At 26.5% G+C, this 61,639-nt stretch overlaps 7 protein-coding genes across 15 annotated transcripts in view; 4 read left to right on the top strand and 3 right to left on the bottom strand.

Moving 5' to 3' along the window:
* The first annotated feature begins 5,741 nt into the window (after positions 1-5,741).
* LOC113558839 (schwannomin-interacting protein 1) lies at positions 5,742-9,976 on the top strand. Its single transcript, XM_026964409.1, has 6 exons — positions 5,742-6,663; positions 6,986-7,088; positions 7,481-7,584; positions 7,682-7,792; positions 8,720-8,831; positions 8,952-9,976. Exons 1-6 carry the CDS (start codon positions 6,274-6,276, stop codon positions 9,065-9,067), a joined length of 936 nt encoding a protein of 311 aa, XP_026820210.1. The 5' UTR covers positions 5,742-6,273; the 3' UTR covers positions 9,068-9,976.
* A 4,927-nt stretch (positions 9,977-14,903) lies between these two features.
* LOC113558916 lies at positions 14,904-17,252 on the top strand. Its single transcript, XM_026964497.1, has 3 exons — positions 14,904-15,061; positions 15,119-15,375; positions 16,981-17,252. The coding sequence occupies exons 1-3, from the start codon at positions 15,009-15,011 to the stop codon at positions 17,250-17,252; spliced, it is 582 nt and encodes a 193-aa protein (XP_026820298.1). The 5' UTR covers positions 14,904-15,008.
* A 3,331-nt stretch (positions 17,253-20,583) lies between these two features.
* On the bottom strand, positions 20,584-22,785 carry LOC113556858 (D-beta-hydroxybutyrate dehydrogenase, mitochondrial). 2 transcript variants are annotated; one of them, XM_026962054.1, is made up of 5 exons: positions 22,751-22,785; positions 21,516-22,096; positions 21,306-21,458; positions 21,039-21,191; positions 20,584-20,978 (listed from the first exon to the last, which is right to left on the bottom strand). In XM_026962054.1, the coding sequence occupies exons 2-5, from the start codon at positions 22,063-22,065 to the stop codon at positions 20,584-20,586; spliced, it is 1,251 nt and encodes a 416-aa protein (XP_026817855.1). In that variant the 5' UTR covers positions 22,066-22,096; positions 22,751-22,785. The 2 variants fall into 2 exon arrangements, with proteins under 2 accessions (XP_026817855.1, XP_026817856.1); XM_026962055.1 differs by lacking the exon at positions 22,751-22,785 and adding an exon at positions 22,485-22,590.
* Positions 22,786-23,006: 221 nt separating this feature from the next.
* LOC113556856 (membrane-associated guanylate kinase, WW and PDZ domain-containing protein 2-like) lies at positions 23,007-31,755 on the top strand. 5 transcript variants are annotated; one of them, XM_026962050.1, is made up of 17 exons: positions 23,007-23,459; positions 24,350-24,542; positions 25,206-25,347; positions 25,806-26,008; positions 26,072-26,152; positions 26,224-26,421; positions 26,809-26,997; positions 27,486-27,757; positions 27,822-28,462; positions 28,529-28,673; positions 28,971-29,169; positions 29,977-30,102; positions 30,184-30,351; positions 30,420-30,460; positions 30,521-30,682; positions 31,266-31,410; positions 31,480-31,755. In XM_026962050.1, the coding sequence occupies exons 2-17, from the start codon at positions 24,500-24,502 to the stop codon at positions 31,614-31,616; spliced, it is 2,892 nt and encodes a 963-aa protein (XP_026817851.1). In that variant the 5' UTR covers positions 23,007-23,459; positions 24,350-24,499; the 3' UTR covers positions 31,617-31,755. The 5 variants fall into 5 exon arrangements, with proteins under 5 accessions (XP_026817851.1, XP_026817852.1, XP_026817853.1 ...); XM_026962051.1 differs by having other exon boundaries at positions 25,203-25,347; positions 25,818-26,008; XM_026962052.1 differs by having other exon boundaries at positions 25,203-25,347; positions 31,528-31,755.
* Positions 31,756-35,403: 3,648 nt separating this feature from the next.
* LOC113556243 (T-complex protein 1 subunit gamma-like) lies at positions 35,404-38,844 on the top strand. The gene is made up of 2 exons (XM_026961071.1): positions 35,404-35,601; positions 36,676-38,844. The coding sequence occupies exons 1-2, from the start codon at positions 35,508-35,510 to the stop codon at positions 38,235-38,237; spliced, it is 1,656 nt and encodes a 551-aa protein (XP_026816872.1). The 5' UTR covers positions 35,404-35,507; the 3' UTR covers positions 38,238-38,844.
* A 1,135-nt stretch (positions 38,845-39,979) lies between these two features.
* Positions 39,980-46,690, bottom strand: LOC113556244 (protein enabled). 4 transcript variants are annotated; one of them, XM_026961076.1, is made up of 9 exons: positions 45,621-45,848; positions 42,436-42,601; positions 41,986-42,141; positions 41,753-41,868; positions 41,587-41,648; positions 41,223-41,500; positions 40,953-41,144; positions 40,472-40,727; positions 39,980-40,309 (listed from the first exon to the last, which is right to left on the bottom strand). In XM_026961076.1, the coding sequence occupies exons 1-9, from the start codon at positions 45,656-45,658 to the stop codon at positions 40,281-40,283; spliced, it is 1,293 nt and encodes a 430-aa protein (XP_026816877.1). In that variant the 5' UTR covers positions 45,659-45,848; the 3' UTR covers positions 39,980-40,280. The 4 variants fall into 4 exon arrangements, with proteins under 4 accessions (XP_026816877.1, XP_026816873.1, XP_026816874.1 ...); XM_026961072.1 differs by having other exon boundaries at positions 39,983-40,309; positions 41,587-41,684; positions 45,621-45,845; XM_026961073.1 differs by having other exon boundaries at positions 39,985-40,309; positions 40,953-41,141; positions 41,587-41,684; positions 45,621-45,841.
* An 11,345-nt stretch (positions 46,691-58,035) lies between these two features.
* Positions 58,036-61,639, bottom strand: part of LOC113558639 — a 4,038-nt gene continuing 434 nt past the window's right edge. Inside the window, exons 2-5 of the mRNA XM_026964131.1 lie at positions 61,260-61,358; positions 61,042-61,166; positions 59,070-59,265; positions 58,036-58,163 (exon numbers count right to left, since the gene is read on the bottom strand). Of these exons, the coding sequence (XP_026819932.1) occupies positions 58,057-58,163; positions 59,070-59,265; positions 61,042-61,166; positions 61,260-61,358 (527 nt within the window). The 3' untranslated portion in view covers positions 58,036-58,056. The remainder of the gene's footprint in view (positions 58,164-59,069; positions 59,266-61,041; positions 61,167-61,259; positions 61,359-61,639) is intronic.

Below are 61,639 nucleotides of genomic sequence, written 5' to 3'. Positions count from 1 at the left end.
TGCAGTAGCCGTAATTTCTCAGATGGTACCTACTTACTTAGATAGTAGGCGATTATTAAAAAATATTTTAAGAACAAATGACCAAACCAGTAGAGGATCCATGTTTCGAAAAAACACACTCAATAATTACCAACTATTAGTTTTTAACCATTTCAAAAATATCAATCATATTAAATAATAATATATTCGTTTAATAAGTAGATATTTAGAATTAAATAGTCTACATTAACCCAATTTGAATTATTTGTAAATTATATTTGTTACGTGTAATTTTCATGATTTTTGTTTTTTATAAGTATGAATACAAGAAAAATTGTTAATCTACTATGATAAAATTTTTAGTTTTTACCATTGTCACCTACGTGAAAAAGGCGTATTCCTACGAATATTTTTAGCAATATCTACATCACTGCGCATAACTCAAATAATATATTATTATAATATAGGTGAATTTAGGATTTTAATTTTTAATAGATGTGTACTACATGTCTATATATCTAACTACATCTACCAATATAACATTTTTGTTGATACAATATTATTACAATGGTCAATGGCACACAAGACAACAATTGTTTATAAATTATTTCATATGCTACACATTATAACCCGCAAGCATTCTAAAATTAATAGAAAAATAAATATACGTACCTATATACTATTACATAACCAAAACTATTGTCTATTAAATTATTTTCCGCGAAAAGTCAGTTGACCTTCCTCGGAAACTATCAATATTATATTTTCAATTGTAAAAGGAAAACATTTGCGAAAAGTGGGAGTGAATTATATATTTGGTAAACCAAATCCGAAGGTCTCTAATTATTAATAATAACAACCAGTATATTGTATTGTCTGTATAGTTGTTTTGGCAATTTGGCATGTAGCTATAGTAGCTACATAAGTAGGTACTAGGTACCTAAAAGTAAAACCATAAGACACGATAGGTACAGAACGTGATAGAACTTACTATACTGTATAATACTGAAAATTGAAATATTATGTGTAGACTGTACTACTGTAGATATCTAAATGGCTAAATAAAACTATTAGAAGCTTATATATAATTATTCATACATCGATACATCTATTATGTTAGGTTACATATCACATAATTTATGAATCTAAAATTAAAAAATATTATTAAGATTTTATGTAGTTCAATATCTCCGAATATGACTAAAGCATTTGACATCATAACTGAATACTACACTGGAAACATCTGTTATTAAATATATAATATACTAGCTAGTAGCTGTCCCGACACGGCGTTGTCCGCGTATTGCAAAAATATTGAGGGCCTTAATCGAGATAAAAACTATCTTATCTTTAAATTTGGATCAAAATACTCACAATGTAAAAAATTTCATCAAGATCGGTTCAGTAATTTCGGAGTTCATCCCGGTCAAACACTATGACACGAAATTTTTATATATAAGACATACTGTCTAGCTACTAACATTGCCGTTTTATCCCGGGTGACAGCAAGAAAAAATTTGTATTTTTGTATTACCTCCTATCCGACCTCTCCTAATATAGTATGTATTCTAGCCTTCTAAGTTCTAGAGCCTAAGAAATCTAAACTTTCAGTTGACTGATACTTTCATGCATGAACAATTTGAAAACTATATATTAAAAATAAAATTATGTATTAAAAAATAAAGAAATATGGACAAAAAAATGCAATCAATACATAGGTAGAGACAAATTTAATTATTAGTAGAATATAAACAAATTGGGTAGGTATTATTTTTATATGCTAACTGCTAGTTGTATTAACTATTGTCTATTACATTTTTGAATTATCTTATTTACTATATAAAATTAAGTTAAATATATATATATATATATATATATATATTAAAAAGAGCTGCATTGAATAATTATTGTTTTTTTTTTTTTTTAATGACCTGCTGTAAATCTTCGTTTATTTGGTGCTAATACAGTAATACGTATATTTTATTTTATTTATTTATTTTTTTTATATTTTTTTTTTTTTATTTTAAATATTCATATAAATTATAAGTAGATACTAAGGTGGATATAATATAACCACAACAAATGAGTGAATATCAATCTAAATTTGCTCCTCTTATAAATTTTAACTTATAACCGTACACAACTGATTTTAAAAATGAAGGCACTGACAAATTCCAACGGTACTGAGCATTAAAATCTTAAAAATTATGAACTATAAAGCAAAAGCTTGAAAGTTTAATAGTTCTTTATAAGTGGTATATTTTATAGATTTTTTTTAGTTAAAATTCGAATGAAATTAGATATTTAAATGATTAAATGATAAGAATAAGAATTTTAGATATTTTGTTTTAATTCAAAAACATTTACATTACTCATGGGGACTTAAAACGTTAGGTTTGGGTAGGTATATTATAATCTTTTAAATTCACAGTTTAATTTCCAAAACATTTAAATTAATTCTAAGATATTATATTTATACCACGAACATAATTTTCACCGTTTAACTTTAACGTTTTCATACAGTAAAATACTAAGAACTATAGACATACAAATTACCTAATAACAATAATATATCATACTAAAAATTAAATATATCATCATAGCATATACTATGAATTATTATGATAATTAAATATTAATAATTCAATAAATGCAATTTTTTTGAAAAAATTAATTTAACCTACCGTATTACTAATAGTAAAATAAATTACCATAATATCAATAGGTATCATAAAATATATACTTAGTACTAAAGGCTAACACTACTGACAGTTTTCATTCAAAATTAATTTCGTATGCGATGATTTATCATTGAATTAAAATTTAATACCTACATAGATTACTATAAATTACAGTAAATCACTCGATGACGAGGTACGCACACAGTACAGCAAAGCATTAACCTACTCCCCCTTTTTAAATTAAATTAATTTTAACTGTTATTTTTATTAGGTAGTAATTGTACAATTTATATCCTGTACTCGTAAGCTTTCATTACCAAATACTTATTACTTCACGTCATCTCGTCATCTATGCTTCTATAGACATATCTATACACTATACCGGGGTGGCAAACTTTTTGAACACTACGTGCCAAAAGTTACCTTTCTTTTTTTTGAAAAATGCGTGTCATGAAAAATATTATACTCAATATCTACAGATAAAATTTAATAATCGTTATTGACCGATAAAAGTGGTATACTCAAAATATTTTCACCTATTATATATATAGTAAAAATATTTTAATTTTTCGCGTGCCTTCAAAATCTTTTCGCATGCCACCTCGGGCACGCGTGCCATGGATTTGCCATCTCTGCACTATAATCTATGTTTAATAAATCTATAAATGTTACCATCAATGTAAAAGACAATTAATTTAAAAACTACAAGTCAAAAAAATATTTTCAGTTTAATAATCATATAATTTATTGTTTAACATGAGTAATGCCGGTAATGTAAACATAGTAGGTATGCATCAAAGTTACCTATCCTAAAATAATTATATTATTATTATCATTGATAGACAGATTCAAATGATTTAATAATTAAAATGTAGGTACTAGGTATGTAGTACAATTTAAAAATACGATTTTGTTTTCAAGATCATTAAAGAAAACCTATAATTGAGCGAAACTGTAAATGTATTTTAACAATAGTTTAAAAAAGGAGGGGTAAAGTAGGCAACAGCTCTGCTGTACAATATATATATCGAGTATAGCTCGTCATTAAGTAAGTCACTGTAGTATCTATGTTAAATTTGAATACAGTGAGAAATCATTACATACAAAAAACCATTTTGATTAACAGTTTCTGTCGACCTATTTATTAGGTAAGTAGGTTCTAAGTTATTTTATAATATCTATACATTTATTTTGCTATTACCTAATGTTATTTTTTTTAATCTTTTTATTATTATTATTATTATTAATGTAATGAGTTAAATTAATTTTTGTAAAATTAAATTTTGTATAATATTTAATAGTGATTAATAATTTTATAATATTACCAGCTGTTATTATTTATCAATTCATAATATAATACCGATGTACAGTATAGTACAATGTGATTAAATTCGTAGTAAAAAAGTTTAAAATTAGACTAAATATTTTGAAAATTTTATTTGGATTGTACCTAAACAATATCTTATGAAAGTTGAAAAATTTCAAGTTATACGAATAATATTTGTTTTTGTTGAGTTATAAGTTACGACAAATTAACTAGAATTAAAAATGGTATACACTTTTACCTACTAAATAATTTGTAAATTCTTGTGGTATTGATGAATTTTGTCTAAATTTGAATTTAATTGCTTATAAAAAAAATACTTTATTTTCAAATTTTTTTAGCTAATATAAAAATGATAACTTATGTTATATCTTGTGTTAAATTATCATAATGCTTGAATTCTTTATAAAAGCTCGAAATTTTCAAAAACCTGCTGTATAATAAATATTAAATAGTTATATTAATAAGTAGTAAAATTTCACTGTTGAACGATTAGGTTATGAAGGTTAGGGATAGATAATTTAAATAGGAAATTATTTCACTAGATCACTCCTTCTCTCAAACCATTAGTATTTTATATTAAATCTATCTTTTATTTAGGTATATAATTCATTAATTTAATCTTATTTTATTAACCCAATCATTTATACTTATTGTGAAAAAAAATATTTACAAAGTATAGTAAAGTACAAATGTAAAATAAAAAAAAAGGTAATTTTATTAATAGTGGAATGTTTCAACTTTCTATGATTATTATTTTTTAAATATCATTTGTTCATAAGAAATGTATAAGGTTTTATGCTAAATTTTTATTTTAATGTCTTATAAAAAACTTACGAGAAATCTTTTAATACATTTTCAAGCCTAGGGTGTTCAAATTAAAAATGTATAAATAATGTTTATTACACTGTTACATGTTGTATACCTATATATAAGGCAATTCTTTTATCAAATAACACTCATTATTCTAAAATCTATTAATGTTTTTAAAAATATTTTTTACATTATTTCCAATTATAATACAAAAAATTGAAATTTTTTACTTTATGAATATTTTTTGGAGTATTTTGAAATATACAGTTAAAATTCGGATGATTAATTTATGATTATTACTTTATTAGTTATGTTATAACTGTTATTAAATAAATTTGAAATTTTTAAATATATGTGAGCGTATTGTAGTCGTACCTATGAAGTATAGGGTACCCCGCAAAATGTTGGTCTACAACTCCGCTTACCAAAGCTTTAAATATTTATAAAGGTATCTCATAAACTACTAGTACAACTTTCGATTTTTATGTACCAAAATATTTCAAACAATATTTGGCTTTACAATATGACATTAAAAATGTATGTTGTCAGTTGTCATTCAAAAAACTAAAAAGTAAAAAACTTAAAAAATTGTAACGATAAATACCTAATATTAAAAATATAATTTTTTTCAAAAACGTTAATACCTACATTTTGAAATAAGGAATGTTATTCGATAAAATAATAGTGTTGGTAGGTATATAAAAAAAACACTACAGTTATATACTACCTTTTATACCTATTACCTATTACCTATGGTATTATAATATTTATGTAGCGTTTAAAACTCGTAATTTTTCATCACAATTTTACTTTCGAAAAATCAACAAAATACTATTTTATATCACCAAAGGTCACAGGAGCCGCCCTCTCGCGACTCGCGGGTGTGTAAACGAAAACGCACGTCCGCCACAATTCGGCACGCAATTATTAAACACCCCAAAATCGATATTCTCTATTGTGTCGTGTATGCATGTATGCATCTTGCATGAGTGTAAGTACGCGACTACCCTAATATGTATTGGCGCGTGCTCACGATTTTTAGGAAATTTAATACCTACGCTACGAAGAATTAATATAGATAAACATACTTAAATTCGTGACATAATACTGTTACCAGACACCGTCGCGGCACTGCATAAAAAATATAATTTTTCCGTAATAAATAATAGTATTTGGACACGCCGGGTAACTGGTATATAAATTTGGGTTTGTTTACCTCCAAGCCGAAATTGATGCAAGAAGAAGAAGTAAAAAATATTTATTGATAAGTGATAAGGCGATAGGGATTATTATTGGGCAGAGTCTACGCCGTCGCCGACCCGTTGACCGAAGTCCGCCAAACGAAAATCATTAAGACGAACGCCGTCAGCGGTACACTGGTGGTACTGGACGGCTTTTGAATGTGTTCCGTTCAAAAGTAACGGGACGTATCCAGAAGGCGCCGGACGATCGAATAGTGTATTCATCCACTGTACCATGTCGGATCATTCGTCACTTGTCGCAACGTTCAAAGAAAAATTGCGACCCAGATACTATGGCAAGTCCAGCGGAGCGAACAGTCGTTACATAAAAGAGAACATTTATTTCAACGGTATCGCTCTGAGGGAGTCGCTGCTGTATGACAACGAGTATCAGGACACACAGACCCACAAACGCATGCTGATTGGCCACAACAACAAGACTGCCAGTTACCCGAACAACAAGTGTCTAGAGTTAGAAAAAGGTTGTTTCATATATCAGAATCCCGCTAGCCATTACGACGACAACGATTTTATACACAAGTTCACTGACATGTCTATGGTTAATGAGCTCGAGGTAGTCAACAGCAATTACATGAATTCCTTAGACACAAAAACATATAACCTGGTAAAGCGTTTTAATTAAAATATATATATATTTTTCTCATTACAAGTGTGAATGATACTGCAATTGATCATATTGTTGTGAAAAATATGCAGCATTATATTTTTTCAACTTTTAGTATTGAAGAAATTATGAAAAATACATAAATCAAAGTAAACGTTTTGTAACTGATATAAGCTAGATATATGTGCCAACAATTTGGTTATTTTCATAGGTATCCTAAAACCTTAAAAATAAAAATACAATTTTACTAACTTAAAATAATAATAATATGAGAATCGGATTAAATCAGTTTAAATATGCACTTAAAATATATTTGTTTTAGAAAAAAAATGACCGTGAAGAAATTCGTAAGCGCTTAGTAGAAGGTTATCATAACACGAGAAAGTCGACAAAAAAATCAAGTTTAGAATCTAGATTACAAAACGGTGAGTAAAATTTTGCATTAAACAATAAGGTACTCAAATTTTAAAGTTTATGTTCTGTATTATGTATTTAACTATAATAATAATTCAAAAATTTGAATAATTATGTACTACTATTATAAATATTACTTTGAAATATTTTATTTTAATTTCTAACTGTACACAAACAAAGATTGGGTCAGATAACTAATCATTAAAAACAATTTAAAATAATATTATGGTTACTATATGGATATTACTGTTTTACCTATATAACTTATGTTCTCTTATTTATTTGTGTACCCATATAGTGGTCTACTCTATTGTTGATGTATATTAAAACAAATCTATATTAAATTATTGCTAATTACTAAATTTTATCTATAGATATAATATTATAATATTTGATTTTATAGGGTCTAATCTACAGCTATGCTTTATGAACGAACAATCTTCAGACACAGAATTACCAATTAATAATTGTGACATCTCAATTGAAGATGAGAAGATAAAATCTGCTGTATGTATAATAATTGATTATCAATCATAAATCATTGCATTCAACTAAGGATGCAACAATTTTTATAAAAATATTTGTGTAACAAAATAATTTTTAGGCTGAACTCAAACAAGGACTGAATTTGGCAAAAAATCGAGCACGTGCACATATGATTTCAGATCAGCGCAATTGTGTAATTTCAGCTGTAATTAAAGAAAGTCTTTCAAAAGTAAGTTATTATTTTATTGTATAACTTTATAATCAGAATATCGATTATTTCTTTATTAATATTATATATGATTTTAAAAGTATAATTATATATATTAAACTAAGTTAACGTGAGATATTTTGGTATGGGCTTATATATTTTTCTAAAGATAGTTTTTAGTATTGTAACTCTTATTTTATATAATATATATAGAATATACAAGACGTATATATATTGCAGAATTATAAATTTTTTCTACTGTAATTGTATCTATTATCATCTTTGATTTAAATATGAAAAATAACACTTGGTATATAGCCACATACTGAGGCATGGCATTGAAGTATGCAGTCATATGGTAGTTTTTCTTTAAAAAAGACAAGGGAGTTTTGATCACTATGAACGGTGGTTGTTACAGAGCATATTTTTTGAGTGGCTTTGGCTATTTTGGAAGGTATGGATATTAAAAAAATTGTTGTTCCAACAGGATGTAACAACTTGTCAAAACTTTTTACGAAAAATTGCCTATAACAATATGTATTATACAAAAAATTTACCGAGTGACTCATATCATTGTGTAGAAATGGCCTATCAGATCTTAAGTCCTGTAATTTCTTTTTATGGGGATTTCTGAAACCAAAAATGTATATAAAAAAACCTTAAAGGATTCTGGAATTAAAGGGAAAGATTGAAAGAATTTCTGATGATAAGCCAAGTGTTATTTTTCACACGTAAATTATTATTGATAATAATAATTAAATAAAAAAAATATATGTGTTTTATTATGTTTTCTTAATTGTCACTAATACCGGACACTTAATACATGTTACAAAACTTGATTACCTATTTTTGAAATTAATTATTTTTGTTTTATTAATATATTATTATATTTTCACTTTTAATATTTATTATAATATTTTAGTCTATTATCGAGTATATATTTTTTAGGTTGGAGTGAAGTTAGATAATGATAGAAGACGTGTCAGTAGACATTTCTTAATGCGTTTAAACTTGGCACAACTACAAGTTATTGTTAACGATCTGCATTCTTACATTGAATGTGAGTATAATATACAGTATGTACTCGTATACTGTAGTCTGATAACTAATATATGACGTATAGTATATGTCAGCTAGTTATTTATCAAAGAAAATATATAAGTTTAATTTTTTTTTTCAGACTTAAACGAAAGCCTTGTGAATTTATTACTAGAGAGAGATGAACTACATATGGCAAAGGATTCAATGTTGGTTGACATTGAAGATTTGAAACATGTTACTCGCATGTCATATTAACCCAAAAACTTACTTTCACATTTTTTAAGCAATTTGTATTTTAAAAGTGTGTGTAACTTTAAAACATTAGAACTGTAGTGTCGGATATTCATAAGTATCATTAATGATATTTTCATTCCTTCAAGTATTATATATTTATAACTTATAAACAAGGTTGTACTGAAAATACAAATTTGGTAGGTGTTTTTATAAATAGGTCATAATGTTTTATAATATTATGTATTCCTTGCTATAAAAAACAAAAAATTCTTTAAATTTCATAAGAGGGGTGAACTACAGGTACAGCTTTGTTTATAGATATTTAGATTATTAAAACCTATGGTTAGTGCCTAGAATATATTTATAGGTAATTAAATTGTTTTTAAAATATATTATTTCCTTGTGTTCTATTATATTATATTACATCATAATCTTTAATGTGGTATCTTTTTATTGTTAATTTGATGATTTAAATATACTTAAATCTTTCTCATTTTATTGATCTTATAGTTCTTTTAAATTTTAATTTTACATTTATATTAGTACTGTTAATTATTGTTTACTATCAACTATGAATATATTCTTGTCTTAACATTAAGTATTAATTCTTATAAGTTTGAACAAATTTTTATTTAAAATTATACACTTCATTCCAAAAACGTATTACTAGTTATAATAAATAATTTAATATTAATTATAATTTTAGATAAAAACATCTTTATCGCAATAAACCACATAGCGCTTATAACATAAACCGACACTACAGAATATATTTTATGTTTTGCTTACGCACAAAATGTAATACCTATATAGAATACCCAATTAACCAAAACTGTTGTTATGTTATTATGTTAAACTATTTTTATGCTAGAATATTTAGATATTGTTTGTGTATTGGCTTGTCTTTTTAAATCAATACACAATATTATGGAATAAAAATAAATGTTTTCTTTATTTTATAAATTACCACAATAGTTTTTGTTGTATAATAAGAATATAAAATTTATAATTAATAGTCATGTTGAAAATATTTTCTTTTTTGCGGATGCAGCTTTTGATCATTTTTCAAATATTTCAATAACTTGACAGGCAAATGTTATAGTTACATATTTAATTATAGTTCAGTTATGTCATACAATTTGAAACAAATTCAATGAAAACTTTATTCATGTACCATAATCCAAAGAACAAAATAAACATTATGGTGTCTATATTTGATTCATTAAGAAAAATTTAAAAATAATTCATAACTTTTTTAAAAATGTATGGTAAATATTCTATAATTTTCACATAATACTACAGTACTAAGTAAATGATTAGTTAAAATATAAAGTCTGTTAGAATAATCTTACAGTTAATTGAGATAAGCTGAAATTACATTTCACTAATATCATTTACCAAATCAATTGATACAGCAAAAAATAATAATAATAATAATAATGTCTATAATGTCTTATAAATAATATCTATTTGGGTGTTTATAAAGACTCTAATTAATATGTATGGAAAATTTATTCTTTCAATATAAATATATTAATAAAACTCAGAACTTCTAGGTTTTTGTAAAGTGGTATATGACTAAATTGACAACCATTATCTAGTATATTTTATACATTTAATAAAAATAAACTAAATTACTATGAAATACTGTCAAAAATGAATATAAAGTTTCAGTCTACAGTCATTTCATAGATGTATTGTTAAATTGAAGTAATACTTGCTTAACCATTCTATTCCTTAGTTAAACTTTATACTAGACATTTTGATAAACAAAAATCATAAAAATTATGCTGCATTTGTCATTTATATTTTGATAAGCTTTATTATGGCCTACAGTCTAGATCAGCGGTTCCTAACCCCCCGAAGTATGTGTTTTATGTCTAAGATACTGAACATTTATCAATAATTATTTTTTAATACAAAATATAAAAATATATACTTCATTATGACATTTTTTATTTAGAATTTAGAGCTATTATGTGCATAAAGTTATATGAAGGGTTCAACTAGTAAATATTTAGCTCAGATGTATGAAAGTAAAAAAAAGGGTTGAATAAAAATAAAAAATATTTGATGTAAAATATCTAAGGTAATAATAATTGCCCCCTTTTTGAGTTACTTAAATGTTTTAATCATATGTGTATAATAAATACAAGGATTTTTATAACCTTAAATTCTGAGTCAAAATTAATAAATTATAAAAACTGAATGTTCGCAATTAAAATACAGATAACCATATAGGAGTGCGCAAGGGAAGGACAGTGTGGGCAGCTGTCTCACCTGCAGTCTAAATTATCATCTCTAAATATAAATTGCAAGTATTAATCAATTTTATAGACATCTTATGTATGATATGTATTTATTCTGCAATACTATAAGCGAAGTCTACACACGCCTATCATACAATAAATCAAATTTTAAAATTACTATTTTTCATATTATTACTATTTATTAAATTAATTAAGCACCTATTTGAAATTGATTATAACTAAGGCTCCAATTTTAAATCACTAAAAAAACTCTTACAAGAAATATAATATGCACTTTAATATAACCAAAATAAATCGAGAAATAATTAAAAATAATATAAACTAAAAATAAATAAAAATGTTTTTTTTTTATATATATATACATTATTATTTATTATTTACTAAGTGGTTTATTAAATTTTAGATTTAAATTGTTACAAAAATAAATAAATGTTCTTAAATTGAATTGGTTCAAAGTAATACTATTCAAAATTATTTCGAATACTAACTCTGACAAATGTCTTATCTGTTTACTTTTTTTTTAATGCGGCTTCCCTAAAAAATATAAAATAAATCCCATTCTAAACACAAATTAGTAAAAATTTCTCAGAAGCTATGAAAATAACCCTAGAATCTAAAATATACATTACATTTTGTATTTTAAGTCCGTAATGCATATACAAATAAATAGCTTACTTTGCTATTTTGTTCTGTTTAAATAATAATTTAAGATAAAGTTATAGAATTTGAGCCCTGATTATGACTAACATCTATGATTAACTTACAAATTATAACATTAATTTTAACCATCATGATATTCATTTTATTTGATTAGGTATTCTACTAAATATCAACAATATAATAACATTTAAAAAGGATACGTATCATACATCTTTCCCATCTTTCTACTAAATATAATTCGGAGACCAGTAAGTAACGCATATACCAATAGGATATAAAATCGAATATCTTCAACATTATAATGTGAAACACAGGAACATTCAGCAAAAAATCTGAAATTTTCAAATCACTAGGATATTATAATTGTTTAATGGAATACCAAAGTAAAACTATAATATATTCTAATACATACTACAAAGACACGATAATGACTGTGCGGCGTTTATGTTCTCGTGCAAGTGTCAAACAAGGTACAGGATGGATAAAATAATTATAATTCGTTGTTATTCATATATGCACTCGTCGGTTGTGTTGTACTACTATGCTAAGTTATTATAATTTTATTTGCCAGCAGAAACTATACACGCGTGTCGAATTACAGTAGCTTCTTTGATTCTAAAAAATTGTGTATAGTGTAGTACATTAGCATAGCGTCGTCGACAAATATAAATGTATTGAAATTAACGTATATTACACCACTATATTCTACTGAATAATAACTATGACTATATCTAAGTGGGTACCTACCAATTACGTGTAATGCGGACAGTACGATTGTCAGTGTAGATAAAATATTAATATCATATTATTCACATTAAATTATTACATATAAGGTAAATTATATATTTGTATATGAATATCCTATATCATGTTTATTGTCATTTTAGTCGGCACCATAGGGCATAGAGCGAAACAGATAAAACGACAATGATAAATAAAAAACGGTAAATTCACAGAATTCATAATAATATATCAAATAACTGATAATAAAAAAATATATTATAATCGTTATTATTATTATTATTATGACTAATATTTATATTATCTCGTGCGTATTATGTTGTCTAACTTGAGCCCTTGAGGGACAAACTTGAGCCAAGCATCATAAGAGTAACACTTTAGAAGGGGTTTTTAATCGGACATTTTAAATTTGAGAATATATAGCCAAGTAGGTACCATATTTGAATATTATAATCATGTTTCTACGACACGTTTATAGATTTACTCAATACGTTACATTAACACACTATAACTCTATAAAACACCATTAAGAGGACGTCGCAACTGCATGTGTTTTCCCCGTCTTACACACGTACGACATTTTACATTTTCGTTCACCAGTTGCAATAGTGTGTTTTTAGTTTTGATATTACAGTGAATTGACCTATTATCAGGCTTTTAAGTAAGAACATTATCTGTGTTCTCTCGTTGGTTTTTTACGATATTTTAATTTTTAAGTGAGTTATGAGTTTGAAAAATATAAATATTTTATATTATTTACTAATTGTTATAGACGACTAATTAATAATGTAGGTAGTTTGTATTTTTGTAAACTAAAAATTATTCGTATAAGCAATGTTTTCAAGCTTGATCCTATTTGTTGTGATGTAACAATAATCAGAATAGTCTGTAAATAATAATAAAGAAAAATAGAAACGGACTAATTCAAGTTTATGAATATGATTCAAAGTTTTAAATATTTTAAATGTATCTTGGAGGGTTTACCTCTCGCGACAAAGCAAAGTTTAATATAAAGTGTACAGTAGGTACGGAAAGTGTATATTTCAATCTCTACGGTAGAAGTTTAGAACTTAAAATTGAATTATTAACAGTAAAAAACACCTGGGCCTCAACAATTTTTTTATTATGTTATAACAAAAAAACAATGGAAAAAATTAATCTAAATCAATAGAGTATACACGTTACACTATATCGGCTAGGCTAAAACGCATCGCTCTAATTTATGTACATATTTGAACTGGCCATTACTATACAAATGGCAAAAGTCAGTGAATCCCTCGTGTTTTTATATCGATGCGGGACCCTTCTTTGTAAATGGAAAAATCATAATTATAAAAAGTAGTCAAGTGCGTACTGCTCTGATATATTAAGTATCGAGTGGGTCACTGTTATTAGTGTGTTCAATTTGAATTCAATAGTATATCGTTGTATATGAAAAACAATTTTGAGCGGAAACGGTCTGACAGCCTATATCACCAAATATATTCCATTATATGTTTGTTTGATTTAGTGTAGGATACCTACCTTAGATATATAGTTTATTTTTCTTTTATAGTATTACGATAGGTTAGTATAATTATTTCCAAAAATATTGCATCAATATATTATATAGTAAATACTACTTATTTGATTATAATAATAATATATATTTATGCCATAGAATATCAACTTATTTATAGTTTAAAATTCAAATAAAGAATTAATAATTTCGTCAAAATGTTAATTTAAAATAATGTCTATAAAAATTAATTACCTTCATATATATTTTTTAGATTTTGTGGTTTTTACTATAAGAAATGTTCATGATAAATTTCGTATTAAATTTTCAAGAATTTTTATCCAATGAATAATTTTTTATAGACAATTATAGAAGAAAAAATATAATTTTTATAGAATTGTCTTTTATAGATATGAGATCTATAACGTTTCTTTACATTATAAACATATAGTGATAACTAGAAATAAAGTATAACTTTAAAAAGAATTAAGAACAGTATACAGGGAAAAAAATAAAATGTTTTAATTAAAATTAAAATATATTTATAATAACAGATTATGTATATGTTAATGTTATTATTTTTTATAATTACATAAAAAAAAAATTTACATATTTACTTACTGGCTAAACATAGTAGGTCAATATATAAATTTATAATAAATAGTAACAATAGTAACATAAACTCAGTTATATAACATTTTAGCAGGTAACATATTAAATCGTTTTTTAAATCCAAATTGCACATTTTTTTTTAAATATACATTTGGAAAGAAAATAATTAACAGACTTAAAAATGACTAAGCAACCACAAGGAGAAGACAAGAAAGTTACAGAAATGGGTTTTACGTAATTATATTTGAATTTTTGTTTGTGTGTCACTTAAATATATTGATCACTTTTCAGGCCAACTCCACGACCCGGTGGTTTTTTGAAGATCAAATTAGATGTAAAAGAAAAAAAGAATAAAGTACTTCAATTTGATCAATATCAAAATATCATAAGTCGAGTAGAGGATATGGAGAAGAATAAATTTAGAACTGAAAAGACTGTTGTTAAAAACCCAGTGCCACCAACGATAACACCAATAAGAAATTTAAATTTGCCAAAAATTTCTCAGGAATCTTTGTTTGACAAATGTCTAATTGAGAATGAAGATAATGGTATAAATATAATTGTATAACATTAAAATAATAGAATTAATGCATAGTATATATCAACTATTTTTAGTTTTTACTGATAACTAAGTTAAGCATAGTAATTACTAATTAATAAATTAAATAACTAACTCAGGTATATAAAAAAAAATTAAATTATTGTGTGATTCTAATTTTTGTACATCACTAGTGTGAAGTTCAAAACGACGGCTGAGGACTATGCGGTTTCTCTTTAATGTCAGTCTTTACATTTTGAGTGTCTGAGTAGTGAGTAGACTACGAGTATGAAGGAACAAACACATATCACACTATCATAGATACATATAATTGGTTTTAATATTATAAATAAATTTTTTCATTAATTAACCTATGCTATAAAAATTTTAAACGTTTTTATCTAAATTGTTTTTATATAAAATGTAACCACTATATAACAAATTTAATAGTGCTTTGAAAAAAATTCGTTAAATGGTTTTTAGTAACAAATTAGATCTAGTTAATACTTTTGAAGAGTTAAAAATTATTACTTTTCTAAATATCAAAAAAAAAAGCATAAGAGAAATGAGAATTTTTTCTCAAAACCCGTGTCTGATAAAATCGATTTTCTTTTTTTTTATGTATTTAATTCTAAAATAAATAATTGTAGGCCCATAGACATTTAAATATTCCAGCAAAATTTTAGTACTTACCTATTATAATTTTCTATACATGGTTTACATTTTTAATATTTATAGACATTTGATATTTTAATTTAAAATATCGGCAATTTTGGTAGGTATTAAATTATATTAATACGAGATTCCACACAACGACGGATCCAGAGATTTTTCTGTGGGGAGAGCATATTATTTATATTTTCAGTAAATTCATTATAAATTTTACATTAAATTAATATATGAGTAAAATACACGAATAAAATAAAAAGTAATTTCAACACCAACTGTTCGACTATTGTATAGGTATTTATTTAGTTTTTAAAATAATATCTATATTTAAATAAAAAAAATTACTATTTCAAATTGCTTCTATAGTGCATTGATAGGGGGAACGTGTTCTTGTGTCTCCGCTGGATCTGTCACTGGTTCTACATAAGTAGCTTATTATACTGAAAATTCTAAAGAATACATTAAAATAATTGTAATATTATAAATATTATTTATATGTATATATAATGTATATATTAATATAATATAGATATACAGACATTTTAAGCAAAAATTAATTCAAAATACAATAGACATACATAGTAAACGAGTACTCAAGTAGCAATATAAATGTATATAATAATTTATAAAATATTATATTTATAGTAATACTTCTAATGACTTACTCAAAAACGATGTGCACACACCCGAGCTATGATATAGGTGTAGGTAATGGCGAAGCTGAGGGGCATGGGTTGAATTTTTTTACTGGTGATGTTTTAATCACGGTTATAGCCTAATTTCTCACGATATTTTGGGGTGTATAAAAATCTTTAAAAAGCCCCCCCCCTAGATTGAGCTCCAGGTACTGTATATCAGGCAGAACCTACTTAATTTTATATATTATTATTATAATAATATATAAAAATTTAACAATTTTAAAATCAATAAATTAATTTTTACGTAGGTGAAATGCAAAACGAGTACGAAAAATGGTTGGACGAAACTGCTCCAGCTAATGATACCAATCTCATGGATAATCTTGAAGAAGCGATAAATTTTATAGTACTTTTAGCATCCAAGCCAGAGGCCGACTCCAGCGATTTTGATGAAATGCAAGCTATTTCAGTAGTACAGTTTTTACGTACTATTAAAACACCTAATGGTGTATATGAGCCCAACAATATCCGATTGATGGAGTACATTGACAAAAAAGGCGAAGAATTTCATAAACAATAATCTATTTATAAATATACGACAAAAATTTACACACCCTAATAAAAATTTAGTATGTAAACATACAAATTTTGTTTTTCATTTTTCATCAGTTTTAAGATTTAAAATTTTTTAAGACATGCCTGTGTATGAGCATAAGTATATTGGTATTAGGTATAATTTTAAAAATCGTCAAAAAAAATGTGTATTCTTAGAGAAAAATATTGTGTACAAAATATTTAAAACTTAAATGTTTTAAGTTAAAACACCGTGGATTAGCTTCCTACTATTATAATAACAGGTGTTGAGTACCACTTAATTCAATTTCTTAACAATTTTTGTACGATTATTGAAAATCCTGACAGTTTTCAAAATGCACTAAAACCAAAACATTTTTCTGTTTATGTTATTTGTCAGGATGAATTTGTATTGAATGTGCGTCAGTGACGGATACGAGTAAGTTTATGGAGCGATCACCCCCCCCCCCTTTGAGCCGTATTTTTATATTATAAAACTGAGCTGAAAGCTGATATTTTTATTTTTTTGATTCTACTAATAACACATAGACGGTGAAATAATGCAAATAATTAGCTTCCAATAAATTACAGGTTATATAAAAATAGCCAATAGGAAATTTTATTTTTTTTAATTCGTCCTCCTCTTGAGTGACCTCTGGATCCGCTAGTCGCTACTGATGTGCGTGAACAAAATTCAGCAACACGGAAAATATAAATAGTTCATTGACATAGTGATCCCCAAGATGTTTAAATCTTAGTATAGATAGGTTAGGTATATACCTATATATTTGTATCATTATGTTATTTAGTATCAAACAATAAAAAAAAAAAATGTCTACATTTTTTATTATTTTTAAATTATTCATAACTCACATAATATACTTGAAAATTTATCAAAAAATAAAATTTAACTCAACAACATTAGCTACTTGACTTACAAAGTAGAATTATATTTATATAGTATACACTCCGATCATTTTTGTTCTAACAGACTTTACAATCACAACTTAAAGCGGAAAACCAGTTTGGGTAACAACTTATAATGGTCACATTAGTCACATTCAGCCGAGTTATTTGACGACAATAATATAATTTATATCGAAGCAGGAAACCATTGTCGACCTCAATTATATTAAATGTATTCCTTAATTATAGTAAAAACAACTTACAAACAATTACAATTTACTACAACCACATAGAAAGTCACGTACACGTTCCTACTAATAATATCAAAGTACCTACTATAAGTATGGGCACATTAATGATCAACACTTAAACAGCCGTTACATACCACGATTACAGACATTCTAACTTCTAAGAATTTTTCTCAACTGCGCAAAGCGACAGTTAAATGATTGCAGTGTAAAAAAGAAGACTGAGAGTTCTCCCACTCACACGTCATACGTGTCACCAATTTATAGTGCTGATAACTAGTAAAGATAGGTATGCACTTTTGGCTAACTGTTGTTTAAATAATCTCCATTTTTTAAATTTCGGAATTAAATGTAAGAGAATTAATATTATATATTTTAATTAGATTATAAATTAAAAATATTTAATAATGAGGAGTGATTTATTATTATTATTATTATTCATGGGTTTCATCTTTTAGAGTAATATACATTTTTCTATAAAAAACCATCTTCAAAGTTTAACATATAAGCACTTTTACTGCAATAAAAAGTAATGATAAATAGAAAAAACCATTCATAAATATATTATTCTAATATCTTTAAAACCGTCGTTGTACTTATAGAATCTAAAATTAAGGAAAACAAAATTTTTTATGTAAAACCAATTTTTGGTAAAAACCAATTATTGTATAGTTTTGCCTCAATTTAATAGTATTACATATTTTTATTATTTACCTAATAAAGTAATAAATATATATATATATGTGCTTATGTATATTGATGGGCCTCAAAGATTTTTTTACAAAATTGTTGGTCCACACAACTAAAAAGGTTGGGAACTGTTGGGATAAGTAATTGATATTTTCAACCTTTTTAATATTTTTTTCTAATTTATTATTTGTACCATACATATTTATATCATTATTCTTGGATAAAACAAGACTTTTAAGAGTAATATCTACAAGGTTCCACATAAAAATTCATGAAAAAATATATGAAAAATATTGACCCCCCTGGTAACTAATACTATGTAAGGGCGCTATATTTTTATTAGCCCCAGGTGTCAAATGTACTAGATCTAGCACTGAGCAGACCTACCCATTTTCCTTAAAATTTGGTTTATGTACAACTTGTAATAAAAGAATTAGTTATAATAAATACAATAATTATGTACTATATTTATATGTGATTATGTACAATTTGCTATTATATTATTAAAATGAATAAATTTTATATATTATGTATGAGTTGTATGACATATGTGAATGTGTTGTATTTAAGATGAAGATGTAGAACATAGGGCTACAAAAATTAATGGAAATATAAAATTATAACCCCGATTACCGAGTTACTGAATTTAAAATTTATATGGGCTATGCAATTTCAAAATTTACTTATTAATATTTATTTATACTTTCAAAAAGTCAAAAGTAAAATACTATACAATTGCGAATTTGCGAGGACTCAATAGTCAATGATTTGTATTTTGTAATAATAAATAAGTATAATTTTATTATCTGTGGCCATATGCGTGTCCAGATCTTTTTTTACAGGTCTTGCACAATCTTAATATAAAAGAATGTGAAACCAGATGAAAGTAATGAAATTAAATGTGTAATTTTGAAACAAAAGATCATTATTGTAATATTGTGATTACAAGAGCAAAAATAAAATTAATTATTATCATTAGTATCCTTAATCGTATTATTCATCACATTTATACATATTTCATTAAATGTTGTAGGTCGTATAACAAGCATGTACATGATCAGAATGATCCGTCAACATGCTTATGGCAATGGAATACATAAGGGAAAAGGGAGCTTTGAGGCAGATGCCTCCCCACAACATAAATCCTGGGTGGCACACCTGATTATAATAATATTATTATAATTATGTTTTTTTTAACTATCAATTACTTTATAAAATTGTGTTTAATATTTGCATAATACATTATTCAATCTTTGTTAATTATTAATTTGTTATCTGTTTTTGAATTATTATATGTATTGTTTATTATACAATATAGAATATATATCTTATTAAAGCAAAATGCTAAAATATGCAAAAACACACAAAATATGCAAAATAAATTTATTATTTGAACTCACTATATTATTCTGAAATATTATATACTTATACATTACTTAACTATGGTTTACTATTTATAGATAATATGAAAATGTTTTAAGTTGTGAATCTTATTTATTTAACATTTTCTGCAATAATGTTATGAAACTGCGGTGTAGCCACAAATTGACGTACAACTTTATCTTTGAAATAATGTAAGCCTAACGATGATAGAGTCCAGGCAACAGCAAAATATATTCTATAACGCCAAGGTTCAGGTACATTATACTCAGCTTTAGGTTGGACTGCCCACAATGCATTATCCATCAGGTAGTATATTTTATTAGTACTTGGAATGGTTATTTCTGGAGGATTAATATATGCATCAATCGTACTTAAGTAATTTTGATAGGTTTGCATATAAGCACCATAATAAGCCAATTGCTCTTTATTCATATTATCGCACATGTCTTTAAAATCAATCATTCTTTGTTCACCATTCATAATAGAGGAATGAAGATAAAACGATCCTTAAATTAAACATTTGCATTAAATTTTGTTTATTTTATCATTTAAAACTGTATTGCTACCTGGGGAAAATGTGATCATTTTTACACCATGATTTTCAAGCTCAACTCTTGATCCGATTGTCCATGCACGTACAGCAGCTTTTGTTGCACCATAAAGAGATACTCCGGGGAGAGGGAGATAAGCACAATGACTAATTACATTTATCACACGACCTGCAGTTATTTAATTCATGTTTATACTAGAATTGTGTTATTTAATTTAATAAAGTATGAAAAAAAAATACACAATGAAAGTATAGCCAAAGTAATTATTTTAGAAACTTTTACTTTTGTCTTTGCGAAATATAGGCAATAACAGTCCAGTTAACATTATTGGACCCAAAATATTAACTTCAAATTGCTGTTTTATCATTTTTGAAGTTTGCCATTCATATTCTGCCATTACCATCCGTGCTGCGTTGTTGACTAATGCATGTAGTTCTAAAATTGGTTTGTTTTTTAAATTAGCTTCTTTAACTTTTTATCTTTTGTACATACCATATTTTAAACAAACTGTTTTGTCGTGTGAATCAGTTATATCAATGTTTTGTTGAAGTAAATCATTAATAAAATTCACACCAGTCTTAATAGAATCAGTATCAGTTAGATCTAGTTGTCTAACAAACAATTTAATATTATTATTTTTAAGTGATAGTTGATGTAAGTATTTAGCTCCTGGACTATTAGGATTCAAACAAAATGCAACTATTGCAATTTTACTTGGGACTATAAGTACTTTATTGTTAAAAAATAGCAAATCATGTATTTTACTTTTCTTTTGATTTTTATTAAAATGTTCGCCATTTAGATATCTCATAACAATTGAATATCCAAGACCTGTGTCACAACCTGTTATAACAATCAATGGAATTGAAGTTATTTTATCACTAATATATTGTTGAGCATTGCCTTTCTGTCTTATTTTGTTTTTATTCCTCAGAACTTTTGTTATCAAAGTTGTTACAGTAACTAAAGATATTACCAAACAACTTTTTATTAGATAATGGTTTTTCATATTGATAATTTGAAATATTTCCATGATTGACATAATTGTTAGAACACATATATACTTTTTAGACCTGTTAACAAATAAAAATTGTTCAACATATATTAATACCAATAATATATACATATGACACAAAAAATATATATATTTTTAAATATTTTGTACACAAAAACAACTAGGTATCCAATAACTTAATATAAATTAATTATTACGGTTATAGAATATAGATAAGAAATTAAATTATAAACAAAAACTAAAGTAGACTTAATACTTCGATACTATAGAGTAAAGCAAATTTTCTGATCATTTTTATTTTTACTATACAAATTAATTAACTTTCAAACATTTCAAAGGTAAAGTTTAAAGTGTTAGTTTTATACAAAAATGTAAACATTGGTTTTATTAAAAAACAAACAAATCAATAATCATCTAATGTTATTACTGTTATTAGTTACAATCACTTTTTTCATTAATAGTTTTCTTTTCTATTACATTGTCACTTTCACAATTACTATTAATTGATAATCACTAGATAGTAGATAACCGTTTTTTCTGCAATTATTAGAGTTAAACACATTCATATTTTTGACATTAAACAAAAAATAATTTTATATAATTATTATGTAGTAAAAACTTATAATTTTATCATTAAACATTATACGATTTCACCATACGGTAATAATAATTATACGATTTACATAACAATTATAATTTAGTTACAACTTACAATATATTATTAATTATTTTTTTAGGTATTATGGATTATCTTTGTATACTATTAAAATTAAATATTAACTGTTGACATTGTTGACAACGCTAATGTGGAATGAACAAAAGCGGTTAATGTTTATCACTTATTAGTGATTAGGATCAGGGGATGCCATGACGACATGACGTAGCTGCTGGCGCTGTGCGGTTGCTGACACCTGCTGGCACGTTCACCATGGTGACCACTGTTAATAGTGTTAATGTAGTCCGTGTTGCCCGACGGAGGCACTCCCCTCGTGTTATCGAAACCTAAATATTTTCGAACCGTACACGGCGAGTCGTGAGATTTGGTTCTGGTCGTTACATTTATTTCGTTCTGTAAATTTATTATTCCGTTTGTTGGTGTGTACTATTGCAAAGTTTTTTTTATTAAATTGTCTCAATCCTTGTACACGCGCGCCCTCGCGCGTACACTCACGCACACACACACGCGAAACACAAACATACACACCACACACACAAACACACACACACACACGCGCGCGCGCGCACACATATACGGCCTTTCTGCCCTCGCACAAACCGTCAGTTTTTCGTTTATCGTTTATTCGATCCGTTAGACGCGACCCTAACATGTCTGTCTCTTGGTCGACGGGAATCCGTCATCGTTTAATTTCGGTGGCTTCATGTCGACGAGCGTAGAGAGATGGTGAAATCGCAAGAAATGAGTAAGTAGGCATCTACCGCATTAGCTGTTGTTGAATTATCGCGATTGTCGCTCAAATAATGCACATTAGTTCGTACTCGTATCATGCGATGCACGGTGTATCGTACACCGTGCATATCATTAGTTTCTTACTGGAAGTACAGCGATAAAATTATGATGGCTTAACAACACTCGTATTCTTTTGTACGTCGCAAAACCGTGTCTACTGCTTAGAGATGAAGTTTGTGTACAGTTGAAGGTTATAGTGTTATTTCAGTTATTTATTTAATACTTACTGTTTTTATGATCACGTCATTTAATTTCAAATGTGATAACCTATATTATAATATTATTTAGTAGTTGTACACTTGATATACATGTAAATATGAAAATCTTGTAGACATTTTTTGAATTACGTAGGTATGAATAATACTAAATTATCAACTTATAATCAAATATTCAATTAATTAGAATAAATAAATTTGTTATCAAAATCAATGTCTTAAAAATACAAAATGCGCTAACAGTTATCATATTTAATTAAGGATATACATACCATTACATGTAGATATATGCAAAAATACTACCATAATAACTAGGTAAACAATTTTTAGATAAGACAACATGATATAACTAACTATAACTTATAATATAAATTTGAAACCATTGTTAAATAAAAATTATTCAATAAAACTTCCATATTACAAAGTCTTGAGGCAACAACAAAAAAATGTACCTATTATAAGGAATTTCGTAAAACCGTTATATAAATTAACTTTTAATTTGGTTTGATTTTCAAAAATATTTTGAAAAACAGTAAATTCAATTTAATGAAACTTTCACTTGTATTATGCCAATTACTATTATTTTATCATGTATATTTTTTTTATATTATGTTTTTTTGTTATTTAGATAATTATGTATTATTGAAATCCAGAATACAACTACACACTGTTTTTTGAAGAATTGTTCAATAAATGCTATGATTATAAATCATTATTAGCTTAAAATAATAGTGTTTTAATGATCAAATGAAACAATATATAATTAAATACCACGAACATGGAAAACATGCAAGATAAGCTTCAACATCCAATGAACAACGGTAAGAATTATTATTTGTTTGGTACAAATTATTGTAATAAAATATTGGATTCAATATTGTGTTATCAACTTTCTTGTTTATTTTACAAATAAGTAAATATAAAAATACTTTTTAAATGGTTATTTTCCATGTTTATATGATGATATAAAAATAGTTTTAAACTGTCAGTAAAAAAAAAAAAACAGAGATCTGTATTCTGTGGATTTAAAACCCAATTTATCATCATAATAGAAATGCTATTTTTGCATGTAATTATAAGATATGAAAAAAATGGTAATAACCATTTGTTGACTAAAAAAAAAAAATCCGTACAGCTGTTTGCTAAATATATAGATTATGTAAATAAACTAACTTAATTATATTTAATTAAATATACTTGTATAGTTTTAAAATACAAACAAGTTTTTATTGTCTCAACATAATAACTTTTTGACCTCGAGTATTTATTTCTTATTTTAAAGCAAAGTTTTATGTGATACCTAATAAATATTATAATTTTAATGTATTTGACTAGAGTTCTGTCATAATTATTGATTAATTCATTTTATTATTTTAGTATATGAATTGAATTGTACTCAATGATCGTATACTATTATGTTTAAGTACAGATTATGTCCATTCTTATTTTTTCTAGTTTATTTAAATTTGTATTAATTTCAGAAGAATACTTAAATGGGCCTAGCACCAAAAATATTGCATATAATCATTCAAGAGATTCAACATTGTCTGATACTTTGGATTTAGGACCTCTTCCACCAAAATGGGAAAAAGCCTATACCAAAAATGGTGAAGTTTATTTTATTGAGTAAGTATTTATTGTTTGCTATTATTAATGTTAAATGTACAACAAAGATAGGATATCAAGTACATTTTTTGAAATATTTTTCAATCTGAATATAATTTAATTTTTATACATTTTCTCATAAATGTATTGAATAAATTCTTTTAATTACTTTGTATATTTTACTGGTAAAAATTAAAAAACTAAATTAAATTTTTTTTAATCTGTTTTTTTCTTTAAATGATTAGTTCAGTAACGTTAACATACTAGTTAACAATTATAAATGTTTACTTGTTAAGTATAACTTTTCAGTTAAACTACATATTAACTTTATTAAAAGTATAATGTACCTATATATAAAGAATTAATGATCAACATAGATAAGATTCTAGATTTTTATAAATTAAAAAATGTATATTTCTATGATATATGGAATATGTTGTTTTTGTTGTATTAATAGTGGGTTTTAATATTTATTATAGTCATAATTCTAGTACATCACACTGGTTAGATCCAAGGTTATCAAAGTTTCAAAAGAAACAATTAGAAGACTGTTCTGATGATGAACTACCCTATGGTTGGGAAAGAATCGATGATCCGCTTTATGGAACATATTACATTGATCATGTGAATAGACAAACACAATATGAAAATCCAGTGTTACAAGCTAAAAATGCTATACATGGTAAAATATATAACAAATTAATTTTTTTAATAATTATTTAAAAAAATTCTATATTTATTTAAGGAGATCAAATCAATGACGATCAAGATAATATTCCAAATTATACCTCAAATAGTTTTGAAAACATTAACTCGATAAAACAAGGTTTGGTTTTTTTCTTTTTATAATTTGAATATCTAAAGTTAAAAAATGAATTGTTATCTTTTTTTTTTTAGATTCTGGTATCAGTAGCAATTTATTTACTACTAATCCACACAAACTAGTTGGAGAACGGATTCGTTCAACTCTTGTAAAATCAATTCGAGGATTAGGATTCACTATTGTTGGTGGAGACGATTCTAAAGAAGAATTTCTTCAAATAAAATCTGTTGTACCAAATGGACCAGCATGGTTAGAAGGAAAATTACAAACAGGTAGAATAAAACTAAAAATTATTGTTATACCGTCTTATTCAATTCATATTTTCAAGTGTCCTTTAAAACATAATTTTTAATTAATAAAAAAAAAATTAGAAAATAAAAAACCCATTGTCTGATGTTGTAATTGGCTATAAATTAATTTTATACTAAACTTTTATACTAATAGACTGCTAACATACTTATATACTTATAGACTAAACTAATAAAATTAGTAACCCATTTTTTTTTTAATAAATAACTATTATTTATCCATAGTTTACTGATAATATTACCATAAAAAAGTTATGTTCTCAAAACGTTTTAACACTTGTCTGATGTATTATCACATATTTTATTTATTATTTAAAGAAATATTAACATTTGTGATACTTGTTTTTTTAGGAGATGTTCTAGTTTATGTCAATGATAAATGTGTACTTGGATATACACATCATGATATGGTTAGCGTATTTCAAGGAATAGTACCTGGTGAAACTGTTTGTTTAGATGTATGTAGAGGTTATCCTTTACCGTTTGATCCAAATGATCCAAATACAGAAGTTGTTACAACTGTTGCAGTTGGGAATTCTGGTAATTAAAATTATATTTTTAATTAAAAAATGTAATATAATATAATATGCATAGATTAATTGATATAATTATTAGAATATATTTATAAATACTTGTTATATTCTTATGCTTTGACTTTTATATACAAAATAGTAAAAAAAATTGATATGTTGTAGTAGGCTCCTTCAAAATTCTTCCCTGTCCCTAAATAGGGTATAATTGCATATATTGGTAATTACCAATATATGCAATTATACCTATGTTGAGAACAATTAAGGTAAACAATATTTAGTCAAATAATTTCTATTGCTTCTTTACTTTTAAACTTTTAGTCATGACATTTTTAAAAAATTGTTTTGAATATAAAGTTTTAAAGTACAATTATTTTAATATAAAATTATACATACAACAAACTGCATAATTTTGTAATTACGATATTACCGTGTAATTAAGTATTTGATTTATATTTTTTTTAAATGTTATTAATATTAATTTTTTTCAATTAATAGATCGGCAATTAGATGATCTATCTTATGTTGATAGAGAATTATACATGATGAAAGTTGATAATAGATCTACATCTAATGAATTATGTAATCAGTCTGTCAAATCTATGCCTGATTTGTATGCTTCTGAAGAAATTATGAGTATTGCAAGACCAAATAGTACAGATCTTATTTTAGAAGAACATATGCCTGCCCCATTATATCTAACAATGGCAATAGTGAAAGGCGCAATGGGTTTTGGATTTACTATTGCAGACAGTGCTCATGGACAAAAGGTTAATAATATTAATAAACATTATTAATACATCTAATATATTTGAATATTAATTATTTTTATAGGTTAAAAAAATATTAGATAAACAAAGATGTCAAGAGTTGATGGAAGGTGATATTCTTATTGATATAAACAATATAATTGTGCGCAATATGTCTCATAATAAAGTAGTTCAAGTATTAAAAGACTGTCAAACCAATGAATCTGCTGCTATTACTATACAACGGTGTATTCTAAATTCACCAGATAAATTCCGTGTAAAAAACAAAAAAGGAGATATGAAAAACATATATAGAAGCAAAACTCCAACAATTGATTCATATGGTGATCGAACACATGAAGTCAATAGATCCAAAACACCAATCATTGATAATAGAACACAAGTTTCCAACATTCAAAATAACATACTTGAAAATGGATCATCTGATAGTTATGTGATGAATAATATGCCACTTGATGATTATTGTCATAGAGGTGATTCGTGGATGCATGTAAGTTCACCATCAACCCAAATGTTTCTTCCTCCATCTATGTATAATGGAGTGATTGATCCTTCTACTGGACATTATATTAACCTACAGCCTGATCACTCTACTGGACTTTATATTAATTCACAATCTGATCATTATTCTAATCATTTATCTAAATCTATTCAAAGTATGAGTTTTGAACATTATGAAATGAATGCATCCAAAAACGAAGTGAGGTAAATATTATTTGATAGAATTATGAATTTGAAAAAGTATTAATTATTGACTACTTTATTTCTTAGGTATTTACATAACAACAATGAAATTAATGATATTGATCAAATGAATAATGAAAATATGAAACAAAATATCAGTTATGTTACACTTCAAAGACAAGAGTGTGGTTTTGGATTTCGAATTGTTGGTGGAAAAGAAGAAGGCTCACAAGTAATTATTCAAAAACAAAAATTATAAGTGATAAATAATTTGTAAAGCTTAAAATAGAATTCTTTCCAAAACCTATTTTAAAGCTTATAAGTTATGAAAAGAATTAATATAAACTAGTTTTATTTATATAATATTAATATATATATATATATTATATTTATTGAAATTAGTACAATTTGTATTAATTATTTAGGACATAAAGTATAAATAAATTTAAACAATCAGATAGAAAGTTTCAATTTTTTTCAAATTAAAATTAAATTTGTATTTATTAACACTTACATTTAAATCTTTAAGGTATCAGTTGGCCATATTGTTCCTGAAGGATCTGCAGACTTAGATAGAAGAATAATGACCGGAGACGAAATAATAAGTATTGATGCTCAATCTACTATCAATACTTCTCATGATTATGTTATCAATTTGATGGGTCAAGCAGCTCGTAATGGTCGAGTAACATTGGGTATTCGGCATAAATCTAATTTAAAACCTAATTGTAAGTAAAACAACAACATAACTTACTTCACTATGCATTACTTATATCAGAGATGGCAAATTCATGGCATGAGAAAAATTAAAATATTTTTATTATGTAAAATAGGTAAAAATATTTTGAGCATATGGTTTTTATCAGTCAATAATGATTATTCAATTTTATCTGTAAATAAAATAATAATATATATTATTGTGTTTAATATGTTATCTACATTTATTGAGATTAATATGCTGCCTAAACTAACCTTTTTATGTTAATATAATAATTATGTATTAATTGTAAAATAAAATTACAATATTGAATATAATATATATGATATTTTTCATGGCATGCTCGAAAAAAAAAGATAATCTTTGGCACGTAGTGTTCAAAAGGTTTGCCACCTCTGACTTGCATAGATGAAACAAATTTAGTTTAATAGTTTATAGATTAGTTATTAGAAGAAATTTTTATATGCGGAAGTTTTTATAATTGTTTAAAAAATTTGAAAAATAAAATAGAATTTTGAAGAACTAAAATTTTACAATACATTTTTTTTCTTGAAATAATTTAACCTTATAAAAATAATTGTAGTTACAGTTTAAATTTTTTCTTCTCCGCTCTTCCCTCACCCAACAAAAGTAAATATAGCAGTTTTATTTTGAAATTATTTTTTAAATACTTTAGGTCTTACACTATATAGTTATTTAATAGTTCAGATGGTCATTGTTTTTTTTTTCTATATTTATTGTTATTACTAAATTATAATTCTGTAAATTAAGGGTAAAAATAAAGTAGTAACTTACATATTCATGCTATAAATTATAGATATATCAAATTCTACTAAACAACATCTTGATATTGAATATCCTTATGATGTAACATTAACTAAAAAAGATAAAGAAGGATTTGGATTTGTAGTCATTTCATCGTTAAACAAAGGACCTACTATAGGTAAGCGATCATTTTTAGATTTTATTATGTAAATAGTAAATATTTTAATACATTTTCATTTCTATATAATCCATTTCATAGGTCGAATAATCGAAGGTAGTCCTGCCTTTAGAGATGGTCAAATTCATTTAGGAGATCATGTCCTTGCTGTAAACAATACTAATATTACTAACTTGTCTCATGGAGACATAGTAAACATGATCAAAGATTCTGGTTCAACAGTTACTTTAACCATTGGCACGCCTAATGGTAATCTATTCAATGCACTTATAATGTTATTAAAATAATACATTTTTATGCATATGTTTTGTTTTTAGATGATACTGCCAGTACAATTTCTCTTCCAATGTCAAACAAAGTATAAATATTTATTATAAGTTTAATATACAAATTATTAATGTATTTAATTAATACGTAGGATCAAGATTTAGAAGAAGAACAATATCATGCTGTTGAACTGACGAGAGGACCTCAAGGATTTGGGTTCAGTATAAGAGGTGGTCGTGAATTTCAAAATATGTCTTTATTCGTGTTGCAAATTGCGGAGAATGGACCTGCAGCTATCGATGGACGTTTAAGGGTATACAGAAAATATTTCTATGAGTTAAATAGGTCACCAAAAAATTTTAACTTGGCATATTTTAGTCAAAAAGTATTGAGAAAAATTAATTTTTCCTAAGATTCTCTTTATTTTTTTATTTTTAAGCACTAAGTGATTCCGAACCACTTTTCATGACTGTTTTGTTATTTATCTCCACAACAACAATAGAAATGCTATTGTTGGCACCTTTAACCTGTCAGAAGGTTTACTATCTTTATAAATATTTTTTATTGACAGATTACTGCTGTGTCCCACATATTTTTTTATTGTACGTTTAGAGATTGCCTTGAGAGTTCTGCCACTGTTTCTATTTAAACATAAAGTATCTCACTTACTTGGTTTAGTAAGAACTGGACATTTTTTTATTTCTTGTTAGGCTATCATGTCTTGACTTTTACCTATGGTTCCACTGTTCCTTTTAGGTAAAAACTCCAAAATAAATCAACATCTCAAAAACAATTTTAGTTTAAATGAGTGTTAATACAATTAATTTTTAATTTTTGTAGTATATAAATAATTTATTAAATAAATTAACACTATTTGTATTTTATAATTAATTTAGGTAGGAGATCATATTATAGAAATCAATGGAGTCAATACTAAAAATATGACACATGCTGAAGCCATAGAAATTATTCACAGTGGAGGGTCATGTGTACGTCTTCTTATTCGTCGGGGTACTAGAGTGCCACAACTGCCTTCTGAAGGTAATTTTTATGGCGCATTCAATACTAGGACGCAGTAAAATTCAATTATGATGTATTTAAATTTTATAGAAGAAATGTTTACATCTGCTAATATGAATCAATCTGTGATTAATTTAGATAATAAAATGAATATGTCTCATTCTATATCCTCGCTACAGTCCAATTCGAGAGCCTACTGGGATACAAAGTATATGTGCTCAAACTGATTATCAAGAACTGTTCAAATTGATAATTATATTTTTAATTGTAAAGTTATTATAAACAACTATTTTTATTATTTATTTATTTTTATACTTTCGAAAAGTAAAATTAATACTATGTTATTATTAAAATTCATTCCATAATGTTTTAGGTATTATAACTTCTTATTTTAAAACAAAAACTAAGAAAAAATTGTATTTACACGTGGTATTTGATGTTATCAATTTTTATAAACATGATAACCCTTTTTTAAATACATTTCATAATATTTATGTTATTTAGCACCCATTTGTTAAATTTTCACATACTACACCTAACATCACTACTTAACTACATTTTTGAATCTCATATTTTTCATTGTTTTTTTCTTTTTTTAAGTTTTTAAGTAGTGATGTAAAATGCCATAGAGATGAATTCAAAATTAAACATTTTTTAAACTTTATAATATTTGGTGCTAAATTTAAATATCAGTTTTCACGTGCCTAAATCGAATGCCATAATTTATTTCAATGTTTAATTTTTAGAACAGAACTGAGTAATTTGTACGTAACATCTAAAAGATCTGTTTATAATATTTTTTATTTTCTAAAATCACTAAAACAATCAGATAGATTATTATATTATATCATTGAAATTAATGTCCATATAATACTTGTTCCGTGTTATTTATAGTTTATTAAGAATACTACACCAAATATTTTATCGTAGAAACAAAACTCATGACATGTTATGAACAATAATTATATATTATTATTTTTTTTTAATGTATTTAAATCAATACATTTTTAAAACTTATCATTTTTATCTCAAATATTTGTTTATCAATTTAATATTTGATACTATTGTATTACATTTTTTTTTTATCATTACTATAATTTATATTGTCAAGCATGTCCTCATAGAATGTAATATTTTACAAATAATAAAGATATGTATACATGGTTTTTTTTTAATTTATTAAAACCAAAGTTAAATTTGAATAATTTATTAGTGAAATATTTTAAGTTAAACATAATAGGTATAAATATAGTTAGCGACTGATTAGTGAATTTAAAAAATTTAAACACTGATAAATGAAAAATTTTATAAAAGGAATTACATTCTATTAAGTTTGTTATAAATATGATAAGTGTCTCAGCTAGAAATTGTATTAGTATAAATTATTTTATGATGTATATTATAAAAGATCTATAATGAATCATTCTTAATACTATGAATTAATATTATGAATGAATTCTTCAAAACTTTAATTATTATTATGTATTTAAGTTTAATTGATTGTTGACTTATTTTTAAGTCAAAGTAATAAACTATACTTACCCTGGGGACCAATGGATCAGCATAATTTTGTTGCTAAATGTTTAATTTAAATTATATAATGATACATTTAGAGTGTGTGTTTGTAATATGAAAAAATAAATACAAATTTTCAGAAAATTAAAAATTGTGTAAATTGTATATACTTTAAAAAATAAGATTATCTATTGTTGAAACAATATTGAAAAACTGCATACATTTTTAACGTATTTTTTTTATTTTTTCAACCGTTGTAGTCATTCTTGACAAGTGTTCAAAAGTACACTTATTGTCTTATTACGTAATTTAAAATTATTTTTATACATATTCTAAATATATTTTTTTTTTGTATTTTTATATTTTAATTTATTTTTTGGGAAAAAAAGATATTTTCATTTTTAAGTTATAAACTAGATAGTTAGGCATTAAAACCTTAAAATTTAGTATAACAATAAACATGATAATAATTTTTTGTTATTATCAAAATGAAAATGTGTAACATCAATTAAACATAAAAGATAATAAAAAGTATATTAATAATTAATGTAGAATGTAATAATAATTTTCTCAAAGTATATCACTATATGAATACCTTTTTATTTGTTTATTTTTTTATAGTTATTAATATGCAAGGTATTTTATTGTTTGCATATTATTTTATCAATTACAAATTGCATTGAATAGTTCTTAATTGCATACTGTTATATCTTATTATTTTGTAGTTGTGAATATTTTAATAGAACTGTATGTTCTGTCTGAATGCCAACAATTAACCAAAATTATTTCTGTGCATCCACACTTGACACCCTACCTTAGTAGAACCAAATCATTATAGTGACGGCGTCGCGAGATAATATGCAAAATTGGCATATCTCATTAGACAGAGTATAGTAATTTTATATATGATACTGCATTATCCAGCTCAAATACCAAAAATGACAACACAATGTCAGTGTCAATAGTGTTATACTACTCATACTATAGTTATAAATTTATAGTCTATTAATTAGTAATAGTAAACCTATAAATGTCATAATTAAATAAAACATATGTTAGAATTTTAGTTATAATAATTTTAATAACTTCAGAAATTATTGACTAAACAGTTGATTACAAAAACTGAGAAGTTCATGTTTTTTAAACTGTAAAAGTACATATTATTTATTATTAAGTATACAAATACTTAAAATAATTCTCAAAAATTACCAATGATTATAAAAATCTTGAAATCCATGAAAATTACCAGTAAACCGTAATACCATTCACATTAATTTAAACAACGGGTATTTTTGGCAGAGTATATATAATATGATAATGTTATAATTTATTTATTTAATTTTAATTTATTGATTATACTTGCATAGGTATTGGCTTGGTATCTAATTAAAATTGCATTGCTTAATTTTGTACATATCAATTAGCAAATTAGTAGCGATAAACTTATGATGATTTGTTTGTGTTTCAAAACACTATGTCTTATATAAATACAAAACGATGAAATCTTCAATATTTAGGATTGTTTCTAAAACTAAATCATGACTAGTTTGTACTTTGTACAAATCAAATAATAATAATAATGTTACTCAGAACTTACTATTTATACTATTGTATATCGATAAAATAAACCTTGGAAATTTAATATAAGTTACTTTTATCAAGTATTTATGAATAACACGGACATTTATAAAATAATTAATTTAAAATTCTATTTATAGTCTTTAGAAATGTAAAAATTGATTATTAGTAAAAAAAAAGAAATAGATAGTAGCCGTCCTTAATTGTATTTCATATTATTTCCATTATATATCTATGCGGCCCATAAGTCCAATAACATTTTAATAATAAACCCGCTAAACTCGGAGAATAATTTTTTTTCTCTTATAATTCATTTTATTTCAAAATAATAGCCCAACAACAGTTTAACAGCAACAAGTATCAAATGTCAATAAAATTAACCGACCCATCTATCGGGTTACGAAATTTCCGATTGCAAGTTGCAGTCGCTTCCTACCATTACACAACCACTAAATCGATGGGCGATGACAATATTGAGACATTGACAAGTCACAAGTGACTACTACAAGTCTTAAAAGTGTCTATAAAACCTCAAAATATAACAAGTACGTATTGCCATTGATTATAATTATTTATAAGTTTATAGTCAATTGATACATATTGCACCACCACTAACAGATTGATTTTTTTACGTTAATACTAAATGTTGGACCTTCGTCGTAAATAATGTGTTGTTGACGATTAGAATATCATCCTAAACTCAAAAATTGTGGTACATTATTGTATTCTGATGTGATTTGTTACTTGTGTTCGACTCTCGACTGACAAGTCATCAGTAAAGAAAAACGATAAAATGACAAACACTTTACATACAACTATCGAATAATTCGATTGTACTCCCGCAACCAATCGTGTTATCACATTTATTTGATAAAAGCTTATCATTTATCATTATGATTTACAAATGCCGTATGCGTTATTGCGGCTACCGGCTTACACATTTACCCTCGTGTACGAGATAATTTACGGTTTCACTATTAACTTTTGTAATAATTGTTATTTGTTCGTCGTACGTTTTTACGAAAATGATGTCACAGAACGGCGCTCCAGTTTTGGTGTTGAACACTAACACTAAAAGAAAATTTGGACATAAAGTCCAGAAAGAAAATATAGCCGCAGGTAAGAATATGTTTTGTATCTGGTTTTTTTGCATTCTTTTATCAGTGGATTTTAACTTTTAGTCAAATTTAATAATAAATACAGATGTCCAAATATATTAACTACTTTTTAATATCATTAGTTATTTTATTTTTATTTTATACTTTGGTGGCAGGCCCGTGAGAAAATGCGTGCGTTGAAAATCATATATTATCCATCAATTTTACATAACCAAAACACATTGGCCAAATTATAGTATTACAATCACTGGTATCATGTTTCTTACTATAATTTTGTAAATAAGCAAATTTTATGAATAATTTTTGATGATTTGTCAACCTGCAGTCATTAGTATCCCTAATAGGTATACGTCACTTAATATACATGCATATCATATTGCATGAGCATAGTACGATAGATTACTCAAGTCAAGATGAATAATATCATAACATAACATATAGATACCTTATAATCAATTTGAGGAAAGCAAAAGAAAATTAAAAATAAAGAAAATAATATTTGTGTAGTTTAGGTAAAAAAGCTTTTTATAAATTGACTTTAATTTTTATTATTTTAAATAGAATGTTTTGTATAGAAAAAATGATATTTTTTGTAAGTTGTTAAAAAATAAACATTTCTGTGTTAGTTTCAATGTTTTATGTTTGTTAACTAATAACTAGTTAATAACAATGAAAAAAATAAAAGGTATATTATGTGATACTCCCTCAATATCAATGGTAAAACATGTCATTTGACAGGGTTCAATAAGTTAAAATCATTTAGATTATACACAAAAATGCATTAAAGTGATAATCTTTTTAATGTGTAATTGTTTTTTATTATTTACTTCTTAAGTTTTACATAAAGTATACAGTATTTAAATACAAGGTTATAATTACTAATTAATAATTAATCGCTTTAGATTTTATATTATTAAAAATATCTAAAGTATCTTAATACATTTTTAAGAAATAAATTTACACTGATTATAATTTTTCTTATTTATTTATTTTCTCAAGGTAATAGCGAAATTAAATTTTAATTTTATTCCTTTAAATATATTTTTAGTTAATATTTATTTGAATATAATTTCAGGTAAAGCAATTGCAGATGTGGTACGTACTTGTATCGGGCCCAGAGCTATGCTTAAAATGTTAATGGATCCAATGGGCGGAATTGTAATGACTAATGATGGAAATGCAATTCTACGAGAAATCACTGTCCAGCATCCAGCAGCCAAGTCATTTATTGAGATTGCTCGTACACAGGATGAAGAAGTTGGTGATGGTACTACTTCAGTTGTGGTACTTGCTGGGGAAATCTTAGGTGTTGCTGAACAATTTTTGGAACAAAAAATTCATCCAACTGTAATCATTAGGGCATACCGCCAAGCCCTTGAAGATATGTTAAACATTTTAGATAAAGAGTTCAGTATTCCCTTACCTATGGATGATGAAAATAAACTGATTGAAGTAATTCAATCATGTATAGGTACTAAATTTATAGGTACTTGGTCAGACTTAGCATGCAGCATTGCTTTAAATGCTGTAAAAACAGTGAGAATTAAGGAAGATGGTCGTACTGAAATTGATATAAAGAGGTATGCCAAGGTTGAGAAAGTGCCTGGTGGCGCAATTGAAGATTCTGAATTATTAAATGGCATTATGTTGAACAAAGATATTACGCATCCTAAAATGAGAAGATTAATCAAGAACCCCAGAATTATTCTTTTAGATTGTTCCTTGGAGTTTAAAAAAGGCGAAAGTCAAACAGAAGTAGAAATCGTTAAAGAAACTGACTTTACTAGGTTATTACAGATTGAAGAAGAGTTTATTGAACAAATTTGCAATGATATTATTGCATTAAAACCAGACCTAGTATGTACTGAAAAAGGAGTTTCTGATCTAGCACAACATTATTTAATGAAAGCAAATATATCCGTGATAAGACGTTTAAGAAAATCTGATAACAATCGTATTGCAAGAGCTTGTAATGCTACGATTGTGACACGAACTGATGAACTTCGTGAAATTCATGTTGGAACGGGAGCCGGTCGTTTTGAAGTTAAAAAGATTGGTGATGAATATTTCACATTTATTACTGAATGCATCAACCCAAAAGCCTGTACTATATTACTTAGGGGACCAAGCAAAGATATATTGAACGAGGTAGAAAGGAATTTACAAGACGCTTTGCATGTAGCTAAAAACATTATGTTGAACCCAAGATTAGTTACAGGCGGTGGTTCCATTGAAATGGCCATATCACAGGCGTTAGTGAAAAAAAGTTCAAATATAGCAGGTGTCGTCCAGTGGCCCTATAAAGCTGTTGTTCAAGCATTGGAAGTGATACCGCGTACTCTTTTACAAAATTGTGGTGTCAGCACTATAAGAACAATGACATCATTAAGAGCCAAACACTCAGTCAAAGGCAATGAGTATTGGGGTATTAATGGTGAAACTGGAGAAATGTGCAATATGAAAGAACTGAAGGTATGGGAACCAATTGTAGTTAAATCTCAAGTATACAAAACTGCAATTGAAACTGCCATATTATTGGTACGGATTGATGATATCGTATCAGGAACTAAGAAGATCGGAGATGATGGACAACCAAAACCATCTGCACAGCCAACTGAAGAATCTATGAAAGAATAGTCTATGTTTTTATGCATCACTTAATTAATTTTAAAAACTTTTCTATACTTTCTAAAACTTGCTTTTGCTCATTTATACTCAATGCTATTTAATGCTTGATCATGTTATTAAAATTATTTTTTATACCTATGTTGCAACATTAATATTTAATATTATAAAATTATTTCTATCATATTAATATATTTTTACAAAACCATCAGCGTTAAGTTATTAAAATTTAGAAATTTATTAAAAAAAATTATTATAGAAAAAGAAATGTTTTCATTGCTTACAATTTAAAAATATGTGAAAAACATCTTAATTTTACACTGTTATGATGATATCATTAATAATATAATAATGTACTTGTCGATTTGCTATTTTAACTATAACAAATTAAATAAACAACTGAAACAACCATTAGATCAGTTCAATTATAAGATTAATACAGCTATGAAACAAGCTTCAACCAATCTATAAAACCATGTTAGTCAACTTACTTCCAATCAATCAAAGGTAACAATAGCGCATTAATATTATATAACTATCAATATGAAAAATGTATTAGGCCTATAAATAAAAGTACTTATCAGTTAACACAACTGCCCAATTATTTGTGTTCAATATTTTTACTTCGGGAGGAAGTAGGAGGTTAAAGACAGAACTGCTAACTACAGAATACAGATACACTTTAAGATGCAATTACCAACAATATAAATAAAATTACAACTATATATTATTGTTATTGACATAGTTTAGATTTAGTAAGAAGTAGAAAATACTGGTTTTAATCATCTAACTGCAAACCATGTACAGTAGAATCCGCTATTTGGGACACTACTTAATAGGGACAGATTGCACAGTCTCGATTTATTAATTATTCGGTTAATCAGGACAGTTGGATAATGGGGACAAATAGGTCACCGCCCAATATGTCCCAATTAAGTAGATTCTACTGTATATCATTTTATTCATTCTCAAACTGGTTATAGAAATTGACTACATGACGCAATAACAAATAACATCTCATTTTGATAGATATTTGGTTGAATTGATGTGGTTAAACTCATGATCAATTCATTAAAATTAAACTATTCATTGCAGAGCAACATTTTTTATATTATCTATACACTATACTAAGAAAATGTTGTAATTACATATTATATAATTAATTAAGATTGACTTTCTGATGCGGATACGAGGGGAAGGCCTGCCTACAAAAGTGCTCTCATCACACCGCGATATATATCCCTCCAAAAAATTAAAATAGAATTAAATTTATAATGTGATGCGTTCTTCTGGTAAATTACTTCTAAATAATTAACGTCGTTACTTTTACCGTTACCACAAAATAATAGTAATGAGTAACACATGTTATGTTTTACTACCCAACACTGTGTATTATACAAGTGTTCAAATGCGATAACCAAATTGAGATGACGATAGATAGTTCACTGTATAGTAAAGACAACTAAAAAGTACCTAAAAAAATATTATTATTAAACATTTCCTTCCAGATATGACACGTTTTATTTATGATATTTATTAATGTTGTATTTATTTAAGATACATTATCTTGAGCATATTCAACGTGTGCATCGTTATAATGATGCCATCACTTATTATAAATTATCTTATCATTTTCAAATGTAATAATTAATAATTATCATAAAAAATTTAATACATGAGTATTTAAATACATAAAATGAAGCGTTTACCATGCTTTTTATTTTTTCATAAATAATATAATACAAATTGTTCACACTTAAATCATAAGGTGATTACACTCACATAAAAAAAAAACAATTTTGATATAAAAAATATGCGCTACATAATAACTTGATTATGTAAGAAATAGTTTAAATTAAGTAGCTATAAATGAGTTAAGTCATAAATAGGTTTACAATAATATTATCTATGAGTGTACCTAAATCATATAACAGTAATAAAATGAGATTCAGTTCGAAAATGTTCACTTAATAGAAAAAGAACAAGCATCGAATCAATATAAAATTGAAAATGAATATTAGTAATTTGATACTTGTTTGATAGATTGTTGTTCATTTATCTTTTGCTTATCTCTACTTTTACGCCTGAAAATTATTAAATTGTTTGAGTTTAGTATTCGCTTAGGTATAAATATTTCATTACGATTCATGAAAACAGTGTTATATGTTAAATTCTTAGAATAACAACACTGGATTAAAACCATGAATTATAATGAGCTAAATCAGAATAAATAAAAATGTATTTACTTTCAATGATGTCCAATTTCATTCGGTTCAATTCTTTGCGTATTTCACGTAGTATATCTTGTTTTAATGTCTGTAACTCTAATGATATATTTGATATACAATTGTCTCCAAAAGACTTAGATGCTATCAAGTCTTCGGTGGAAGTAGCAGACAATTGTTTTCGGCCAAGTTTAGGACTTTCACAACCATTTAATGAGCTTTTTTGACTATCATTACGATTCCAATTTTTTTTGTCACCAGGTGATACACTTTCATCCTATGAGAAAAATAAAGAAAATTATTTTATGGAACATTTTTCTTTAATGTATGCCAAATGTACTGTCTAATTAATTGAGCACTGATTTCTTTTAATAGAATATTATATTTTTACATTAAACTAAATTTTAAGATAAGAACATGAGTATGTGAATTAATGATGCTCTTAAATCTATATTTATTGTCAAATTGAATAATATTATTTAAATATCAAATAAATATTTACTTGAGGACAATCAATTGGTTCTTTTTTTTCAACAGCAGCTCGACGTCTTGCTAATGTACGTGCCATTTCATCCATCATTGATGCCATACCAGTTTGGCCACCATTTGCATTTCTACCAAGGGTCCCATAATTTCCACTTCCACCACTGCTAGCACTACTCGTAGACGAACCACTATTTTCGGCTGGATGCTGCTTTAATATTAATGAAATTGAAAAACGTAAAAATTAAATTTCAGACTTAAGGTTTTATAATAAATTATAGTAGCATACCTTATTGGTACGTTTTAAACGAGCCGCCTGTAACTGTATAGCTAAAGACGATGTCTGGTCAGCAACAGATTCGCTTTGATCAGGTTCTCCATTACTACTAGGTCTTGGTAGACTGCCAGGCATTGGAGGTGGTTGAGGAGGCAATGGGTTAGACATACCTGGTGGAGGAGGAGGAGGAACTGGTGCTGGCGGAGCCGATGATGTGCGATGGTGACCTGAAGTAGGCAACTGAGGAGGTGCAGGTGGAATGGTTGGTAAACCGTTTGTTGTGCTAACGACTAAAACACCACAAAATTATTTTTATTCCATAAAATATCATACACGTATTTAATTATTATAAGAAAAATATTTAATCACAACTTACTTTGATTTTGCTGAGACATTCTTCTTTCTTGGATAATGGCAGCATCATCTTTCGTCATGCTTCTAAAATGATTAGGCACATTATTTGTACACCAATCTCTGAGTTAAATAAGTAATTAGATAAAAGCAATTTATTTTATGTATAAAATACATTTATGATAGAATACCTGTATCCCATATCTTCATCATATTGTCCATTTGCTTGTTGATATATAGGAGGTGCTGGAGGTAATATGTGGTTGTGAGGATTATTAATATTATTCCTGGATACAGAATCTAGAACCTAAATTTAAAAAACACTTAGTACACCTTTTTATTTTATACAATTTTTCCAAGTAAAATAATATGCAATAAATAAGCACATTTATAAGTAAATTATAACTAAATAAATGTAAAATACCTCAAGAGCATACACCATAGCTCGAGCAAAAGAATCAGCATCTTCTTTGCTACTAAAATTCAAACCATATACATGTTTATTATCCCTCCATTGGTGGAATGTTGTTGTTGCTTGATTATATTTTAGAGTCTTTAAAATGACACAGTTAATAACAACCTGTACAAAACATTAGAACACAAATATATAGTATTGGAAAAAGAATTGTATGCACTGTTTTAATTGAAGTACGAACACAAGATAGGTTATAAAGAAGGAACAAACATGTTTATAACAATTTTATACTTTTAAGAAAATTTAATTTGAAGTGAAGTAAAAATGTAAAATAAAAGTAGATTTCTAATAAATAATTTTATTAATTATTTTGATAAAAAAATTGTAATATTAAAAATGGATTTATATAAAAAAAAAAAACAAAACCCAAAATATTAACAATTTTAATTTTAAAAATACCTCATGGTCTTGCAGTTTTCTCCCAACTACACGGAATGTATTATTAATCACATGTTTAAAAATGTGTACTTTACTAAGGCCCGATGATGTTCCACTTGGAACCCATTTTTTGCTGTTGTCATCATAAATCATCACAGACGCTCTGGCTGATGTAATACTTGTTTCACTGAAATAATTTATAATAAAAGTGTTAAACTATATCAACAGCTAAGTAGCATAACCCATTAAAACAAACTTAATACATTTTACAACTATAATTTGTAATTTAAGTTTTTTTTTCTTTTCTATCTATTACTTTTTTTTACAGATAACATAAGGGCAATATCTTGATTACTTTATTTAATACTTTCAGATTATCTCGATTACCCAAATATTTACAAGTCTACTTGTTAAATCCTGATAATATACTCAGTGGTGTGGCGAGCATATTTCAAACCCTAAGCTAAGTATTTAAATAATGACCCACCCACTACAACATAATATATAATCTAAAACTGAATGGCAATCTAGAATTTTCATTATAGGACATAGGCCATCAACAATTTAAAAAAATACTGTGTTAATTAAATATTAACTATACATTCATCCACATACATTTTATAGGGCTAAGCAATTGTATTAGACAAACGTCGTTCACCATACTTCTGAATATACTGTTGGGTAAATAAAATAGTCAATCTATTTATAAATTTATATTACCGCATTGGAATCAGTATCATCATTATAATATACAATTTAATTATATATTCAATAGTTAAATTTACTATCTAAGTATCTAACCATAATACAAATAAGTAGGTATTTATTTCATCAGTTAACATTTTATTTGTATTTGTAGTATTTTTTTTTAATTACTTAAATTTTAAAAATATTTTTTTTTTTGGACTTTTTCTTTATAATTACATAATAAATATAATATATATATATAACTAAACGTTAATTCAATATTTTATGGTAAAAAAATTGTGATAATCAAGATAACCCAGAAGTTCCCTTTATTTTTTGGTACTAGATAGAAACCAAAAAAGTTGACATAAGGATATTTTACGTCTATTCCTATTATAACTTTTTTTTTCAATTTTAATAACGAAACATGTAGATCAGTGATACAAAATTTTAAAAAAATAGTTAAAAATATAAAAACATAAATGTACTAAAACGAATTAAGTTAAAATTTAGTATATTAATTACAATTATTATTTACTATTTTTCTATTAAATTTAGATACCTTAAAATTCAGATTTACATAAAAAAATAATAATATAAACTAGAGCCAAATTTAGGAAGGAGCAACCAGGGATTATATCCTCGGGCCTTTACATGAGAAGACACACACAGGCCACAACCCATAATGGAACGTTCTAATGATACCAAATAATATATTAAAGTATACAAATTTATATTAATGAAATAACAAACAATTTTATAACTGCTTTGAAAATTGAATAATGTATACATTTTCATCTTAAACCAGATAAAAGGCATTAGCAGATGGATATGAAAGCGTAATTTGAACTTCCAGTAAATGGCAAACTACAGAATTCTTAAAATTGTTTTATTATTTCATTCTATTAGGCCGCAAAAAAAAGCTCGCAACATTTGTTAATGTCATATCTTAATTTGATTTATTTCTTGTATTTTATTTTATTATATTTTTTTGCAATAAATTATTGAAACTTTTGAAAGAAAAGAAATGATTTAACCTACTTAATTTAAAAAACGATTAGGAGCCTTCACACCTCTAAATACGGCCCAGATTACAAACACAGTAGATGTGTAAAAAACACAACGAAATATATTTATTATTAGACAATAATATAAAGAGAGATAGTAATAATATATATTATGTTATTAATGTTATTATCCTTAATAGAAATAAAAATAAAATTCATAATCAGTAATTAAAATTTAAAAATATTAAGATTTGTTTCAAATAGATATACATTGATAATTAATTTCATAAATATCATTTAATTTAAAATATATTAATAAAAATTTGGTGAAATTATAAAAAAATAATGTATAATCATAGTACAAAAACAAAATATCCATAAAATAGATGTCGAATAAAATATAATCTATTAACTATATGTGGGTGGTACTTAGTAATTACTATAAAGATAATTAACATAAAAAATCATATTGGTGGGCATTATTATTTTATACGACATTGTATTATATTTATATATTAATATATTATTATCTACTAACTACTATATGTGGGTGATACTCTTTATAAATATAATAAACATAAAAAATTATATTGGATAGCGTTCATTTTTTATGTGATATTTTATTGTGATTTAAGAATTCTATTATCAACTTCCTGTTTTATTTGTTGAGTTTGACTTAAATGTTTACAGTTATATGGTTTAGGTTCGATTAAATAGCCTACATATATAACAATAAACAAAAAACAAGTGACACAGTAGATGATACTCGGTAAATATTTTATAAGTGAAATAAATTAGGCACCCAATGAGCATAAAATATTATTGGAAGTAAATTTGTATACTAAATAATGTTTAATGATTTTATTATTTTATTTTGTACAAGCAAATTTTTTATTATTAAATAAAAGATAATATTTTAATTCATTTTACAATCAATAATTAACAATCACATAGTAATTGACATTTCAAACATATTTTAATATATTATACAAAATTACTGTCATTAGTCATTATTATTACATTAGTTAATCACCAAGATAACAAATACTTTTGATATTTGTCAGCTAATTGGCATTAGACGTTTTTGATATGACTCATAGATAAATGTATAATTGTATTAATTGGTTCAGAAATGGTAAAACACGGTCATAATATTCCAGGAAGGTTTAATATTTTAATGATACATACGGGCATTGAGAGAGACTATCTACTTAGTTGTCAACTGTTTCGTAAAAAAAAAAATTAAAGATAAATACGAAAACTGAATTTAATGGTTCGAGAAAAAAAAACATTATTTTCGCATTAAGATATCTGACATTCTTGTACGCTATACAGGAAGTATAGATAAGATAAAAGAGACGTGTTTGGGCCGAGTGAAAAACGAGGACCGTTTCGTTCGAATGACGGGAGCGGGGGCAGACCGAGTGAAACACGAAATGAAAGCTTGACCGCGACTCGGGTTCCCGACGAACGTGAAATAAGAGGAAAGACACGAAGGAAAACGACGCTTACCAAATGTCGTAGGACGAATTCGAAGGCGCGACAGACATGTCGTCGTCGGGAGGCTTTTGCAACAGCCGCGGAAGAATTTTGTCGCACGCCTGCAACTGCGTTCGAGCGCGATGCCCGGCGAGAAGGACGTCCGCGTCCGTCCGGGTAGTGGCCGCGACGGGGTGACGAAACGACGGCCTGCGGGACGACGCGCCCGGCGGAAAAACGGACGTAAACCGCACCGGAGCGGCGGGATTCGCGAGACTCTGTCCGGAGGTTGTGCACGTTACAACCGACAAACGCGATCACGTCGTACCCGAACAATACGGCACTGATCGGCGCGCGGGGGGAGGGTGGGCGAGTGGGCGGGCGGGCGGGTGGTGTTGGTGGCGGTGGTGCCGACGAGACGTAGTTCGGATACGCGCGGGGCGGGAAAAACGCACGTACGTAATCAAGAGGTAAACATGTCGCGAATGAATAGAAAAAAATCCACGGCGGCAGGCGGGTGGGTACCTGCGGCGGGACACGGGGCGGGCAGGACGACAGACGCGATAACGTCATTAAGGATCTCGCCCCCCGACGAAGCCTGTGCGGGACTCACCTCATGATTGTTGATAAGGCGGCGGTGGTCGCGTCCGGAGATTCAGCCGTCGACGTCGTCGTCGCGGTCGTGGCCCGTGGCCGCGGTTCAGGAGTAGAAGAAACAGTGGTGGTCGTCGGCGGCGGCGGACGGGCAGCCGCTCGGCATCACCGACGTCTTGCCGTGAACGAGCGTAACGGCCGGCGGCGTAGCGACGGGACGGGGCGCACACGCAGCTTACACTGACCGGACTGACGGGCCGTAGTACGTCGGTGGTTCGTCTGCCGTTGAGCTACGACCACAACTGCTGATGTTCATCACACACAACGGTACACACGGTGCGAATATTTACCTGTACGGTGTGTTATTGTTACGTATATATATAGTACATACACACGCACACGCACTAACACAAACGCTCGGGACGTGCTCAACGCCACCCGTTCGCGGCGAATGCGTTTTGTTACTGACACTGTCGTAGTCGTCTGCGTGCGCGTGTACGTGCGCCGCGGAATGGATTGGGTAGTGCCGCCGCTACCGTGTCCGCCGTGCTGCGGTGTAGGTACGCGTACGGCGCGCGCACGAACGGCAGCCGGGCGGGTGGGCGAGAGGCGGTCCGGGGTGTGCGGCGCGGGGCGGTGTGGTGCGATCGTCGGCGGTGGGGGCGGGCCGGACAAAAAAAAAAAAAAAAATGAAAATACCGACGACAACAATAATAATAATAAAAACACGGGCGCCCCGACGACGAACGTGTTCGGCGATCGCGGTCCGTACCGCAACGCTGCGCACCGCGCCGCAACGACGGCGTACACCGTTGTATTTACGCATACGCGTACACACGGCAAACAACGTTAATACTGTACTTGTCCGTTATAATCCGACTTTTGTTCTTTATTCATACTCGGCAGACTCTACGATTCGCCGTCGTGCCTTTTGTGTCGTTGATTTTATGCAATACAAAATCAATGCTTGTATATTATATAGACAAATGTGTAGGCATGTGCTTGCGACTTATATGGTGTTTACGAAAACAAAAATCAACAGTAAGAATAACGAATAATAATCGACCGCTTCATCGATTTGGCTCTAGAACAGCTGATCGGCTTAACAAATGAGTAAACGTAATACACTTGGAGCAGTATTTTCAAACAAACGTTTCCCATGCGGATTACGGATCCGCAACTCTTGAAGTCTTAAATTTGTTTGACAAAAAACATAATTATAAAACACGTACAGACACACTTAAACTGTATCTACTTACACTTCATATTATTAAATATTTCAATACGTCTTACACTCGTAGATCCAGGCGATATATCCATAAACTACAATCTGAATAACTGTCATCACTCAATGATTAATGATTACAATATTGCATATGCTTTACCAATAGGCGGAGATCCTGTGAAATATTGAAAGGGCTCAAATACTTGGTAGTAAACAGACCCGTAGGGGCTTTACCCCATGCCCCGACAAACTAATTTTAGATAACGGAGTGACGAATGTATTGATTTTACAATGATATGTTTTTTTATTTTTATGTCTATCATCACGTTTTGGAGTAGAAATAAATAACGTTTTGATTTTTGACTTCAGTCTCTCTTTGAAAAGGAAAATTAATCTAGTTGATACTTTGTGGGAGGGGGGGGGGGTCAAAGGTAAAAAATTTCCAGTAGTTTTCAAAAGCGTCAGGAAAAACCCTAAAAAAGTAACGGAAAAACGGGAATTTCTACAAATAACCAGTTTTCGACAAAATCGAATTTTTTTTTAAAAAACGAATCATTGTGAATACTTGAAATTTTCACCAAATGTTTATATTAGCGTTATATATTTACGATTAAATTTCCAAAATATTTTGACTTTTTTAAGCTATTTATAGACAGTTAAAATTTTCGATTTTTCTGGTTTTTTTTTTTTGAAATGCCTATAAAAAAAATTCGACCCGTAATTTTTTTTTGTATTGAAAAAATTTAAAATTTGTAGATTTGCACACTAAGTCGTCTGTCATGGACCTGGCATCGGCTCAAAATTTTACCAAATTATTAGACCGTTTATTGGGGACAAAATTCGGCTGACATAAATGGTCAGAGTACTCAGACTGCATCCGGATTTCAATTGAATTCGCCAAAATAATACAGTTTATACACACATTTATTTCTATATAGGTATCAAAATATTACGGGTGTACTAATAAGTAATAACAGTAATTAATTACTATGAACAAAAATAAGAATAAAAATATTTTGCTTAATATGGATAAAATGATTGTTGATTTAAATGTGACTGAGAGTTTTCCAAAGTTGAAAGGTACCTACGCTTAAATATTTCTCTTATGTGTACCAACTGTACTGGTGAAAGACCTTTTTCCCGATTAAAATTGTTAAAAACCGTATTACGATCTTCACTATCACAAAATTAGTCTGCAGAATCTTAGAATTTTGAATTTTGTATTGAAATATATCAGTGATCTGTTTGTCTTAAAATAAAATAATTTATAATTCACATTCAATAGTGGAAATACGTGCTGTGTTACGTGCTACGACCACATATTTTTTAAACTTTCAAATATAAATGATCAACGATCGGCGATTGGATCGTAATTCGTAGTATTGATTTATATTGACTAAATCTTTTATCGCATACCTATTGTACATTTGTACCATAGGATTGTATTTATAAAAATAAAATTTATGTTTGACAAAAAAACCAAGTTTTATACTTTAATCAGTAGGGTTGGATTGCTAAAATTAAATACGAAATATTAATCACGAAATATACTATGTACAACATACATTTTTCGTATTCTTATAATCGAAATATAAAATAATATTCATTTTATTCAATATATGCAATAATATGCATTTTATATCAAAAATATGCAAAAACATGCAAAATAAAATCATCACCATTTATTTCATCGTGAGGTGATTCGTGGACATTACTGACAAAATCAATAATCAGAAATCGCAAAAAACATGCTGATACTATTTTAGTGAATATGAAATATCAATTGTTTTATTACTTATTTGCATGGCTTAAGTATTTATACTTTTGACTTTACCCACCCCCCTCCGGTTAATATTTTTGCGAACGCCCTTAAGTCTCCTTAATATTTTTGGGTGATTTGGCCTGTGCATATTCGTCTGCAATATCGAAGAAACTTCTCAGGGTATAGATAGTATAGGACATAGTTACTTGACATCTAGCTGTTACACGGAATGATGAAAGTAATATTATTGTTCGACTTACATTCAGATGAAGACAGCTCAATCATAGCCCACTATATAACCATACCAGCGTGACATTTCAATTTTTCCGTTGTTGATGTCTAAATATTTACAGACCATTTTTAAATCAATTCCAGGCCTATATATACTTATATACTTTCTACAATAGGTTAAATTAAAACATATATATATTAGGCAGTAGGCACTACTGCACTATACAGGCCAAAGACAATGAGATTTTTCATATAAACAACGCTTAACTAGGAATGGAATTTTGAAATTATTAATTGCTATGATTTTTTATTAAAACAATTTAATTATTAGGACTTTTAAATCACGTTCTTCACGTTCTATGATTAAAATGTGTATAAACGTTGTTGGTTAATCTTAATTGTCGGACCACAGTCAAAAAAAATATGAAATCAGAAATACTGACTCTATTTTAGATTTAAAATATATGTCGATGATGCTTTTACAAAAATTAGGTGCGAATGTACACTCTATTCCACCCTACATACACACAGCCGTAAGCAAATTATGCACCTGAAGTCATAAGTAATTAATTGCAAGCGTAGATAATTAAACATTCATATTATTTTCAAGTTCCCAACTTCAACATTAATTTTTTATTTCTCTGTAGGTACTCTAAATACTATAAATATAAACTAATATAGGTACATCGATAATTATATTATAACTAAATGTAAAAGACAACTAAATAATGTAGTAAAATAACTAAATAATATGGTTATAACTTTTGGAGCTAGATAAATTGAGTCCGAAATATTATTTTTGTGGTAAACTGAGTCCCTGGTTATAATAGGTTTAGTTTCCAAAACAGCACATTTTCCTTCTCACTTTTACAGGCTTAGGACTATCTGTTATGTTAACAACTGGCATGGTTAAAAATGTGCTTTTTTTGTTTTTAATACATTTCTGATATAATTCACTACGTTGTATATACAAATCACAATTAATTAAATATAATAATATATATTGTGATATACAAATTAAAGTCAATTTTTTTTTTATTAATATTTATTGTTATTATGTACATGATAAAAATTTATTTGATATGTTCTTAACGAATTCAAATCTTGAAATATTTTTATTTTTATATTTCAACATTTCTTGTCACAAAAAATTTTTTTTCCATTGTTATTTCTTTCATTTTAATAACCACTTTGCTACGTATTTTTATATAATATTTATCTATTTGAATGTATTTAAGTAAGCAAATCAGTAATCGATAATCACTAATTGATGATTAGTCACTATAAAGTATATACATTGAATGTAGAGACTTTTTATTTTTAAGTAGGTACATCGTCGTTATTCATAAGTTATTCTTTCGAAAAATATTATTACTCGCAACTCAGTTTACGTAGCACGTTAAAGTTTTCCGGACTAAATTTACTTAGCCCCAATATCCACCTTATTATTTGGGACTCAATTTACCACCCCCGTAAGGCCGTAACTTTTGACTTCATATTATGGACGACCGATACTGTAGAATTTTAATTCGAAATTAAAATGATAAGTACCTACCTATAAAGACACGAAAATATAGTACTCTAAACTGGATTTAATTTCTCTATAGTTAATAGTTATATAATTATATTAATATTATTTTCTCCGTCGTATTATTATAAATAGCATATAGAAGGATACTATATTAACATATATATTATTTCGTTATAACATAAATTATATGATGGTATATGATTCTGTCATTTTTGATTGTCCCACATTTTACTATTTTAATTGTTTAATTAATTGAATAATTTTTTGCTTTAAAGTTTAATATTTTATTCTTATGTTCTTATTAAGCAACTACAAGATCGTAGTATTAGATATATTCTTTATAATAACCATATTTCCATATCATGTCTTAGAAACTATAAAGGTTTCATTGAAATTTATCAGTTATCTTTTATGGGTCATTCTTATCTTAATTAATGGACTCATATTTTATCTATAATATATTAATATATTTCGCATATAATTATAATAATTATGAATCTACATTTTCCAGATATATTCAATTACTCAATTAATAATTAACATATTTATTGGTAAATAGAAATCTTTTAAAATGCAAATATTAATATTTAATTTTATAGTTTTATAACGCAGCAATTTACGATAATAAAGTAGGTACTTCGCTATTACATGCAAGATGGGAGAAGTTATAATTTAACTAATATACTAATATACAAATATACATGTAGTACAAATAGTACAATTAGTAACTATGAGAAAAATACGTATAATGTATAATATATTTACAATGTTTATTAGTAAACATTTGTAAACTAATAAGCTTAATAATAATATTATTTTGCTTTCTGAAACGTAATTAAGTCACGATATAAAATTTAAAATATAACTTTTAAATACTTACCATTTTAATAGGTACATGTTATACAGATAGGTAATCAAAAATGTTATGAGATTATACTTTTTTTAAGAAATGCTTGTTTATTTTTATATAACATAGTTGGACATTTTATTTTCTGAATTTAATTGTTTAATTACAAACACTAAATTATATAATTCTATTTATTGCAACCTAAATTAAAATTTGGATATAAAAAATACACATTAGCATCATACTAAAATTGTTTTATAATTTAAAATAAAAAAAAAAACTTATAAGAAATTTAACATTAAATTATCAAAGCTTAGTTATTTTTTAATACAAAACGACTTTCAAAAATGAGTACAACATTAATTACCCACACATTATAGTGAACTTGATGAATTTCGTAGATATTTAAACTTAAAAAACATACACTTGTATTATAATTTATATTTTTAATGTCGTATTTATCATGCATAAATAAAAAAAACAGTCAATAATATTAAATTATCAAGTGTATATGATTAGCACATTAAAAGCTAAAATATTTGATTATTTATTTCATGCCTAGTAAATTTTTGAAATTTGTCAAAAACTGGTTTTGCGTAAAAATTTTCGGTTAGTATAAAATTAGTGTCCTCTCGTTATTTAGCCGCCCTCTATTATGCCACTGTTATTTGGTAATATGACCTCCTCCGACCAAGACTTCCGGGGCAAGTGCCCCGATTCACCCTCCCCAATATCCGTCTCTAATAGCAATATAACCTATTATTGATTTTACTGATTATAATATAGTAAATTGGGTCTAATTTCTGGTGATGCAGAGGCATATTCTCAACCTATAATTTCCAACACACCAATAATCCCAACTTCCTAAGTAAAATCCTTCCCCATAAACTGTATTTTTTTCCCATAATATATTTCTTTAAATAATAAATACATTTTGAATTATTTTAGCAATAAAACCTTTGTTATTATAATATTAATAAAAAAAATAGTCAAAAATGTTTTTATATTTATTTTAAGTTGAAATTACCTTTTCTTTCCGCAGTTCCCAAATCGAATTCATCAATTACTTGGTCCAAATTAATATTATTCTTTTTTTCGATCTGCAAAGTAGCTAAACTACTAAGCCTTTCTTGCCCCATAGTCGTTCTAAGGTACGTTTTTAACCTCTTTAGACAAAAAAAAAGATCTTTCGCAACCTGCTATATGAGTAGGTATTGTTAGGAATATTTTTAATGTCTCTGGAAAACCTTTTTGAATGTAATTTTGTTTTATGTATTCTATTTTTGATTCTAATTTGTCAGGTACTGAATTATTGCCATATTTTTGATTTGCACGAAATTTACAATTTTGTATCTGTTTATATATTATTATATATTTCAATGATTTTTTGCCTTCTGGTGGTGCAAAAACATACCTTTGCACCACCACATTTTAGATATGGTGGTACAAGTGCTGCATTTGCAGCACCCAGTTTATGCCACTGATGTTTAGAATTATACTATATACTAAATAAACTAGTATCCGTACATGGATAGCTAAGTACTTTTTAAATTTAAACTTAGATATCACAGTATTGCTATTTGCTTTAACCGCATTTACCGCAGAATAGGTGAAATAGTACTTTCATTATAGATGTTTTTCTTGTTGCTTTGCTTTTCTTTATTTCGGTTAGACATGTTAGAATGTAATGCACCTGTTGAAGTTGAACCAACAAATGATATAGGTTTCTTTATAAATCGAAGCTTGTCTGATATTGAAAAAAACACAGTGAGTGCATTTGTCACTGATAGTTTAATCACATATTATTTTCAAATTTTTTTATTTAAAAAAATAAAATAAATTAAAAACCTGTGTAACTTAATTTAAGTTACTTAATGTTAATAACATTTTTTAAGGTTTTAAATAACTTATGGACACCATCAGTAAATTATGATTTTCCAAAATTAAAAATGAACTCTAAAAGAAACCTGAAATTTGTTAAATTATTTTAGAGCCGTCTTAATGCAAGATCTATTAAGAAGATCTTTATATCTTTTTATTATAATGTGATGCTAATAAATATATAATTTTTTTAAATGGTACAAAATTTATAATTAGTATGACTACGGGGTGTGTGGGGGGCTGAGCCCCTCACTTTTGTATTCTAGTAAATTTTCAGAGCCCCCCCCAAATGAAAATTCCTGAGAACGCCACTGCTATAAATCATAGTAATATTGTGTGATTTAAGGTTTTTACTTAAATAATTTATATTATACCTGTATCATGTACATTATAATAAAAAATTTAATTTAAGTTATCATAAATCATGTTATTATTTTATTGTACACCTAGCACTACTTATATTTTTTTGATATTTACAAATTTTAAATATATACTGATTGATTATGAGAATTAAAAAATGATTACTTACACGCATTTATACGACTCGCACCTATATTAAATACCAACCGTTTTTAAGGAGTTCGATATAGACAATTTCTATGTGTGTGAATGTGTGAATGTGGGTCATGTAAATGTGTACCTATGTGCTTATATGTAAGTGATCATTTTTTAATTTTCATAATTTTTCAAATTAATTAATAAATTTAATATTTTTAAAAATTGTTCTTTTTTACTAGGTCTTTTTTTCCGGATTCGTACAAAATGCATAGCCTTTATTACCACTAATAAAAATAGCACAATATAAATTGTGATATGTCTATATTTTTTTAAATACCGCATAATACATACGACTGAAATAAAATCAAAAATTTTTGGATTATTAAACTTATTATTTTTATAGATTCTTAGGTACATATATATATATATATATATATATATTATATAATTTTATATTTTATTTTTATTTTTTTTATATTTTAACAGTTTCAAAACATTAAGATAGACACAATTGATTGTACATAAATATAATCAGTGTAGAAATAAAACTTAAAAATTAAAAGCACATCTCATTGTAAAACCAAATTCTCTTTATATCTACAAAAATTAAATTTTTAAATTTTAAATATTGTACTATATTTTTATTGATAAATATGTATTATGGTAAATTAACTTTTATAGAGCTTACTGAACGTATAGCATGTTAATCATGAAATGTATTAATAACAAACTGTTATTAAATATGATTTATTATGATTTACTAAATAATGAAAAAAAAAATTTTAATTTGTCGGTAGGTACTATGAGTGAGAAAAACATCTGCAGACTGGGTTTCACCAACTGATTTCAACTTTTCGCCAATATTTTTATTTCATAAAAAAAATAAGAGCGCAAAATGAAAAGTAAAAATTTACCACTTTTCATTGAATATTCCATTTTTATTTCGTAAAATTAATTTTGTTGAAAATTGCGAAGTATTTTCATAATATATTCCTAAATAATTGTAAAGAATAAATTATTTGTGCATTGTGTTATTTGATTGTAATGAACTCTTTTATAAGTAATTGATGATAGCATTAAATATATTTTTTTTATACTTTGAGTACTTACCTATTTATTTAGTGAAAAACAAAAATGTTAAAACGAGCTGTTTTTAGATTTACCTAATTAATGATTCGACTCATGATGATTATTTAATATTTTAACGTGTTTATCATTTATTGAGAATAAATTTATTTTGATTTGCATAATCGTCAATTCTGTAAATGTTTAAGATTATCACAAATTCAAGTAAACAAATATTTATTTTAAGTGCGATTGGTATTTATTTTACTCACAACACTACTAAGAATAAAGTAATCAAAGTACATCAACTCTTAACCATTTTAACTTTGTATTGTGTTGGTGCTCATAGTTACGTAAGATTAGTATGATACATTAATTGATACGTAGTAAATTCACAGCTTCTGTTAAAAGATATGCTCAAAGAGTAGTAGTTTTTCAACAACATCAACTACTACTCTTTGTATGTTTAATGACACTGTAAGACTGTAAAGTAGACATATCAATAAGACTTGAATAAATGTTGATGCGCCTAATGATAATAAAGAAAAATACATCAATAGATACATTCCATAAATGTAACAATGGGTTTTGGGCCAGACTTTATTATGTATATTATGCAGTTGATACTAACTGCCCAAAATGTGTTCATGGTGTTCATTTTAAGAAATCCAATGAACTTTATTTAAGTTAAGAAATTTAAGAAAAGTTGAAGTCTATTTTCAGTTATTTTAAGTACAGAACATATCTTTTGAAAGAATAGCTTATTCCTCTATTGCATAACATTTTAATGATGTTAGTATATTACTAAACAACATTTTAAACTTACAGACCACAGTAATTAAATAACTTGATAAGAAATCTAAAAGTGATAACACAATTTTCAAAATGTTACCATATTTATATACTGTAATAACTCGTAGGTTGGAAAGAATGATTCTTTTAAAAATTGATAAAATAGAAAATTGCAAAGTGTATTGATGGAATAAGTCCTAAGTCCTGCACAAATACTACATAACTATATTTAATGCCGCAACTTGGTATATATTGGTGGGTTTGCAAGCAAATATTATAGGGCCCATTTAGCCTAGGACCTAAATACCTAATAGATCCTTAAAAATATAACTTTCTGTTTGTAGCTATATAGATTATTGCATATAGATGGATGAGGAGCAAAATGACTTGCAGTAGCTCCTAATTTCATTAGGATAAAATTGAGAAATTGGGAAATTGGGAAACTATCAATTATGTTTGTATAAAACTATTAATATAAAAATATGTTTCTTGTACCATTATTTTTTTGTGCTTATTGTATTGTTATTATAAATGTCACACACAAAGTGATTTTTCAAACATGCACACTCCATTTTTATGATTAAATTATGCGTATATTCAAATTCTGATTTTTTTTTAAATTTTTAAATATAATTATAGGCGATATTTTCGAGTACTTATATTTTTCACAGCATTTAAGGTGTATCCTATATTCCTGTGGCGATACCAACTTTATTTTTTTAAATGAGAACATATATGTTTCATGTTTTAAAGCAAAATGTAAATCAGGTAATTTTTCTGAAAATGTTGACGTATTGTAATTGAGATTTGAATGAAAACTTTCGGAGTTATTTATTATACTTTAAATACAAAGGAATTAGAATAATAGTCCATATTTTGAAAACTATCAGGTGTAATATTAATCCATAAGCATTTAGTAATAAGTAGTAATTATATTCATGAATAGTTTATATTGCATACCGAATTATAATTATCGAGCTAGTATCCATTTACAAATTATTTTTGTATATTAGATTATTATCCTTAATTCTTAGTATTTAAAGTAGAATAACTCCGAAAGTTTTCATTCATATTTCGATTATAATACGTCAACATTTTCAAAAAAATTACTTGATTCAAATTTTGCTTTAAAACATAATATATGTTCTCATTTGAAAAACCAACTTTGTTATCGCTACAGGATACTTCTAAAATGTTGTGTAAAATCTAAGTACTAGACACTATCGTCTTTAATTACATTTAAAAATTCCAAAATTCAGAATTTGAATAAGTACATAATTTAGGCATAAAAATGCGGTGAGCATACTTAAAAAGTTACCTTATTATATATAATATACTTAATAGTTATTACTTATATGAAATGTGTTGTGGTGGGTGGCGTCGTGCGATAAACTATTTGGCATACATTAATTTTATACAAAATTCTTCTATTTTTAGATAATAAAAAAATAATTTAATTTCTAAGTACACAGAATTGTTATTATTACCATTATTGAATAATATTGAATAATAATGCTCCTGTAGTTTAAATATTTTTCATTCTGATCAGACATATAAAAAATTGTAGCCATAATAATATTTAGAAAAAAAGTTAGTTTTAAAAATTTAGGGCCCAGCCGCCCGGGGCCTAGGGGTTTTGTTCACCGCTAGCACTCCCAGTAGTTGCGGCACTGACTATATTTCTATATCTATGATTATATAATCTTCATATCAGTTCTTAATGTTCATAACTTGTTAAATAAAGTAGGTAAACAACTTCTTGTGATAACAATTCTAGACATAAGTATTTTAGAAATTAATATAAATTGTATGCATTAATAAAATCATTTTATTACTTAACATATTGACAAGCTTCAATTTTATAAATATTATAATGATATAGCATATATAATACACATATTATATTATATTTTGAAAACAAAAACATAAAGGGAATGGCTATATAATTCTCAATAATGTAATATTATAAATTATACTATATATATTTACATTATTCATAAGACTTAACAATAAAATATATAAATTTATTATAATAAAACTATGTCATTTTAATCCAATAACACTTTTTTTTTCATAAAAATTGCTTAACTTAATCAAATCTTTGCTTAAAAATGTTATTTCTTTCAAATCTTTATCTTCAATTAATTCTTCTGCAAAAAAAAAAGATACAAATACAAAACAACTATTTTGTTTAGGTATATATAAATATGAGTAATTCAATATGTAATTCAATAAATACTTTAATCATAAAATACTATACTCAATACATTAACTATGCTAAAATTAATTTAACCAAATTATGTTAGTCTTTAAAATCCATTCTTAAATTTGAGTCATACATTTTGCATTAATGTAGAATCATATAAAAATAAACTATAAAATTTAATTTAAACTTAATGAATTTCATAATTATTATTAAAAAAAGGAAATAATAAAAATAATTTAATATCTATGATTATAAATATTTAATGGAATAATAAATAAATAAATACCAATAAAATGTATAATTAATAACAATCATAAGTTACAATAATGGGTCAGAGCAGTTACTTATCAGAAAAATAACTTGGCATAATAACAAGCCTAATCAATTAAGAAAAGAAGAGAGGCTTAAAATATTTTAAAGTAGACTCTAATTTTTGGTTATATAGCTGTATCTTATATGTAAGCATAATGTAGTTAACTTTATATTTGTTATAAAATTTTCAAAATTTCAGCCTCCCTTAGTTTAAAGGTCTAGTTATGCATATGGGACTTGGTATTCCATAACTATTATTTATCCAATAAATTAAAATTTTAAATTGATTTTTTTAATTAAAATTAGGTATAGTTAGGTATTTTGTAAAAAATGTATAAGACAAATATATTTAAAATAACATAAAATATAAAGTAATTCATTAAGCATGTTACATTCAATATTTTCTTATTATGGTTCTTATACCTTTATACTCTATATATTATCTTAACTTAATTGAATATGTTTATAATACTTTTAAGGTTAAGCAAAAAAAAGAAAACATTAAAAAATATGTTAAATAAATTGAATTTATACATACTAATTTCTAACATTGAATGAGATGACATGACATTTTCTTTGTCTAGTGCTTGCAATGTTAAACTTTGGGTCCTCATAATTTTTCTTAATAAATCACAAATAGCATGTAATCTATTCAGTATGATAACTTGAGTTTGAACTTTAACAAATAAATCTACAATTTTACACTTTAGTAGTTCAATTGATGATTGCAAGTTCTAAAAAATAAAATAAATTACATATTACTTCCTTTAAAATATACTTGTATATTAATTAATAAAATAAAATAAATTTGTTTTTAACAAAATAGTGAAAAAGGTAGAATAAATTAATATTTAATACTATTAGTAAAATTAGGAATGTATTTTCTACTTAAAAAATTAATGGCAATTTTTTTTTTTGTTTACTTAAAAGAAAATGATTGTAGATGTATTAAACTACTAAAGGGTAGGTAAAAGAGTTAAGCGAATTATAGAACTAAAATCATCAAATTTTCTTTTTGATATGTTTAAAAAATTGTATTTATCTTAAATATCCTTTGACAACATTATAAATGAAATCCCCAACACTACACTTTAAAAAAACATATAGCCCAGTATTTTTCAACCTGTGTGTTGTTGAAAATCACTGATATAGCCAACTCGTTGGTTATTATGGCATTAAGTATGCAAATCAATTAAGAATGGCTGCTAAACAACTTCTTGTAATATTAGAATATTACCAATTTTTTTACTGGTTTCAATTAAAGACAATGGGTGTGTTTTTAAATAAAAAGCAAAATCAATTACCAACAAAATAAATTCATTAAATATATCTATATTTTAATAATTAATTTAGATTTCATAACAAAACTTAAAAAAGTGTTCAATTAATAAAATAAAAAAACCTAACCTAACCTAAAATAAAAAATAACAAGACATTTCTTTTAATAACACACTAATAAATAAAAATAAAATGAATTATACAGATTAGAGTATTAAATTTAGATTATTTTAGATAAACATTTTTAAATTAATTGACCTTAATAAAAAAAATATTAAATTTCAATTATAAGCTAGTTAATTTATACAGATGATTTGTAAACAGAATTTGAAAAGAAAATCATTATATTTAAATTTTTTTTCTAAAAAAAAAAATCTTTTTTGTAGGTTGTACTCATGCTTAATACATGAATTTGAAGCTAGACAACCATGATTTTGACCATCACATTTTGGAAAAAAATATAAAATCAATGATCATAAATAATGTAAAAAAAATGAGTACTTGTTTGTTTTCGCATAAAATGTATTGCCCCACCATATAGTGTGCCGTTATTGTTCCTACAATTATTGTATTTAGCTTGTGATGGATGACCTATAATCAAAATTATATAAGACCAGGCTCAATAATATTGTCAAATTGTTGGAAAGCTTATAATAATTTGCAGCAAGCATGATTCCAATACAATACTGTTAACCATACTTATAATTTTGTTGATCCAAACACAGGGTTACACACCCAAAATATCGAGAGGTTGTAAGATTCTGCTAAATGGCAAAATAAAAAGCATTGTGGAACAAAAAAAAAAAAAATTTCTGGAATTATATTTAACAGAGAACACATCTCGGAAAACGAGATACCTACATTTAAAACTATTTTAAAAGTTATACCTGAGTTCTGGCCTCCATTCTAATTATGATAAAATAAATATTATACCTATACTTACTTATAACTTATACATTTATACATATTTTTTTTTAAATTTATTAGTTTAATACATTTATTTTTTAACTTTTTATTATTAATAATAAATATTATTTATTTTATTTATGGCAGACAAACAAGTACCAAAAAATGATTTTTGTGTATGTGTTTTTAATATATTGCACGTGGACGTATATTGGATATGAAGAAAACAAATAATACATTAATATATTTTACAATTTTACCAAACTTTAGTATAAAATATATTACAACCTTTATCTTTTTAAATTAAAAAGTAATTATATATTTACCTGGATTTGTGATGATATTTCATTTATAATGGCTTCCAAGTTTTCAGTCCAAGTCACTTGATTAAATAATTCTTCATGGTTATCATAAGTTTGATCACATATAAGTTGGTCAACATATTCTAAACCTAAAATGTAATTTATTAAGTTGATTTTACAATTAATTACCCATCAATAAGATTTTTAAAAAGAATATTTTAAACTAGTTAATATTTATTTACCTTTATTTAATTTTTTCAACTGCTCTTCCGCAGTAAGCTGTACAACATCATTCTTACATTTATTTTCAGTATTAATTGTCACAAATTGGGAAAGATAATCTAAAGAATAAGTTATGCATTATTTAAATGGTAATATTAATTAAAAATTATAGATATAATATTAGAAATCTGATTATGAACTCTTAAAAAAATAAAAAAACAATAAAGTAAATATCAAACTCTGAAAACTTGTCATCAGCAAGTGATCGCATATTTACAATTGTAAGAAAAATAATAATAATTATATGAATTTGTGGTAATTTCTATAATTCCTCAAGAAATTGTATACATATTGTTGTATAAGAGTGTATTCAATTATAATTTTTAAAACCAATCAATTT

Source organism: Rhopalosiphum maidis, chromosome 3, assembly GCF_003676215.2.
Source record: "Rhopalosiphum maidis isolate BTI-1 chromosome 3, ASM367621v3, whole genome shotgun sequence".
Classification (NCBI taxonomy): Eukaryota; Metazoa; Arthropoda; class Insecta; order Hemiptera; family Aphididae; genus Rhopalosiphum; species Rhopalosiphum maidis.
The sequence above is the reverse complement of the archived record's forward strand: the minus strand, read 5'-3'. Positions and strand labels throughout refer to the sequence as shown.

Excerpts from the sequence above, each read along its gene's own strand:
- LOC113558839 (XM_026964409.1), top strand. The coding sequence starts at position 6,274 with ATGTCGGATCATTCGTCACTTGTCGCAACGTTCAAAGAAAAATTGCGA. Across the intron at positions 6,664-6,985 it reads ACACAAAAACATATAACCTG|AAAAAAAATGACCGTGAAGA; the intron begins GTAAAGCGTTTT and ends TATTTGTTTTAG. Across the intron at positions 7,793-8,719 it reads TTAAAGAAAGTCTTTCAAAA|GTTGGAGTGAAGTTAGATAA; the intron begins GTAAGTTATTAT and ends TATATTTTTTAG.
- LOC113558916 (XM_026964497.1), top strand. The coding sequence starts at position 15,009 with ATGACTAAGCAACCACAAGGAGAAGACAAGAAAGTTACAGAAATGGGT. Across the intron at positions 15,062-15,118 it reads GTTACAGAAATGGGTTTTAC|GCCAACTCCACGACCCGGTG; the intron begins GTAATTATATTT and ends ATCACTTTTCAG. Across the intron at positions 15,376-16,980 it reads AATTGAGAATGAAGATAATG|GTGAAATGCAAAACGAGTAC; the intron begins GTATAAATATAA and ends ATTTTTACGTAG.
- LOC113556858 (XM_026962054.1), bottom strand. The coding sequence starts at position 22,065 with ATGTCAATCATGGAAATATTTCAAATTATCAATATGAAAAACCATTAT. Across the intron at positions 21,459-21,515 it reads AACAGTTTGTTTAAAATATG|AACTACATGCATTAGTCAAC; the intron begins GTATGTACAAAA and ends AACCAATTTTAG. Across the intron at positions 21,192-21,305 it reads TATATTTCGCAAAGACAAAA|GTCGTGTGATAAATGTAATT; the intron begins GTAAAAGTTTCT and ends AAATAACTGCAG.
- LOC113556856 (XM_026962049.1), top strand. The coding sequence starts at position 24,500 with ATGGAAAACATGCAAGATAAGCTTCAACATCCAATGAACAACG. Across the intron at positions 26,009-26,071 it reads AGCTAAAAATGCTATACATG|GAGATCAAATCAATGACGAT; the intron begins GTAAAATATATA and ends TATTTATTTAAG. Across the intron at positions 28,463-28,528 it reads GCATCCAAAAACGAAGTGAG|GTATTTACATAACAACAATG; the intron begins GTAAATATTATT and ends TTTATTTCTTAG.
- LOC113556243 (XM_026961071.1), top strand. The coding sequence starts at position 35,508 with ATGATGTCACAGAACGGCGCTCCAGTTTTGGTGTTGAACACTAACACT. Across the intron at positions 35,602-36,675 it reads GAAAGAAAATATAGCCGCAG|GTAAAGCAATTGCAGATGTG; the intron begins GTAAGAATATGT and ends ATATAATTTCAG.
- LOC113556244 (XM_026961072.1), bottom strand. The coding sequence starts at position 45,658 with ATGTCTGTCGCGCCTTCGAATTCGTCCTACGACATTTG. Across the intron at positions 41,685-41,752 it reads GATGAAGATATGGGATACAG|AGATTGGTGTACAAATAATG; the intron begins GTATTCTATCAT and ends TATTTAACTCAG. Across the intron at positions 40,728-40,952 it reads AACCAATTGATTGTCCTCAA|GATGAAAGTGTATCACCTGG; the intron begins GTAAATATTTAT and ends TTTTTCTCATAG.